Source organism: Mus musculus, chromosome Y, assembly GCF_000001635.26.
Source record: "Mus musculus strain C57BL/6J chromosome Y, GRCm38.p6 C57BL/6J".
NCBI lineage: Eukaryota > Metazoa > Chordata > Mammalia > Rodentia > Muridae > Mus > Mus musculus.
The window spans coordinates 75,701,526-75,773,614 of NC_000087.7; the positions used below are offsets into that span (position 1 = coordinate 75,701,526).

At 37.5% G+C, this 72,089-nt stretch overlaps 1 protein-coding gene across 1 annotated transcript; it reads left to right on the forward strand.

Annotated features, from left to right (window-relative positions):
- Positions 1–15,220: 15,220 nt before the first annotated feature.
- Gm20850 (predicted gene, 20850) lies at positions 15,221–39,827 on the forward strand. Its single transcript, XM_030251612.1, has 9 exons — positions 15,221–15,338; positions 20,681–20,747; positions 21,403–21,437; positions 28,445–28,511; positions 29,093–29,127; positions 36,316–36,433; positions 37,201–37,300; positions 39,340–39,438; positions 39,798–39,827. The coding sequence occupies exons 1-9, from the start codon at positions 15,221–15,223 to the stop codon at positions 39,825–39,827; spliced, it is 669 nt and encodes a 222-aa protein (XP_030107472.1).
- Positions 39,828–72,089: the final 32,262 nt, after the last annotated feature.

Sequence of the window (72,089 nt, forward strand, 5' to 3'; positions counted from 1 at the left end):
TTAATGAAAGACAATATGTCCTATGCAGAAATCCAAAATGACAACATGAAACTGCTCACATACTATCTCCTAAGCTCAAATGTGTAAGGCTTGGACATGCATGACTTCCATCTGTGCCTGCAGGCCACTGAAATCCGCATCAACTATGTGGATATCTACCCTGACTTCCTGGCACAGATGCTCCCCAAAATGAAGTGGGCAGTGATTATGCAGGGAGCAGTCACCTCAATCTTGGCTGAGGTACTTAAAGATCCAACTGAAAGCTATTAACAGGACGACACGTTTTTTAGGAAGATGTACCCACATGTGGCTTGAGATTGATGTATTGGATGGTACCCTGCAGTTCTCAGAATCTGGACATCTTTTCCCTATAAGCTGCAGGATCCCCAATATGGTGTTGAATGATAAGGATACAGAGATATAAACTTGTTAGCCACCACACTGTGAGGTGGGAGAGGGTGCACAGGTGAAGGAACACCCTCATTGAAGCAGGGGGACAGGGGATGTGATAGGGGGTTTCTGGAGGAGTGGGAAACTGGGAAAGAATACAACATTTGAAATGTAAGTTAAAATATATGTAATTTAAAAAAAAAAGACCAACCAAATAATGCAAAGTGAGGGGCCCATCGCTGCCACCGAATATGTAGCAAATGATGGCCTAGTTGGACACAGTGAGAGGAGGGGATCCTGGTCCTGAGAGACTCTATACCTCAGTGTAAGGGAATGGCATGACAGGGAAGCAGGAGTGCTTAGGTTGGTCAGTAGGGGGAGGAGGGACATGTTATTGGGTTTTTAGAGGGGAAAACTTGAAATGGGATAACATTTAAAATGTAAATATAGAAAATATCTAATAAAATAAAATAATAAAATAAAAAACCTTGGGAACAATAAGTTAATAGCAGAATAAAAAAAAATCAAAGAAGCTGGGTGTGGTGTTGCAAGCCTTTATTCCCTGGACTTGGTAGGCAGAGGCAGGCAAATTTATGAGTTCAAGGCCAACCAGGTTTTCAGAATGAGTTCTACAACAGCCAAGCCTACACAGAGAAAACCTGCCTCAAAAAAAAAAATAAGAAAGAAAGAAAGATAGTAAGAAAGAAAGAAAGAAAGAAAGAAAGAAAGAAAGAAAGAAAGAAAGAAAGAAAGAAAGAAAGAAAGAAAGAAAGAAAGAAAGAAAGAGCAAAGCACCAAAGCACTCATGTGCATGCACTGGTTCCAAAGACAGCCCTTTCCAAATGATACAACAGCACATGTTTTCACAAAATGGATTCTGAACATGTCCTCAGATTGGTCCTTTGACTATACTATCTAGGTTATTCCCCTCATGGTCACAAGAAACAAAAGGAAGCAAGATATTAGTCTGAAGCAGATATCAGACTGATGCCAAGACCAGCCTATGACTCCATTATGCTTTCTGTTTTCAAGCATCCAGAGAGTGGTTCTCAACCTTTCTAATGCTACAGTTCCTTCATATATATTCTTCCTCATGCTTGGTGAGCCCTTACATAGAATTATTTTTTTCCTACTTCATAACTGTAATTTCCTACTGTTATAAATCCTAACATAAATACCTGACATAAAGATAGTCCTAGACAACTCCCATGAAAGTGTCACAAGGACTTAGAACTTATAGGTTGCCATTCACAGTGCCAGGAAATACTAGTAAGACTAGCCAGCTCCTTGATTTTTACACTTTCTGCCTTCCAGAACTGTACTAGGATAGATGTGATGTATTTTAGTTGTCTAATCATGTGATCATCTGGACTTGTCTAAGACTATCTTTATGTCAGGTATGTATGTTAGGATTTATAACAGTAGGAAATTATAGTTATGAGGTAGGAAAAAATAATTTAATGTAGGGGTTCACCAAGCATAAGGAAGAATATATATGAAGGAACTTGGAAACACACATACCCAAGTGGATGATGGAGTCTATTTTTCCTGTCCTGGAATCTTAGCAGGGATGAGTCAGCTCTAATGAAATAGATGAGAAAGGTTACTGGATGAATTCCTACTCAAAGTCATTGGAGACAACAGCAAATCTGTTTTGTCCGAATGGAGAATGGATGAGGATTTGTGCTCCATTAAAAAGGTCAATAAATTGACTAATTTGATTCCTGCCTGTATATTTGTGTGTGCTTTGTACTTTTTTCTGCTTTGTGTTGTGCTCTGTGTTCTTGATTATTACCTCTAGGGTCCTTACCATACTTGCAAAATGAAACATTTCTCAGTTGGAAAAGCTCTCATTTTTTTTCCTCTGTATACAATATGATTCTTTAAAAAATAAGTTTTTGATTCCTTTGTACTAATAGTAAGATCAAAATTTCTGGGAAGACACTTTTCATTGAAAATACAGTTTTTCATTCAATAGATTCAGATTACTGTCCCCCCAAATCCTTCTACAACCTCTCCACTTCTCGACCCACCCAAATTCACACTTTTTCTTTCTCCTTTTATTAAAATACAAACAGGCATCTAAATAATAATGATACTATTAATGATACTAATGACAATAATAATGAAGATTAAGATACAAAATAAACAAATGAACCAGAACAGAACAAAGCAAACATAATGAAAAAGAGGCAAAGAAAAAGCACAAGAAATATACATGTAGACACAGAGACATATATGTTCACAAACACTCAGAAATCCCATAAAAACAAAAAAACTGCAAACCATAATATATAAACAAAGGACCCTTAAGGTATTCTTTAAAGAACCCTGCCAATACCTTATTATATAAAGGACCTCCAAGATTATTATCCAGTTTGATTTTCATTTGCCAGGCAATGCTGAACTAGAGACTTAGATTTAAGCATGGTTTGCATACCCAGTGATACCCTAGTGGAAATTTGAATGTTTTCCTTTCCAAGCTACAAACTAGAAATAACTTCTGAGATAAAGATAGTGGCATGCACGCCCTTCCCTCTCATTGCTTGGGCTCTTTCTTTCTCAGACCTTGCAGGCGCTGTGCATACAGATACTGCTACAGACACTTTTAGTTCAATGCAACTGATATTAGAAGGCCTTGGGTGAGAGTTTTAACCACTTCGACCTATGGGAGTGATAGAATGATAAATATTATCAATGGCTCATTTAAACTTTGGTTGCTTCATTTTCTATACTCATGCTGGTTTGCAGCATGACCACCTTCATAGTCTCTGTGGGTTTTGACATGATGAATGAACAGGCAATCTTCAGAGGATGTAAAGAATTAAAGCTCAAGGAATGTATGAGGTGGCCCACTAGCCACTCAAGTAAGGTTACTAGCCACTCAAGACCGCGTACCTGAACTTCATCTCTGAAATAATATACATGGTAGAAGAAGAGGATTGTCTCTTCCACACTGTCCTGCAATCTCTACACATGTGCAGTGGTTTGTGCACAGTTACACACATATGTACTTAATCAAACACATGTACCCATAATGTAAGTACATTAAAATGTATAAAATCATATAAAAACAAGCAGACCTCCTACTGGAAGTTTCAGAGAGACTACATTTATAGGATTTGGAGCTTGTTTGTTTCCTACAAACCTCCCATGCAGAAGGGAGGTTTTACATCTACTTTCGCACGACTAAGACTTCGCTTGAAGCACTTGCCTGGGATTCCTGTAGATTTGGTTTTTCTCACCACATATGAAGAAATCTCTGTGTATTCTGAGTGCCCTAGATGCTGCTGAACTGAAAAATGCACATGCAACACAGACTTCCCACAATTGCTGAAGGCAGGCCCTCCTTTCTTTCTTTTACTGTAGAAGTAACTTTTCCATTTTTTAAACAACAGACAGTAGTAGTTTCCTTCCTAACACAAATGTCTCGGTTTAGTTAAATAGATTTATTAGCTTCAAATCAGGCAATACCATGCAAGTTCATTTTCAGAAGGGTTAAGTGGAATTGAATTTGTGTTGTGTATTACTAACTGAGAGGCCAATTTATAACCACAGAGCACTTTGAGTTGAGTGAAAATAATATTTTTACAATTATAAAATGCATAAAATTCTGTACCAAATTTTTATCAAACTTGCTTTATATGTAAGATAAACCAAAAATTAACAGACAACTACCAAACAGTTAAAGCATACAACATGGCAATAAATTAAACGAAAATGCTTATTTAGAAGTGGGAGAAGATAAGCTTTTATGGAATCTGTTTAATTGTATAAGAAAGAGAAACATCACTTTTCTTCACATGCTCAGAATATAAGAGGGGGAAAAGATCCATGTGATAATCCAGTTCTATGTACACAAAATTAAGCAAGATCCTCATAATTAATGTGTGAGTACACAATGCCTGACTCAAATTCTATCATAGACACTCAAGTCCTGTCACTGAAGGCTCATCAGTCTCACTGTATCATTGATTATTATCATTATCATTATTATTATTATTATTATTATTATTATTATTATTAATTGCTGTTGTTTTTCTTTTTGTTATAATTACATAATTTAAATTTAAAATTTATTCAATTTCAGTAAATGATATTCAAGAAATGTTTAAAACTTTTAATATTGACCAGGGGCAAATGACTCTGCACTAAAAAACTAGATCTCATTCCCCATATTATTATCTGTTAACAGTGTGCACAAGAAGACCTGAGACCTAACAAAGTTGTCCTTTAGTTCCTCATTTTGCTCACATCAGCATCTGTAAACCATTGCCAAGTTCAGAGGCTAAGAATCTGCATAGTATCTTTCACAGACCAAGTCCTCATCGATGACAGAAACTGTGGCTATGTACTGTGTTTATACTTTATTCCTCATGATGAAGGAACAGCTGAAAGCAAGAAACTGATGCTCTAAAGGGCTTACCAAGAAACTTCCCTGGACAATATTGGTATGAATTAATACAATTTGACTAAAAGAGCACTTTGTCCACCAGGCTTGGAAGATGTAGAAAATGTAAAAATATTAAAGAGAAAAATGTAAAGCTGTACTTGTAATATAGTTAACAAAACACCCATGGAAGGAGTTACAGAGACAAAATTTGGAGCTGTGACGAAAAGATGGAGCATCTAGTGATTGCCATATCCAGGGATACATCCCATAATTAGCTTCCAAACGCTGACACCATTGCATACACTAGCAAGATTTTGCTGAAAGGATCCAGATATAGCTGTCTCTTGTGAGACTATGCCGAGGCCTAGCAAACACAGAAGTGGATGCTCACAGTTACCTATTGGAATGGGTCAAACGGCCCCCAATGCAGGAGCTAGAGAAAGTACCCAAGGGGCTAAAGGGAACTGCAACCCTATAGGTGGAACAACAATATGAACTAATCAGTACCCCAGAGCTCTTGTCTCTAGCTGCATATGTATCAAAAGATGGCCTAGTGAGCCATCACAGGAAAGAGAGGCCCTTTGGACTTGCAAACTTTATATGCTCCAGTACAGGGGGACGCCAGGGCCAAAAAGGGGGAGTGGGTGGGTAGGGGAGTGGGGGGATGGTATGGGCAACTTTTGGGATAGCATTGGAAATGTAAACGAGGAAAATACCTAATTAATAAAAAGAGAAATAAAAAAGACTTTATGGTTAATGAGAGTAAATTTTTGTTAAGATTTGTTCACATAGCCTGTCTTCCACTTAGCTCTATTTCCATAGCCAATGGAATGAAATTCTGCCAGGCCTTGTCTATCATCAATATGAGTGGATGTGCAACTACAATAGCCAAAACTAGAAGTTATCATGGAAGATCTCTTTTCTGAAGAAAAATTGAGGAAGAGTGGATTGGGGTAGCAGGAGTGGAGGAGAAGTCAGGGAGCAGAGAAGAGAAGGAATACTAGTTTTGGGATGTTGATTGATTAACTAATTTAAAAAGTCAGCTCCAGGACAGATTATTTTCTGGTGTTAGAGAAAACTCATCTCAACAATTATTATTAAGGAGAATTTTATTATCTGAGATCCTACAGTGAATTCGTATTGGTGTTTGTGTCTGTGTCTGTGTGTCTTGGTGTGTGAACTTACTATGTTGCTTAAAGTAGCTAGCAAAATATAATTTGTCTTTCATGAACTCACAAGCCAGGATTCACTTCTCTGACTACACGGCCATCTTAAGAAGTATCCTCCTGACCAAGCAGTTGTTATTTCAACATAAACCTGGGATTCAATCTACCCTGCTTCTAATTGGGACCAAATGTATAAGCCACATGTGTTTCTCTGCCAGACTACTAGTGGATGAGACCCTCGAGTATCAGATGCATACCATGTTGGAAAGGGTACAGAAGCTCCCATGCACTGACCTTATCAATAAATTAATGCTCAAACTTTTCTATAGAGAAAACTGCTATACTCATTTAAAATTAAGAAATCACAAATTGTACATCCCTTTAGGCACAGGAGTGGTATGTAATCATTTAAAAATTCCAGTGTGTGTAATAAAAGCCAAAATAATCAAAGTCACTTTACTGCTCTCTTTTACTTCCACAGAGATGGATATCTAGTATGGACAGTGAGATCTGTAAGTGGACTTCAAATGCTTACAACTTTCTTAGGTTTGTGCTGGCTTTCAGGTCTTCTTGTGTTCCCCAAGCTTCCTTGAAAATAGACAATGTCAAGGGAGAAACTGAGGTGACAACTACCATGCTTACACTGAAGGAAGACACAGTCTTATCATCTTGTTCATAAATTTACCTGAATCTTTGTTTTGGTATTCTATGACGGTCAACATTATAGCCACTGAAACTATGCCATGAATATTAATTCTTTCTGACTTCAAGGGCCATAATAGCATTTTACATCTCTTCTGAGAAAAGTGAAGAATTAAATCATAGTCCATGGTACCTGAAACCAGAGGATAGTGTCTAAGAAAACATTGCTATGGACACAGATGTCTAACAAAAACATAGGTATGGATACAAATGTCAAACAAATACTCATTTCTTTTATTACTAATACAAAAAAAATGTGTGGATAACACAGATAATGAATGACAGTGGGAAACAACGTAGAATTCTATTGTATCATTTTTTATGATATGAAACATAACTCTCCCAAATTTTCTAGATTTTAAACCTTCTTTACATTCTGTCCCTGCAATATGCTAATTTTCCTTAGCTTGGCCATTCTGTCTGAGTTTTCTGACTAAGTACATTCTGGTGTCTGAGAAGCCTTGATCATCTGTTAAACATTTTCTCACACAGGTTACATGTATAGGGATGGTCAGCAATGTGGGTCAGCTGGTGCTTAATGAGGTGACATTTTTGAAGGAATGGTCTCCCACATTCAATACAGTTAAACAGGATTCTCTCCTGTATAAAATCATTCATGTTCAACTAAATTTGTATTATGATTAAAGGTTTTCTGGCAACAGGAACACAGATGTAGTTTTATTTCTTAGTGAGTCAGATAATGTATTTTAAAATCTGAACGGTGTTTTTCTGTGTGTGAGGGTGCATGTGAGTGTGTGTGTGTGTGTGTGATATGTATTCAGAATCCAAAGAGACCAGAAGACTTAGAGACACAAGTAGGTTTTTATTCTTGTTTTTTTTTTTTGTTCTTTTGTTTTGTTTTGTTTTGTTTTGTTTTGTTTTCTAGACAAAGTTTGTTTGTTTACCCCTGGCTTTCCAAAAACTCACTCTGTAGACCAAGGTGGCCTCAAACTCAGAAATTCGCCTGCCTATGCCCCCACCCCCCAAATGCTGGGATTGAAGACCTGTTCCCACACTGCCTGACATTAGACAGTTTTTTTGTTAAACTATATTTGGTGCTATAAACAGAACGGGAAGTTTAACATGTACTCTTTAAGAATTGAGCCATCTCTTTCTTCACAATGCAAAGAATAACAAGAATGAATAAAATAGAAAAATATTGTATAATAGATATGAGGGCTTATCTATAATTGTTTAAGAGTTAAATAATAACAACAAAAAGTCAATCAGCTCAGTCTGGACATATGTATACAAATTGCCAAGTAACTTTTAACAAAACACACAAGCAATTCAATGAAGGAAGGCTGTAAATGTCAATAAATGATGGGGAGCAAATTGGACAATGTGATGAGTGTTCTTGGGTTTGAACTTTACTGCATCAAAAATTAACTAAAATCCAAATGACTGGGCAAGACATTAATGGATTTTTTTCTTAGTAATTTGAGATGGCAAGATCCATTTTGAATCTGAATCTTTCAAGTGGGAAAAGTCACTTTAAACCTGGCACACACTTATATAAATGTTCTGCAACCTATATGAAAGACATGGAAGAAGAAAGTTTGTTTTCTTTGCCTGTTTGCCCTCATTGGGAAGCCCATTTCTTCACTGTCAATACAGGCCATTTTCAGTATTCCATAATACACTGGAGACTACCTGAGACAATCCACCTCATTGACTGAATAACTATGAGGTTCTTAGAATATCAGTTGGTAGACAGCTATTGTTGGATCACACCCTGTAATTCACTTTAAAGTATATTTAAACTACATTTACAGTATATTATATAACAAAATATTATAAATGATAAAATATATTACATATAAAATAAATTATATATAATATATACACCATAGTTTTATAAAATTATGCATATATATAATTTGTGCTGTATGTTTTGTTTCACCCGAGAGCAGTGACACATAATAGGTAAAAGAGTCAGCCTCACACTCAATCTCAACTTCATACTGTATGTAAAATAATTCACAAGGGCAGGTAAGAACAAAAAAAAATTAGGAAAATTGGAGTATATGTATGATTAAGAGAGTTAAGAGTGCTAGATTTCATGGAAGAAATATTCATTCTAAGAGAAATAATTGATCCTCACTAAAATTAAGAACTTTCACGCTGAGCTGGATGGTGGTGGTGTGTGTTTTAAACCCAGAACTTGGGACACAATGGCAGGTGAGTTTGTGGTAAACCTGCTGTACAGATTGATCTTGAGGACAGCCAGGGTTATGCAGAGAAATTGTATGTTAAAAAAACAAAGAAAACAAACAACCCCAAAACAAAAAATAACATAGAAAATATTTTATTTTTCTGTAGCAGTTCCTGATTCAACAGTGAAGAAGCAATCTAAATCAATTATAATCCAAAAGGCAATATCTCCCAGAGTATATTTTTCACTGTTACAGTCCAGGTTACACAATGTATACACAAAGGAAAGGAGTTATAGTTAACCAGTTAAACTAGTCAGGTGGTTAGCTTGTAGATGGCCAGCATTACAACACTGTAGAGTGTCTTCTTCCATGGGTTAGCATAGCCCATTCTACCTCAGATAAATAAATTTGTATATCGTCAAATATTAACATTCCTGAAGAAGAGAAAGGACTTGAATTTAATACTGAGTCAGAAGCAGTTGTTGTACCTGTCTGTGAATCATGGCAGGCTGCATACTGAGGAAATTATCAGTAACGAATTTAGGTGGAGAAACTGGGATAACCAGAGGTAGGCAAGTGGACCAGATAATTGGTTGTAAAATATCCAGTTTCCACTCTGATCCTGACAAGTCTAGTCGCCTGGAGATCAGTAAGGTTGAATGTACCACAGAACACTAGTGGTCTTAGCAGCAGGAAAAATCTAAAATGAGACTGCCTGAATTCAAAAGGGAAATGTTAAAATAAAATAAAACAATAACAAAAAGCAATCTGACTTTCTCCAGCCCCTCTATGGTCCAGTAGCCTCCATGGCTTTTTAACACCAACAAACCACTAGTAAACACTACTGTTGGGCAGATTTGTGTGTTGCTATAAAGCTGCCTTGATCATTTGCTTTCTTGGGTGTTATCCTTCATGAAGTTATTTCTCTCTTTTCCTTCTCTGTAAAATATATAAGACTAAACTTAAAAGCATTTTCTGAAGTGATACATGAGTCCCACCCTCTCTATATAAGATCTATTTACCATGAGTCAGCCAAAATAAACTCTGCCTGACATTCTTAGGTTGGATTCTGAAAGAGGTGGTTTCTGTTGTCACTGGGGTGTCACTTATTTCCCCATTCACTAGCAGCACCTAGAACATGGCACTAGGGTACAAAGGCCAGTGGAAGTCCTCCTCTCTCAACTCATGGATGTATTTTCATAAAAAAGATATTAATCCCAGCATCTATTCCACCTCTAGAGAACATGAATGCCAGCCTAGGCTCCTATACCTAACAAAACTCTCAATCACCATAGACGGAGAAAACAATATATAAAATGACAAAGCCAATTTTACACATAATCTTTCCTTAAATCCAGCCCTACAAAGAATAATAGGTGGAATACAACAACACAAGGAGTGAAACTACACCATAGAAGAAACAAGAAAGTAATCTTACAACAAATCCACAAAAACATGCTTCCACCTCTAAGAATAAAACTAATAGAAAGTAACAATCACTTTACCTTAATATCTATTAATATGAAAATTAATATTACCATCATAACCTAATTGAATGAAATTCAAAAATATGAGGAATTAGAAATTGTCCGTTTTTCATTATGTTGTTCCTATTTTGGTAAATAGGATTAATAAGTCCAATATTGTATAATCCATATAGTCTTTCTTCTTGTTTATACATAACACTGTATTGCTGTGTGCCACATAATGGTCTTGAAAACATGGTTCCCCTATCTCAGCCTCTGTATTAGTAGGATTGTTTATTTGATATTTTTACACTATACTATGGTTTTCAGAACAGCTTAAATTTTTCAAAACTCTTTATAAACCAAAATAAATGTAGACAATTAATTTGGGAGGTGGCTTATAAGAGAACAGCAAAGAGTGAGACTAAAGGCTTTGCTTGATATTTATTATTATTGTATAAATTCTGAAAAGGACTTTATAAGTTACTATTATTCTAAGGTGAATGCTTTTGAAAAAACATCACATCCAATAAAACTGAATTCTATCATCAACTAACTTCTGTGACACTCTCCAAGCAGAAAAATTCTTCATTGAAACAGTTGATCAATGACTTCATGGATAGACCATCTTAATAAACACCCATTCCATAAGTGAATGTACCCTGTTACATGTGGCTTGAGAATGACAACAATCACTCAAATCAAATAGCTTTGAACATAGCAGGAAATTAGTATCCAAAAATCATGCCTACAGTTCATTCCTTGCCACAGCAGATATATCAACTCTACCCTTAGTACTGTGGAGGTAAAATACTTTGGTGATGTGAGGGACATTCAAGTACAGCCTTATTACAATGAAATCCAGTGTCCATAAATTGTTCTTCTTTTTTTCTTTTCTTTTTTTTTTTGTATCACAGTAAGCCAAGATTTTTTTTTAATTTTACAATTATTATATACTTTCTTCGTTTACATTCCAAAAGTCCCCTCCCGCCTCCCCCCTTACCTCTCCTTGATCCCCAACATACCTACTCCCACCTACATTCCCTAGCAGTACCCTGAGCTGAGGCATATAACCTTCACAAAACCATAGGCCTCTCTCCCCACAGATGGCCTACCAGGCCATCTCCTGCTACACATTCAACTAGAGACATGAGCTCTGGAGGTACTGGTTAGTTAATATTGTTGTTCTTATTTAGGGTTTCAAACCATCTCAGTTCCTTGGGTACTTTCTCTAGCTCCTCCATTGGGAGTCCTGTGTTCCATCCAATAGATGATTGTGAGCATCCACTTCTGTATTTGCCAGTCACTGGACTATCCTCACACAAGACAACTTCAGGGTCCTGTTAGCATAATCTGTAAGTCAAGAATTTTAAGATCTCCTAAAAACACAACAAACAAACAAACAAACAAACAACAAACAAACCAAAAGACTATTTATGTTCACCAAAAAAACTAATAGTGATATATTATTTTAATATATCATACAGTTAATATATTTGCAGTTATTTAAAATTTATGAGAAAAAAGAATTTTCAGTATTGCTGCAGACAAATATATAAATTGATTGTTGTTTCTATCAAACAACATTTTTAATATTCATTTTTATTGTTACAATATTTTATAAATTTTAAGGAACATGATAAAAAATGGAAGGTTGATAGGTTTTGAGTGGGCATCAGCTGGAGGAGTTGGGGTACAAAATAAAAAGAAGAATGTGATGTAAGTCTGTTTACTCAAAATATGTTTTTAGATGTTAACAAATTCAGATAAATTGAAATTATGTATATTTTCTTATCATAATGCAATAAAAATTAAATCAAAATATATTTCTAGAACTGGTGGGATTGCTCAGCAGTTATGAGAACCGGCTATTATTTTACAGTTCCTGAGTTCAATTCCCAGCAACAACATGGTGGCTTACTACCATATATAAAGTGATCTGATGACCCCTTCTTTCATGAAGGTGAACCCATAAAAAGAGGACTCATACATTTTAAAAATGATAGACTTAAACACATTAAAATGTTTCTATTATTATTATTATTATTATTATTATTATTATTATTATTATTATTATTATTATTATTATTATTAAAGTGTCTAACTACTTCCTTTCATTTCTTTCCACCAAACCAGCCTTGGAAATCTAATGCACAAGTAGGAAAACACTGCAAGTTAATGGGCGGAATGCTCTTGGGTACATGAAATACACACTAGACTAGTTGAAAAAATGGAAAAACTAGCTGTTAAGGGCAACTTTTGGTTAGGCAGTGGTGGTTCATGCCTTCAATCACAGCACTTGGGAGGCAGAGGACAAGGATTTTTGAGTTCAAAATCAGCCTGGTGTAAGTTCCAGGACAGACAGTGATACACTGAAAAACCCTGTCTTGAAATTTAATAATAATAATAATAATAATAATAATAATAATAATAATAATAATAATAATAATAATAATAATAATAATAAAAGCACCTATTCTATGCAGAGGAACAGGCACAAAGCACCCACATTGTGGCTCATAACATATGCACAATCACAGTTTCAGAGAAACAGTGCTCTCTTGCAGCGTCTGTAGGCAACAGAGGCATAAGTGAGAGAGAGGGGCTGCTCAGCCTAGCACATAATTGAGAGAGGGGACCTGGGCAGCCCAGCATATAAGTCAGAGAGAGGCCCTGCCCAGCCTAGCACATAAGTGAAAAAGAGGGCCTGCAAGGACTAACATCTAAGTGAGAGGGAGGTCCTGGGTAGCCTAGCACATAAGAGAGAGAAGGGCCCTGGGCAGTCTAGCACATAAGAGAGAGAGAGGACATGTGAAGCCTAGCACCTAAGAGAGAGAGAGAGAGAGAGAGAGAGAGAGAGAGAGAGAGAGAGAGAGAGAGAGAGAGAGAGAGAGAGAGGACCTGCCCAGCCTAACTCCTAAGTGAGAGAGTGGGCCTGAGTGGCCAAGCACATAAGTGAGAGAGAGAGGGCCTGCACTGCCTAGCACACTCTTCTATCAAGCTGAGGACTAGGAAAGTAGAGAAAGGAGAGTACCAGGGGTTGTAGGAAATCTGCATGTTCCCTTCTGAACTCTTAGGGCAGCATAGACTCTTCTGGTGTGCGTGTGTACATGCAGAAGTCCACATTATTAAATGTTTATGCACATAAATAAATAAAAAACCAAAAATGCTTACAAGAGCCTCTACAGCTGAAATTAAGTAGAGCCATTTGCTGTATTTCATATGTTACATATTTGTTCTGGATTTTCAAGTTTGTAAGCACTTGTCAACCAACAAACTGGAAATCATTTGTCTTAAAGCCAGTAGATTACTCCCACCTTCTAAAATCTCCCTTCAAAGTACTTGGTATTCCGTGAACGCATGCGCAGGGTGTATTCAGCCAATCAGCACAGTCCTTTGGTGAGACCTATTTGCTCCAGCTGGCATCACAAAGGATCCTCTGAGGCTTCTGTCTGGGTGTGGCCCCTGACAACGGTTTTTTTTTTTTTTTTTTTTTTTTTTTTTTGCCATTGAGGAGCTAAGCACAGAAGGGTGCGGTTTGGAAGGTGTTCTCCTCTTAGATGAGCTGTAAGTGATAGTCTGCCCTGATCAGGGTTGTTGGACAGTTAATCGAGGTGTGACAGGGTGGGGAATCTCAGGCCCAGGAGGCCACTATGTGAGGAAAAGCCTCCTGATCGCCATTTTCTGTGGAATCTGAGGGTGAATGGAAGGTGGAGGACCATATTCATGGAAGAGGATCAAACAGGTCAGGGCCATAGAGAATTGGGAACCCTTGGAAGAGAAAAGCTTGGGGCCTGGGGATAGGATCAGAGAACCAGCTGCAGGACTGTGGGTCAGGGAACAGGGATCCATTGGTGAGATGCCTTGGCGATTGTCCTGTGTGATATTCAGGATCCCTTAGAAACACACTGAGGATTCCTCCCTCCTCATTGTCTTCTCTATGGTGTGTTCCTTTGGTATAGACTGTATGAACATTGCAGACAGTAGAATGGCATAGGAAGATGAATGAAAAGAAGAAGAGGAGATAATTGTAAGAGATTCATAAGTCATTGGGGATGGATTCTGACCACAGATCTTTCTGTCTCAGTCTCCCATGTATTGGGATTAAAGACTTGCACCACCAAGTTCAGCTTTTTCTCTCAGTTTAGTTTCTGTAGGATGGGATCTATCTTTGTAGTTTCAGCTGGCCCGGCTTGGCCTGGCCTTGAACTTACAATCTTCAGATGTTTGAAATCCTCGGCTTCCCCAAATCCCTAATTTCTCCAATATAAGGTCTTTCTGTGTGGGTGGTGGTGGTAGTTCATGTTTTTTTGTAGACTTAGTGGTGGATCTTTTTGATATGAATATACAGTTACCATGTTCTTTATCTTTCTGGATAGAACTGTGAGTTTACGTTAGACTGAGATAAACTGGTAAACAGAATTGCTGATGTTTTGTTTAAAAATATTCTGTGGGAGATAGGACCAAAATTCAGATACCTCAAAGGTTAAAGGATGTTGCTCATCGTTTTTTGGGAGGAGGGGAGGACTCATATGTTGAAGGTTGGCCAGTTTTTGTCTCTTTTTAAACTGAGAAATGGCAGACTAATAATTTAGGTTCTAAAGGAGGTTTTTAAAGAAGTGAGTTAAAGAAGTTTTTAAAACAAGTTGTGAGGGAGAGGGACATGATAAATGGGATACACGGAGGAAATGGTACGGGTAAGTGTATATATATATGCATCACCATATTGAATATGTACACAGAACTCTCTGATAAAGGCAATTGATTAAAAATATACATGTTAAGTAAAAAAAGAAATGATCTTTCATTGAGCTAAAATAATTATTTGATTTTTTGTTATTTTTAATTATTTAAATGATAATTTTTAATCAGGTAACTAAGTTCTTTTTTTTTCCTTTTTATTTTTATTGTTTTTTTTTTTTAAACTAAGAAGACTACTGAGTTCTTATGAGAAGAATGGCTCTTAAGAAATTGAAGGTGATACCAAAGGAAGGTTACTTATTACTTTTGGACTTTGATGATGAGGACGATGACATAAAAGTTTCAGAGGAGGCTCTTTCGGAAGGTATCGCATTTCCAGTATTAATTGTGTCCTGCAGTTCATTAGACTTTACCTAGTCACCTGAAATGGAAGAAGTCTTTGTTAAGAGTTTACATATACTTCATTTCTAATTTTACCTATATCTCTCTATTCCTATATACAAGGTTTTGCAGCACATAAACCTACTCTTGGAACTATATCAGCATATGTTGAGAGAGAAGAACTTTCTTGATTTCACCTCAAGAAAAGACATGAACATTGTTCGTATAATATGTTTGCCAAACATGAATTTATTTCATAAAACTTGCAAATAAATTATTTCCTTTCTTTTTCTATTATAACTTTTCCTTATTTACATTTCAAATATTATCCCCGTTTCTAGTTTCCACTCCAAAAAATCTCCTGTCCTCTCCCCTCTCCCCCATCTCCCCAACACATCATCTACCAATTCCTAACCCAGGTATTCCCCCATACTGGGGCATAGGATCTTTACAGGAACAAGTGTCTCTCCTCCCATTGATGCCTGACTAGTCCATCCTCTGCTACATAAGAAGCTGGAATCATATATCCCATTATTTGTTTTCATTGATTGGTGGTTTAATCCCATGGAATTGTGGGGTACTTGTTAGTTCATGTTGTTTTTTCTTCTAGGGGCCTGCAAACTCCTTAAGCTCCTTAGGTATTTTCTCCAGCTCCATAATTGGGGACCCTGTGCTAAGTCCAAAGGATGTCTGTGAACATCCACTTTTTTATTTGTCAGGCATTAGCAGATCCTCTCAGGAGACAACTATATCATTCTCCTGCACCCAATCCCTTGTTGGCATCTTCAGTAGATTTGGTGGTTGTATATGGGATGGATCCCCAAGTGAGGCAGTCTCTGTATTCTTTTATTCTCAGCTCCAATCTTTGTCTCTGTAACTCCCTCCATGATTATTTGGTTCCCCATTCTAAGAAGGAACGGCATATCCACACTTTGGTCTTCCTTCTTCAGTTTCATGGGTTTTGCACATTTTACCTTGGTTATTCTGAGCTTCAGGGATAATATCCACTCATCAATGTGTGAATATCATGTGTGTTTTTTGTGATTGGGTTAACTCTCTTAGGAAGATATCATCCAGATCCATCCATTTGTATAAAAATTTCATGAATTCATTGTTTTTAATAGCTGTGTAGTAATTCATTAAGTAAATGTGCCATATTTTCTATATACATTCCTCTAAAGAGAGTCATCTGGGTTCATTTCAGCTTCTTGTTATTATACAAAAGGCTGCTATGGACAAAGTGAAGCATGTTTCCTTATTACAAGTTTGAACTTCTGGGTATAACCTTATCAGTTTTATGAGGTCCCATTTGTCCATTTTTAATCTTATAGCACAAGACATTGGTAGTATTTTTTTTTCAAGAATATCCCCCCTTTGCCCATGTATTCCAGGCTATTCCCCACTTTCTCCTCTATAAGTTTCAGTGTCTCTGGTTTTATGTGCAGTCCCTTGATCGACTTAGACTTGAGCATTGCACAGGGGATGAGAATAAATCAATTTACATTCTCCTACATGCTAACTGCCAATTGAACTAACACCATTTGTTGAAAATGTTGTCTCCTTTCCACTAGATGGTTTTAGCTCCTTTGTCAAAGATCAAGTGACTAAAGGTTTATTTCTCTGACTTCAGTTCTATTTCATTTATCTACCTGTCTACCACTATACCTGTACCATGTAGTGTTTATCACAATTGCTTTGTAGTGCACTTTGAGGTCAGGCATGGTGATTCCACAAGAGGTTCTTTTATTGTTGGGAATAGTTTTTCCTATACCAGGTTTTTGTTTTTTGTTGTTGATGTTGTTGTTGGTTTTTTGTTGTTGTTGTTGTTGTTGTTGCTTGTTTGTTTTTTTCAAATTCCAGGAGAATTTGTAAATTGCCCTTTCTAACTCAGTAAAGAATTGAGTTGGAATTTTGATGGGGATTATATTGAATCTATAAACTACTTTTGGCAGAACAGCCATTTTTACTATATTAATCCTTCCAATCCATGAGCATGGGAGTTCTTTCCATGTTCTGAGATCTTGTTTCATTTCTTTCTTCAGAGACATGAAGTTTTTATCATATATATCTTTCACTTTCTAAGTTAGAGTCACACCAAGCTATTTTATATTATTTGTGAGTATTGTGAAGGGTGAGTTTTCCCAAATTTCTTTCTCATCCTCTTTTTCCTTTGAGTAGAGAAAGGCCACTGATATGTTTGAGTTAATTTTATATTCACCTACTGCACTGAAGTCATATATATGGTTACGATTTCTCTGGTGCATTTTTGGGTCACTGATACATGCTATCATATATTCTGGAAATAGTGATATTTTGACTTCTTCCTTTCCAATTTGTATTCATTTGTTTTCCTTTTGTTGTCTAATTGCTCTGGTTAGGACTTCAACTACTATATTCAATAGGTATGAAGAAAGTGGGCAGCCTTGTCTAGTCCCTGATTTTAATGAGATTGTTTCATTTAGTTTAATGTTTCCTACTCGGTTGCTGTCTATTGTATTTTTTTTTTTATGTTTAGATATGGGCCTTGAATTCCTGACCTTTCCTGGACTTTTATTATGAATGGGTGTTGTGTTTTGTCAAATGCTTTCTCAGCATCTAATGAGGTGATCATGTTGTTTTCGTCTTTGAGTTTGTTTCTATAGTGGATTAAGTTGACAAATTTCCATATATTAAACCATCCCTGCATTACAGGGATGAAGTCTACTTGACCATGATGGATGATCGTTTTGATGTATTCTTTTATTTGGTTTGCAGTGATTTTATTGAGTATTTTTGCTTCGAAATTCATAAGGGAAAATGGTCTGAAGTTTCCTTTCTTCATTGGGTTTTTGTATGGTTTGAATATAATTGTAATCTGGCTTCATAGAACAAATTCAATAGTGTTCCTTCTCTTTTGATTTTGCATATTAGTTTGAAGAGTTTTGGTATTAGGTCTCCATGTGTAAGACCCCGAAGATGGACCTCCTCTCAAGTCCAGTAAAGTCCCGGGATGAGCTGGCCAGCACCCCAATGACTTGAGAGAAATCGACACCTGATGCAAACTGCAAGAGGTTTTATTATCAGCTAGCTAAGGACAAACTCCTTCCACTGTGCAGGGCAGGGGCGTATGACTCTGAGATGTGACAGAAGAAGGTTTTTATTAGCTAGCTGAGGAATTGGGATGAGTTGGGAGGAGAGTTTGGAGGAGTTGGGAAGAGATGGGAGGAGTGTTCTTCTCTGCCCAGATGTCCTTGTCAAAACTCCAATTTTGAATCTCTAGCTGTAAGGCTCAGAAACCAAAAGGATTTTTGGTGGCTGTAGAGAACATAGAGTCTCTTTCTGGCTGTATTTTTATAAATCAGGGAAAACAATCTTGGAGAATGTCCAGGTGCTTTACCTTCCAGGGAGAAACGCTCTAAGTTGTGGTCTCACATTTCCCACTCCTTCTAGTACATAGTTCTGATCTTATAAGTTAGAAAATTAAACCTCTGGCCAAGCTGACAAACAAAGCCAACATGAGGTCACAGCTTTAGGATATGTAAGATTGAGAACCTCAGAAGCCCATTGAATGAGACAAAAGAGCCTCTTGCAATTGGGAGGAGGGAGGGAGGGAGGTTCCTGTGCAGTGCCCACTGTGTGTGAGCAGTGCCAGGCCAGTGGGCCATGGCAGGCTGGATGCCAGAACTGGGCACATGCTGGAGGTGTGGCAGCAGGGCTTGTGAGAATCATCAGGGAAAGTCCTTTTGATCTGAGTTCAAGTTTGCCAGAATGGTGGCACCAGACCAGGACAGGTAATCCTGTTTGAAATTTATGTGGCACCAAGATGGTTTCTGGTTCGTATGTTTTTTGTTTTTTTTGTTTTTGTTTAAGTTTTTTATTGTGTTTCAACATTTCCAAGGCATGTTTTCTGACCAGTTGTAGGTCCTTCAAGTGAGCTATTGGGAGTTCTGAAAAAGAAACATGAGGGTCAAACATTCCACCTGCTTCTGTTAAAGGGGGGGGGGGGCAGTTGAGGAGTTCGAATGGTGTAAGTTTAAATTTCCCTGTGGTGTTCCATACTCAGAACAAGGTGAAGGGAAAAAGAGCTGCATAATCTTTTCTGCAGGTCTCTAAAACCAATTTAGTCAAGGTTTCTTTTAATGCTCTATTCATGTGTGTTTTTGAGCTTTACTAAAGTTTCTTTTATGAGTGTGGATGACATTGCATTTGGCGTATAAATGTTCAGAATTGGGAATTCATTTTGGCAAATTTTAACATTGATGAATATGAAGTGTCCCTCCTCTTTTTTTTTTTTTTTTGATAACTTTGGGTTGAAAGTCGAATTTATTTGATATTAGAATGGCTACTCCAACTTGTTTCTTTGTAACATTTCCTTGGATAATTGTTTTCCAGCCTTTTACTCTAAGGTAATATCTGTATTTGTCCCTGAGATTTGTTTCTAGTATGCTTGGTCTTGCTTACACATCCTGTCTGTTATTCTATGTCTTTTTATTGGTGAATTGTGTCCGCTGATATTATGAGATATTAAGGAAAAGTAGTTGTTGCTTCCTGTTATTTTTGTTGTTAGAGTTGGAATGTGATTCATGTAGCTTTCTTCTTTTAGGTTTGCTTCAAGATCAATTTCTTGGTTTTTCTAGAGTGTAATTTCCCTCCTTATATTGGAGTTTTCCCATTATTACCCACTTGATGGGCTGGATTTGTTCGAGCATATTGTGTAGATATCGTTTTTTTTTTCACAGAATACCTTGTTTTCTCAATCTATTGTAAAATTTTTTGATGCGTCTAGTAGCCTTGTCTGGCATTTCTTTTCCCTTAGGGTCTGTATGACATCTGACCTGGATATTATGGCTTTCATAATCTCTGGGGATAAGTTAGGTATAGTTTTGATAGGATTTCCTTTATAAGTCACTTGACCATTTTCCCTTAGTGCTTTTAATATTCTTCTTTTTCTTTTCTTTTTTTTTTTTATTATGCATTTGGAGTTTTGATTTCTATATGATGGAAGAAATTTCTCTTGTGGTCCAAACTATTTGGAGTTTTGTAGGCTACTTGTATATTCATAGGCAACTCTTTCTTTAGGTTAGGGAAGTTTTCTTCTATAATTTTGTTGAATATATTCACTGTCCCTAAATTTGAAAAACTTACTTGTCATTGATACCTATTATCCTTAAGTTTTGTCATCTCCTTGTGTCCTGGATTTTCTCGGTGTAAATATTTCCTTTCTAAAATCTCTTCCAAAAATTTACATGGAGAGTTTTTCCAGATAAATTCAAATCGATAGTACTTTATTAACTATTACTTATATAGAATCCTTTCAAATGTTTCTGTTTTCTATTGTTAATACAGTAAAGAGCCCAGCATTTGATAAAAATGAGAATATATCGCCTCAAGCAGAAGCAGATGAAGATATGGGGTAACATTTTCAATATTTTTTGCCAGCTCAATAGATTACTTCATAAGTAGTGTTTGTATTACCTTCACTGGAGAAGTAGATTCAGGAAGATAGCAATACAAATCAGACACTGCTATATGTTGAGTTCAAGCCCAGCTTGAGGTCCTTCAGACCTTGTGATTACAAACACATAGCAACTAGTATAATATGACCACCTGCCTGAGATCTTCCAAGATATACACACAAAGAAAAGGAGAAAAATCATGAAAATAAGAGGGGGACCATCTGGCAAGAAGAAGGGTCTCAGCAAGAGTGGGAGAGTAATGAATAAACTACTGTGGGTGTAAATGTATGAATTGGTAAAAGTAAAGGATACAAGATCACTTTGATACTCCACCATGTAATATATACATACATACATACATACATATATATATATATATATATATGTATGTATACATACATACATACATACATATATATATACACATACATATACATATGTATATATATATATGTATATATATATATATGACATTTGTTCTTAACCAAACATTATATATTTATTATAAATAATTAAAAGAAAGTTCTTTTTAAAGTTTTGTGTGGGTAAGAAAAATGCCTACCAGTCCACTATATTTCTTACATTAATTTTTTTATTTTCCTTTCTTCACAGAGATGAAGTAGACAGTATGTTGGATAAATCTGAAGGTATGTGTTTTTGGAGGTATTTGCCTGTTTTTTAAAGAGGTCAGAAGAGGGCATCAGATTTCTAGACTGTATAGCAAAAGGGGATAATTTTGGGTTCACAGTAATTGTAGTTTCCTTTAAAACACATATGAGATAACTTCTCAGCAAACATTCAGAATGCAAGATTAGCTGAAGATGTAGCTCAGTGGTAAATCACCATTTAAAAGTGATGAGTTTCATCTTCAGTGGCAAAAATAAACAAACAAAAACAAACAAAGAAACAAAACAAAACAATAACAATAAAAACCCCAAACAAACCAACAAATGCACCAAATTAACAAAAATCCTACCAAACAAGCAAAACACAGTTATAAGTCTTGCAAATGAAATGTTAGGTTGTCCAGTTTGCCAAATTAACTGCAAATTGTAAAATGAGCAAGAAACCCAGTTTGCTCTTGTAAGGAAACAAGCAAAACCAGCAATAAGCATTTTAGGAGCCTAAACTTAGGCATGATTAGAGAATAAAAAAAAAATATACAGTGGCTACCACAAGAGAACAAACCTCTCAGAGGGGCTAGAGAGATGGCTGTTTTGGTAATGTGCTTTATTTGAAAGTATATAAATTAAGGAGGGGGTCTTAAATCGGCTTTAAAAATGCAGGCTGCAACCCAGTGAAAAGTAGTTGGAGACAGCTTGCTGGCTAGCCAGGCTAGTGGCATTGGTGAGCTGCAGATTCAGAGAGAACCTGTCTCATGTTTTAAATTTGGGCAGTCAGAGGTGGTTCATGCCATAATCCCAGCAGTTGGTAACCAGGGTGAGGTCCAGGACTACAACCCTGCCTTGAAAAAAAAAAAAAAAAAAAAAAAGGAAGTTGGAATGTGATTGAGAATGCAGCAAATGTCTATTTGTCGCCCTCTTATGCATACTTATACTGGAATGTATATGCATCAGTTTTTTACAATACTCTTTATCTGATTTATACAATCCATTAAAATGATGGTTTTTGTCTTTTTGTTTTTTCTCTATGAGCAAATTGTCAATATTAAGAAAGTGTTATAATTTTGTAATCTCCACTGTATAGTACAAATAAACATCTTTCAAGAAAAATGATCAGCACACCTTAAAAGACACAAAGGACAGGGATGGAAAGATGGCTTAGAAATTAAGAGCACTTGTTGTTCTTGGACAGAACCAAGTTTTAGTTCCTAGGACCCACACAATGGCTCAAAACCATTTTTAATTCTATATCCATGGGTTTTGGAATTCTCTTCTAGTTTCTATGTGCACCACACATGCATGTTTATAAACACAAACATGCAAAAACAAATTACTTAAATAAATAAAACAATTGAAAATTACAAACAACAACACCTTCATCTGAAACAAAGTAGGAGAGTCTTGTTTGGGGTCCGTTTTATTTTAGCTTTCAAGTTAGTATTGTAAACTTGGAAAATGGAAAGCCTCTGGGTAGTAGTGGCAGCTAAAATACTACCTCCTTTTTGCTCTTCAATGACAGACGACTGATTGAGCCTTTCTCACCCTTAGTACACATGTGCAAACACTGCCAATCAGCAAGGGCCTTGGCTGAGATTGTTTTCCCGCTATCCAAACCCTGTTACCCAGTATGCTTTGTGGTAGTCATCAAGCCGAGTTCTTGTGGAAGCAAGGTTCTTGAGGAAGCATGGTAGGGAGAAGTCTCAGTAGAGGTAGTCAATTGTCTGTTGAAAGATGATTAATACTGTTTGAGCTGGGGGCCTGTGTGGGGAAGAAGGTGGAGGGGTGGAGGTGTTACTTTAGGAGTAAGGAGAGGAGGTGACCCTCACTGGACTCAGGAAGGTACTGCTTCCAGGCTCACAATCAACTTTTCCCACTTAGTTCTCTGCTGAGAAAAACAGAGAACTTCGCTAAGGGCAGGGGTTTGAACAGAATTATCTTCTAACAGAAAGTAGGAAGGCCAGGGAATTGGAGACCCTGGAAGTCTTCTTGGGGCTTGGGGAGGTGAGGAGTGAGTAAATTGGAAGTCAGTTAGTGGAGCCAACAGACTAAAACCTTCTTTTAGCTGCTGCTGCCTGCCAGGAATTCATTAAAAACGAACTGAAAACCAGTCTTCATTTACCTCTACCTGTTGTTAAAATGGCAGATTCCCAAAATTTCTATGTATAGGCTCCAATTGCCTCAAAATACAGAGGCTCCTCTCAGCCTCAGAAGTGCTGGGACTTCAGACATAATTCAGGCCAGGTTGTTGTTATTTATTTGTTGTTTTGGTTTAGGACAGTAAGCTCTAACTCTATATCTCAGGATTGTCTGAAATCTCACCTGCAGCTTTGACTGGCCTTGAAACTGAAGTCCCCAGCCTTACAAATGTACCTGGGCCTGAGGAAATATGTGTTCTTTATTTTTTATATTTAAATTTTTGTTTGTTTGTTTGTTTGTTTGTTTGTTTTTTATTCCTTTTTTCCTTGTTGAAGATTGAAACCAGAGCTTCTTGCTGTAGCAGTAAAATATTTGTCCAGCCAGAAAAACTTTATATTTTAGATCTGCTTTAGATTTGTATTATGATGAAAAAAATTGAGGAGCTTGGTTATGATAAAAGCAACCATGATTTCATTTGGAGATTGAGATGCAAACACATTTACTCTAATTTATCAAAACCCTAGCAACAATGGGACCAAAATTTAGATCATCCTGTGATTGCATATAAACCCACTTGAAGTCACAGTTAAAGCCATCATATTAGGTGTGTGTGTGTGTGTGTGTGTGTGTTTATTTACATTTCAAATATTAGTCATTTCCTGGTTTCACCCCAGAAATTCCCTTTACCATTCCACCCTCCCTCTGCTTCTATGAGCATGTTTTCCCACCCACCAACACCCATGTCCCTGCTCTGGTATTTGCCTACACTGGGACACCAAACTTCACATGATCAAGGACCTCTCCTCTCACTGATGTTTGACAAGGACATCCTCTGCTATGTATTTAGCTGGAGCCATGGTCCCCCTCTTTGTTTGCTGGCTTCGTCCCTGAGTGCTCTGGGGGGAGGGGGGCGGTCTGCTTGGTTCATATTATTGTTCTTCCTGTAAGATTACAAACCCCTTCAGCTCCTTCAGTCCTTCCTCTAACTCCTCCACTGTGGACCCCATAATCAGTCTGATTGTTGGCTGTGAGCATGAGCCTCTGTTTTTGCCAACCTCTGGCAGAGCCCCTAAGGACACAGCCTTATTAGGCTCCTTTCAGCAATCATTTGTTGGTATCCACAATAGTGACAGGGTCTGGTGTTTATATACGGGATGGATCCACAGGTGGGGCAGATTCTGAATGGTCGTTCCTTCAGTCTCTGCCCTGCACTTTGTCTCCATATTTCCTCCCAGTAGTATTTTGTTCCCCATTCTGAGAAGGACGGAAACATGCACACTTTTTTCTTCCTTCTTAAGGTTTATGTGGTCTGTGAATTACATTTTGGGTATTCTGAACTTTTAGGATAATATCCACTTATCAGTGAGTGCATACCATATTTTTTCCTTTGGGATTGTGTTACCTCATACAGGATGATATACTTTAGACATATCCGTTTTCGTGTGAACTTCCTGAAGTCATTTTTTCTTTATGGTCACTATACATTTTTATCACTATTTCTCTATAATACAGCTTGAGGTCAGGGATGATTCCCCCTGAAGTTCTTTTATTGTTGTGAATAGTTTTACAATATCCTGGATTTTCGTTATTCCAAATGATTTTGCATATTGCTCTTTCTATCTTTATAAAGAATTAAGTTTGAATATGGATGGAGAGGGCATGGAATCAGAGCTTACTTATGGCAAGATAGACATTTTTACTAAATTATTTGGGACACCAATCTATGGCCATGGGAGATCTTTCCATCTTCTGAGAATTTCAATTCTATCTTCAGAGACATGAAGTTCTTGTCCTACAGAACTTTGACTTGCTTTTTTCGTGTCACACCAAGGTATTAAAATATGAGACTATTGTGAAGAGTGTTGCTTCCATAACTTCCTTTTCAGCCTGTTTATCCTTTGAGTAGAGGAAGGCTACTGATCTATTTGAGTTAATTGTATATCCAATCACTTTGCTAAAGTTGTTTCTCAGGCTTAAGGGTTCTTTAGAGGATTTTTTTGGGGTCACTAAATATACTATCTTATTACCTATTAATAGTGATATTTTCATTTGTTCTTTTCCAATTTTTAACTTTTTGACCTCTTTTTGTTGTCTATTTAATCTGGCTAGAACTTCTAGTACTATAGTGAATAGGTAGGGAGAGAGTGGGAAGCCTTGTCATATATTAGTGGGATTGCATCGAGTTTCTCTCCATTTATTTTGATGTTGGATCCTGGTTTGCTACTATGTTTAGTTATGGGCCTTGCTTTCTGAATCTATCCAAGACTTCATCATGAAGGTGTGTTGATTTTTTTTAAATGATTCCTCAGCGTCTAATGAGATAATACTGTGTTTTTTTCCTTGAGATTCTTTACATATTGGATTACATTGATGGATTCCCATATATTGAACCATTCCTGTATCCCTGGGATGAAGCAGCTTGATCATGAAGGATGATCATTTTGATGTGTTCTTGGATTGTGTTTTACAGGATGTTATTGAGTATTTTTGCATCAATATTTATAAGTTAAATTGGTCTGAAGTATCCTGTCTTCATTGGGTTTTTGTATGGTTTGGGTATAAGAGTAAATGTGGCTTCATAGAACAAATTAAGTAGTGTTCATTTTCTTTTGTTTTTGCATAATAGATTGAAGATTGTTGGTATTGGTGTTTCATTGAAAGCCTGATAGAAATCTGTACTAAACCCATCAGATACGGGGCTTTATTTTTTTTTTTTTGAGGGGGGAGCTCTTAATGACTGCTTCTATTTCTTTGGGGATTATGGGAGAGTTTACAGGTTTTATCTCAACCTGATTGAAATTTAGTACCTGACATCTGTCTAGATAATTGTCCAATTCATCCAGATTTTCCACTTTTGCTAAGTTACAGGCTTATATAGTAGGATCTGATGATTTTTTTGGATTTACTAAGTATCTGTTGTTATGTCTCCCTTTTCATTACTGGTTTTGTTAATGTTGATATTTTCCCTGTGCCCTGTAATTAGTCTGGCTTATGTTTTATCTATCTTGTTGACTTTCTCAAAGGTCCAGCTCCTAGTTTGTTTGATTTTATGTTATAGTTCCTTTGTTTCCACTTGTTTGATTTCAGCCCTGAGTGTGATTAGTTCCTGCCTTCAACTCCTCTTGGGTGAATTTCCTTCCTGTTATTCAAGGGGTTTTAGGTGTGCTGTCAACCTACTACTGTATCTTCTCTCCAGTTTCTATTTAGAGGCATTCAGAGCTATGAGATTCCCTTTAACACTGCTTTAGTTGTGTTCCACAACTTTCAGAATGTAGTAACTTCATTTTTTTTAAACTCTAAAAAGTCTTACATTTATTTTTTTTTTTATTTCTTCCCTACCTGATTTATCACTGACTGGATTTTTGTTCACCTTCTACGTGTACATGGGTTTTCAATTATTTATATTATTATTTCAGATCAGCCTTAGTCCTTGGTGATTAGATAGGATGTATGAGATTATTTGGATATTTTTATATCTGTTGAGGCATGTTTTGTGACTGATTATATTGTTAATTTTGGAGAAGGCGTCATGAGGTGCTGAGCAGAATGGACAATTTTTGTTCTAGAATAAAATGTTCTATAGATATCAACTAATGTATTTGTTTCATAACTTCTGTTAGTTTAACTGTGTCTTTTTTAATTTTTCTTTCCAGGATCTTTCCATTGATGAGGAGGGTTGTTGAAGTCTTCTGCTATTATTGTGTGTGGTGCAATGTGCATTTTGAGCTGTACTAAAGTTTCTTATATGAATATGGATGCCATTGCATTTGGACTATAAATGTTTAGAATTGAAAATTCATCTTGGTAAATTTTAACTTTGATGAATATGAAGTGTCACTCCTTGTCTTTTTTGATAACATTGGGTTGAAAGTCAAATTTATTTGATATTAGAATGGCTACTCCAAATTTGTTTCTTTGGAACATTTGCTTAGAAAATTGTTTTCCAGCCTTTTACTGTGAGGAAATGTCTGTCTTTGTCCCTGAGGTTTGTTTCTGGTATGCTGGGTCTTGCTTACACATCCAGTCTGTTTGTCTATTTCTTTCTAATTGGTGAATAGAATATGGTGATATTAAGAGATACTAAGACAAAGTCTTTGTTTCTTCCTGTTATTTTTGTTGGAATTTTGTTCATGTAGCTATCTTCTTTTAGGTTTACTTCAAGATTAATATCTTGCTTTTGCTAGCATGTGATTTCCCTCCTTATATTGGAGTTTTCCCTTTATTATCCCTTGAAGGGTTTGGTTTGTTCAAAGATATTGTGTAAATATTGTTTTTTCACGGAATACCTTGTTTTCTCAATCTATGGTAAAATAGTTTTACTGCATATTATAGCTTTGGCTCTTATTTCTGCTCTCTTAGTGTCTGTATGATATCTACCGTGGATCTTATGGCTTTCATAGTCTCTGGGGAGAAGTTAGGTGTAATTCTGATAGGAATTCCTGTATATGTTACTTGACCATTTTACCTTACTGCTTTTAATATTCTTTCTTTGTTTTGTTCATTTGGTGCTTTGATTAATATATGATGGCAGGGATTTTTGTTTTTGTTGTTGTTTTTCTGGTCCAAACTATTTGGAGTTCTGCATGCTTCTTGTATGTTCATGGACATCTCTTTCATTAGGTTAGGAAAGGTTTCTTTTATAGTTTTGTTGAAGATATTCACTGGCCCTATAATTTGGAAATCTTACTTCTCATCTATACCTGTTATCCTTATGTTTTTTCTTCTCCTTGTGTCCTAGATTTCCTGGATGTACTTAATTTTACTTAATTTTTAAAATCTGTTTCAAAAACTCAAAATGGGCAGTTTTTCCAAAGAAATTCAAATTGATAGTACTTTATTAACTATTACTAATATTGCATACTTTCAAATGTTTACATTTTCTATTGTCAATACAGTAAATAATCCAGCAATTGGTAAAGATGAAAATATATCGCCTCAAGTAAAAGGAGATGAAGACATGGGGTAATATTTTCAATTCTTTTTCTTTTTTTCTCTTTTTTTTTCTTTCTTTTTTTTTTTTTTTTTTGCCAGTTCAATAGAGTACTTCAAAAGTAGTGTTTGTGTTACCTTCACTGGAAAACTAGATTCAGGAAGATCAGCATTTCAATGTCAGATGCTGATATATGTTAAGTTCAAGCCCAGCTTGGGATCCTTTAGACTTTGTGATCACAAACACATAGGAACTCATACAATAGGACCACCTGCATGTGATCTTTGACACACTCAAAGAAAAGGAGAAACATCATAAAAATAAGTAGGGGACTATCTGGGGGAAAAAAGGGTCTTGGCAATTGTGGGAGAGTTATGAATAAACTCCTTGTGGGGTGTAAACGTATGAATTGTTAAAAGTAAATAATCCAAGTTCAAGTTGGTAGTCCACCATATATTTTACATGCATATGACATTTGTTCCAAACCAAACATTATATATTTATTATAAAAAATTAAAGAAGGTTCTGTGTAAAGTTTTGTGTGTGGTAAAAAAAATGGCCTACCAGTCTACTATATTTCTTGCTTTAATTTTTTATTGTTCTGTCTTCACAGACATGAAGTAGGCAGTATGTTGGATAAATCTGGAGGTATGTGTTTTAGAAATATTTCCCTGTTTCTTGAAGAGGCCAAACGAGGGAAACAGATCTCTATAGAACCTATAGCATAGGGGGATAATTGTAGGCTTCACAGAAATTATAGTTTTCTTTAAAAAATACACACAGATAACTTCTCATCCAACATTCAAAACTAAAGATTAACTAAAGATGTAGCTCAGTGGTAAAGCACCATTAAAAGTTATAAATTTCATCTTCAGTGGTGAAAACAAAAACAAAAACAAAAAACCAGCAAAAAAAAAACAAACCCAGCAAATTAAAAAAAAAAAAAAAAAAAAAAAAAGCACCAAAGAAACAAAACACAGCAATAAGACTAGTAAATGAAATGTCAGTTCGTCCAGTGTGCCAAATTAGCTGCAAATTGTAAAGTGAGCAAGAAAACCAATTTGCTGTTGTAAGGAAACAAGCAAAACCACCACTAAGCATTTTAGGAGCCTAAACTTAGGCATGATTAGAGAAATAGAAAAAGAAACCCAACAAACAAAAAACAAACAAACAAAAAATTGCAGTGTCTATAGCAACAGAACAAACCTTGAAGAGTGGCTAGAGAGATGGCTGTTTTAGTAAAATGTTTTTCTTGAAAATAAAAGTGGGGGCCTAGAATCCACTTCTAAAATGCAGGCTGCCAACCAGTGCTGAGTAGGTGGAGACAGCTTGCTGGCTAGCCGAGGTAGTGGCATTGGTTAGGTGCATATTCAGAGAGAACCTATCTCAAGTTTTAAGTTGGGTCAGTCAGTGGTGGCACATGCCTTAATCCCAGACGTTGGGAGGCAGAGGCAGGGAGATTTTTGATTTTGATGCCACCCTGGTATACAGGGTGAGTTCCTGGTTAACCAGAGCTATACAGATAAACCCTGACTTGAAAAAAAAACTGAAAATGAAAAAGAAATTTGGAATATAATTGAGAATAAAACAGATGTCTATATCTGGCCTCCTTATGCACCCATATACTGAAATGTATACACTCCATTTTTATCCTGAAACTATTTATGATTTACACAATCCATTAAAATTATGGTTTTTTTGTTGCTGTTTTGTTTGTTTGTTTGTTTGTTTTTCTGTTTCTGGAAATAGACAACATTAACAAAGTCATTTTTTATACTCTCCATTATATAGTAAAATTAAACATCTATCGTGAGAAATGGTCCAGCACACCTTAAAACACACACAGGATAGGAATGGAAAGATGGCTTAGAAATTAAGAACACCTGTTGCTTTTGTACAGAACCAAGGTTTAGTTCCTAGAACCCACATAATTCTCAAAATCATTTTTAATTCTAGATCCAGGGATTTTGGCATCCTATTCTAGTTTCTAGGGGAACTAGTCATACATGTTATATAAATACAAACATGCAAAAACACTTTAGTTTAAAAAACAAAACAAAAAAAAAAGAAACAAAAAAAACAAAACAAACAAACAAACAAACAAAAAAAACAATTTAGAGTTACACAGAACAGTTCCTTCATCTGAAACAAAGTAGGAGAGTCGTCTTTGGAGTTCATTTTATTTTAACTTTCAAGTTAGTATTGCAAACTTAGAAAATGGAAAGCCTCTGGGTAGTAGTGGAAGTTAAAATACTACCCGCTTTTTGAAGCTTTAATCACAGATGACTGAAAGAGCCTCTCTTACCCTTAGTACTCATGTGCAAACACAGCCAATCAGCAATGGGCTTGGCTGAGATTATTTTCCTGCTGTTCAAACCCTGTTACCCAGTATGGTGGCTACAAAGAGTTCTTGAGGAAGCAAAATTCTTGAGGAATCATGGTAGGATGAAGTCTCAGTGGAGGTAGTCAATTGTCTGTTGGTTAATCCTGGTTCAGCTAGGGGTCTGGGTGGGGATGAAGGTGGAGTTTTGGAGGTGTTTCTTCAGGAGTAATGAGATTAGGTGACCCTCACTGGACTCAGGAAGTTGCTACTTCCAGGTTCACAATCGACCTTTCCCACTTAGGCCTCTGCTGAGAAAAACTGAGAACTTCACTGTAACTGCAAGAGTTTGAACAGACTAGCTCCTAGCAGAAATCAGGAAGGCCAAGGAAATGGAGACCCTGAAAGTATTCTTGGGGACTGGGGATGTGAGGTGTGAGTAAACTGGACTTCACTTAGTGGATGAAACAGACAAAACCCTCTTCTGTGCAACTGCTTCCCACCAGGAATTTATTAAAAAGAAACTGAAGACCAGTCTACATTTTAACGTGTTGTGAAAATGCCACATTGCCGAAATTTCTATATATAGGTTCCAAACTGCCTCAAATACTAGAGGCTTCTCTCAGCCTCAGAAGTGCTGGGAATTCAGACATAATTCAGACCAGGCTGTCTTTATTTATTTGTTGTTTTGGTTTAGGAAAGTAACCTCTAGCTCTATATCTCAGGATTGTCTGAAACCTCAATTGCAGCCTGGACTGGCCTTGTACCTGAAGTCCTCAGCCTCAGAAATGTAATGGGGCCCGAGGAATCATGCCTTCTTTATTTTTTATATCTAAATTTTGGGGGTTTTTATTTTTCATTCCTGAAGATTGAAACCAGAGCTTCTTGCTGTAGCAGTAAAATATTTGTCCAGCCAGGAAGAATTTTATATTTAAGATTTGTCTTAGATTTGTATTGTGATGAAAAAGTTTGAGGAGCTTGGTTGTGATAAGAGCAACTATGATTTTATTTGGAGATTGAGATGCAGACACATTTACTCTAATTTATCAAAAAACTAGCAGGAATGGGAAAAATTTAGATCATCCTGTGATTAGATGTAAACCCACCTGAAGACACAGTTAAAGCCATCTGTGTGTGTGTGTGTGTGTGTGTGTGTGTGTGTGTGTGTGTGTGTGTGTGTGAGTGAGTGTGTGTGTGAGTGTGTGTGTATTTATTTACATTTCAAATATCAGCCATTTCCTGGTTTAATCCCAGGAAATCCCTATTCCATTTGACACTTGCTTTGTTTCTATGAGCCTGTTCCCTCACCCACATACTCCACCTCCCTACCCTGGCATTTGCCTACACTGGGGCATGGAGCTTTCACAGGACCAAGGACCTCTCCTCCCACTGATGTCTGACAATACCATCCTCTGCTCTATATGCCACTAGAGTCATGGGTGCCCCTCTTTGTTTGGTGGCTTAGTCCCTGAGTGCTCTGGTCTGTCTGCTCGGTTCATATTGTTGTTCTTCCTGTAAGGTTGCAAACCCCTTCAGCTCCTTCAGTTCTTCCTCTAACTGCTCCCCTGGGGACCCCATGATCAGTCTGATTGTTGGCTGTGAGCATCAGCCTCTGTTCTTGCCAAGCCCTGGCAGAGCCTCTCAGGAGGCAGTCATATTATGCTCCTATCAGCAAGCACTTGTTGGTATCCACAATAGTGACTGTGTCTGGTTTCTGTATATGGGATGGATCCAAAGGTTGGACAGAATCTGGATGGTCATTCCTTAAGTCTCTGCCCTGATCTCCACATTTCCTATCAGGAATATTATGTTCCCCATTCTAAGAAGGACTGAAACACCTACACTTTTGTCTTCCTTCTTCTTCAGCTTCATGTGGTCTGTGAATTACATTTTGGGTATTCTGAGCTTTTAGGATAATATCCACTTATCAGTGAGTGCATACCATGTTTTTTTTTTCCTTTGAGATCACACAGGATGATATATTTTAGATCTCTCCATTTCATGAAGGCATTGTCTCTGTACCATTACCATACATTTTTTATCACTATTTCTGCATAATACAGCTTAAGGTCAGGGATGATTCCCCCTGAAGTTCTTTTATTGTTGAGAATAGTTTTGGGATATTCTGGAGTTTTGATATTCCGAATGGTTTTGCATATTGCTCTTTCTGTCTCTACGAAGAATTGAGTTTAAATTTTGATGGAGAGTGCATGGAATCTGTAGATTGCTTTTGGGAAGACAGCCATTTTTACTAACTTAATCTATGACCATGGGAGACCTTTCCATCTTCTGAGATTTTTCAGTTTCTTTCTTCAGAGACTTGAAGTTCTTGTCATAGAAATCTTTCACCTGCTTGGTTTGAGTCACATCAAGGAACTATAATTTGTGACTTTTGAAAGGTGTTGTTTCCATAATTGCCTTTCATCCTGTTTATCTTTTGAGTAGAAGAAAGGTACTGTTTTGTTTGAGTTAATTGTATATCTATCCACTTTGCTGAAGTTGTTTTTCAGGTTTATGGGTTCTCTGATGGAATTTTTGTGGTCACTTAAGTATACTATTTTATTATCTGCTAATAGTGATATTTTGATTTATTCCTTTCCAATTTTTATTCCTTTGACCAATTTTTGTTTTCTAGTTGCTCTGTCTAGAACTTGTAGTACTATAGTGAATTGGTAGGGAAAGAGTAAGAAGCCTTGTCTAGTCCTGTCTTGTCTTATTTTAGTGGGATTGCATCAAGTTTCTTTCCATTTAATTTGATGTTGGCTTCTGGTTTGCTTCTATATTTAGGTATGTGCTTAAAATTCTTAATCTATCCAAGACTATTATCATGAAGGTTTGTTGAATTTTTTTCAAATAATTTTTCTTCATCTAGTGAGAACTGTGTGTGAATTTGCTTCAATATATGTGTGCATGTTTGGATGTGTGTGTCTGTGTGTGTGTGACAGATACATATATATGTATCTGATGAATCCAATTGTTTCATAAATTCTCATTAGTTTCACAGTGTCTCTTTTTCATTTCTTTTTTTCCAGGACCTCTGCGTTGCTCAGAGTGGGGTGTTGAAGTTTCTCACTATTATTATATGGGGTACAATATGTACTTTGAGTTCTAGTAAAATTTCTTTATGAATTTGGTTGCCCTTGTATTTGGAGCATAGATATTCAGAATTGTGAGTTCATCTTTGATGAATTATCCTTTGATAAGCATGAAGTAACATTACTTACCTTAAAAAACAAAAAAAAGTACTTTGTGAACCTCCTCTTTTCACAGTAGGCCCTCTTGACTACTGAGGCTTTTTTGTAACAGCTTTGAAGGAATTTTAAAAGGAAAAAAAAATAGATGTAAACAATTTCACAGTTCCATGTACTCATAGCTAAGTGATATGTATACAAAATTCTGTACATGAAACATATTTTCATTGATCCAGCGCTAATTTTATATTAAGTCAGTTTCTTTTCTAGGAGTCTTCTGTGCTTCCTTCTTTATATGGCACAGTGCAAAACTGAATTCTTTAATGTAACCCTTATAACTTATTTTTAAATTTTATGTTATGGTTATTGTTTTTTTTTTCTTTCACGTGTGTATGTGCACAACTAGTGTGTCTTGTACCTGAGGAAGCCAGATGAAGGCCTTGAATCCCCTGAAACTGAAGTTATAGGTAGTGAGCCACCTTGTGGGTTTTGGTACTCCAATCTCAGAAAGCTGGAAGGGAACCAGTGCTCTTAACTGCTGAATCATCTCTCCAATCCCTTCATTGTTTTTTTTTTTCTTTTTATGAAATGAATTATGTAACTGTAAGTGGAAGACAACTTACTAAACAATGAGAGAATGATACTCAGATTCGAAAGTATCTGTTTTAAATTATATGTAACTGAATGCTAAGTGAGCTTTCTCAGAAGACAGTAACTTGTCTTTGAGATATGGTGTCATTATGTAGTTCAGGCTGGCCTGCATTTTCCTATTTAACCTATGCAGTCTTTACACTGGAAATCTCCTGCTTAAGCTTCCAATACTAGGATCATACACACAAAAAAAACATCTTTACATGGCTTACTAAACAATGCTCCTAATACCTATTTTTGGACTTATTTATGTGTATTAGTGTTTTGCTTACAGTTATATATGTGCACCACATGTGCACCTGTTGTTCAGATATCAGTTGATTATTTCAGATACCTGGAACTGGAGTCAGATAGTTGTGAGCCACCATATGAGTGCTAGACACCAAACCTATGTCCTTTGCAAAGAACAGGAAGTACTCTTAACTGCTGAGCCATATCTCTACCCCCATGAAACAATATTATATTTTTAAAAAATAATATTTTGCTTCTTTCAAGTTACCCATTTTACCAAATTATTTTTTTCAACTGAAGGATTTGCTCTATTTAGAGGAGGCAGAATAATCATTTAATAATCTGATTTTGTCTAGTACTATGGATGGTGAGAATATTAAACATGTACACCGAAATATAGCTTCATCCTAGTTACTGAAAGCTAACTGTGCATGCTAGAAAGGTACTAAACATTTTCTGAAGCATTACAATTTTCATGAACTGCAGCAGTTACTGATCAAAAGTTCCTACCATAATTTTCTTCAAGTGTTTTTTTAAAGGATATGTTCTGAAATATAATTACCAATTCACTTTAGAAATAATTTTATTTTGATTAAAAAAAACTTGGAGATCATTGTTTTAAACATAGATTTTAACATTTTTATCTATTTTTATTTATATAGGTATTTTGCCTATAAGTATGTCTGTGAGTCATATACATATGTACCTGGTGCATGCAGAATTTAGAACAGGGCATCACATCCCCTGGAACTGGAGTTGGAGATATTTGTGCACATTATGTAGGTGCTAGGAATCAAACGCAGGTTTGATTCTGACAGGGTCTCATTTGTAGCTCTGTCTGTCCTGGAACTCAGTATGTTGACCAGGTTAACCTGGAACACACAAATATCTCTCTGCCTTTTCCTCCAGAATACTAGGATTAACATGGGAACCAATATGACCGGTTGCCCTCTTATTTTAATTGAATATTTTAAACAATGGGTCTAACAGTTCCACAGTCAAGTTTGTTCTTTCAGTTGCATCATCTTTTTTAGATTTGGAAAAGAATTAGCCTTTATTAAAAGTGTTTCCTTATGAAGAATTAAGTATACTTTTGATCCTTTGTTTTGTGCATTTGTTCTTTTGAAAACTGTTCTTGAAGCTCAAAATTATTTTCCTTACAGAAATTAAAATTCAGATAAGATTAGATATTTCTTATCCAAAATACATGGACTGTTTTTTTCTATGTTGTGGAACATTTCTGTAGACTTTACAGGTTGAACATCCTTCATCTGAACATACCAAACCCTAAGTATTCTAAAGTATGAAGCATGTTTGTGATATCTATCATTTAATTTTAAGTTTCCATAGCATTATTGAATGAAATTTATCTATATCTATTTTTACTTGAATACATGGAATCATCTAATTTTTCTTCAAAATGACTCTTTATTTTTAATATAGATGACATTTATAAGACGCTTCACATAAAGAGAAAATGGATGGAAACTTATGTCAAAGAATCTTTCAAAGGCAGCAACCAGAAATTAGAAAGATTTTGCAAAACGAACGAACGAGAGAGGTAGAGTTGTTATATTTGTAGGGTCAAATGTGTATCATTTTAAAAATTATATGTGGCTGAAGTTTAAAAAAATTATATCATGTCTGATTCTTTAGTAAAAATGTGTGGCTTTGATTTTGTCTAAACAGTTAACCCTATAACATCATGCCTTCAAGCAAACTAAATCTAATTCATAGAAATCTATGAAAATTTTATTTTCTGCTTTAAGTCAATGTTAATGAGATTTAAATTTTAATTTACATTCATTGTGGAAATACAGAAGTCTTGCACATAGTCTTAGGAATGTAATTTATGGATTATTATGTTTAACAATATTCAAAAGGAACAACTACAATTACATATGCAGACAATTTGTATATTTTAGTTGACATGTTTTGCACTGTCTTTACTAAGGCAATGTATGAAAAATAAATTAGAACTTATATTTGGTAGAAAATAATGAAAAAAAAAACCACATTGAAATATAATTAAATTTTGTACATATATATATATATATATATATATGTGTGTGTGTGTGTGTGTGTGTGTGTGTGTGTGTGTTACGTGTGTGTTGTGTGTGTTTATATTTCTTTAATTTTGAAAAGCTAAAACGTAAATGAAAACCTCTCTGATAATATGTTAGCGGAAAAATCTATAATGATTTCCCATTAGATATTTTATACTGCTATTTTTCTTTTTATAGTATGAAATGTTCAATTGAATTTGTTCTGAGTGTTCATTTTCATATTGGTATGAAATGTGCCTGCTTTTGTTACTGTGCTTTACAGGAAGAACATCAACAACAAATTTTGTGAGCAGTATATAACTACATTTCAGAAGTCTGATATGGATGTACAGAAATTCAATGAAGAAAAAGAAAAATCAGTGGTTGGTACCATAAAAAAAACTTAATATTTAACCTAGTATTACTAAGTAGGAATGGAACAACTAGCCTTGAGTTGAGCATATGAAACTAAATTAAGTTCCATTATCTATCTATCCTTGCTTCTGTTCTAGTCTTACTGAGATATAAACTATTGATTGCATACTATATCAATGAAAACGACTAGGCATTTTATGGTATACCAGATCATAAATTTTCAAGAGGCAGACATTTGCAGAAAGATCAAGAGATGATTACCAGTGACTAAAAAAAAAAAAAAAACAAAAAACAAAAAAAAACAAAAAAAAACACAATATATCAGAGTTCAAAGAAGAGAGAAAGCTTATTTATTGGTTTCACCTGGACTCTGTTGTTTATATTAAAAAACCAACTCAATTTGGTAAATCAGTTCTTACAGTCCTAAATTTAGTAAAGATTTAGTAACAACAGAGGATGGAAACAAACAATCTCAACAGCCCTGGAAGAATTTTCCTGTGGAAGAATATCAGCAAACAATTTTAGATCACGTCTCCATTACTCTACCTGTAGAGTCATCACCTGGTTTCCAAGTAAGATCTGAGACAACGATAATCATATTAACCATTTTATTTTATTTACTGGTTAATAGTTTGGAAAGTATTCAATTTGAAAGGAACAGCAAATTCATTCTTGCCTCAGAAGGCATTGAGGAACCTGCCATTATGAGTCAGTTCTGGAAAGAGATAGGAACTAAAGATAAATAATAAATACTCCAATTGAAGACAGTTTTTAAACATTGGACTCTGGATGACATTTCAAGGGAAAGTGATCATCCCTGTAAATAAGGAGTCTAAAGACAGAACAGCAGGGTACTTCAAAATTTGTAATTCTGCATATGGCAGCTGGTGAGAGGGAGCCAGTAAAGGAAGAGAACCACTGGTAGAAAGAAAACTACCATGAGTGAAGGAAAGTTTTAAAGAAGAAAAGATCCCTAAATGTGTCATATGCTGCATGTGGGCCCAATAAGATTGATTTACAGGGCTGGAAGATGGTTTAATTGGTAATCTTTCTCCCGTGTAGGCATGGAGACCCCAGCTTATATTCCCTGCATTGGGATGAATGCCCACACCACCACCACCAACAACAAAATAAACAACAACAAACTAGCAACACTAAAAACAAACCAACACCACAACAACAAAAAAAAGTTGGTGTGGTTGTGAGCATTTTAAAACAACCAATCTCAGATTTAGTTCAGAGAAAAGAAGATCTCCAGATCTTTGTAGCCACCAGGTGTAGCATAAATGATGAGCTCTAGGTTTAGTGAGATTCTGTCTCTGAAACAGTACTGTGAAATCAAAGATGACACCCAATATTAACCCTTTGTCTCCAAATGTATGCAGGTGCACTTTTTTTAAAGATAAGCATTGCAAATTAGAGGTAATTTTACTTAATTATGATGATTTGAGTGCAAATGTGAGGTAAAAAATTGATCACAGTGAATAAAGGGCAAAACAGGATTGTAGTAGCCCAAGGTGAAAAGGTGTAAAGGGCTTGTCTTAATTTTTTTTAAATGCAAATTATCATGGTTGTGCGCAACCCTAAAGAATACAATGAGAACTTTATGTTACTACTTCTATATGTTGCTTGAGATTGGAATCTAGAGAAAACCAATCTAAGCTTCCAAGACTAGGATTTTACCGAGTTCATGTATACATGGTGCATGCCTATAAACATAAGAACTTGGGAGGCTAAGGCCAGTCTGTGCATTATGAAAAACTCTTTCACATTAAAAAAAATTCCTACCCCACAATTGGTAGCATAATGTTATTTCATATTATTGTAAATATATATATATATTTAGTCAAAATAGTTGTTAAAATTTTAAATCAGTTGGAAAACTATTCCTTTTAACTTTCATATAGAATTATTTTTGCTCACATAAATGTTTTAGTATTAGATATACATTTAGTGTTTTATTGTTAGACTACCATGCATGTTGCATGGCAGTAACAACAAAAATAAACAGAATTGTTATACTAATGTTTTCCTTTTACATTTGTAGAATAGTTGTCAAAAAGAACAACAAGCATTGAAACTGTCCAAATGTAGTCAGAACCAGACCCTGGAAGCAGTTAAAGAAATGCATGAGAAGTCCATGGAGGTATGTTGCACATGGTCCATAAAATGACCTTAGGAATCTAAATATGTTTTAATAATCATAAAGTTTTAACTACTTATTATTTTGAATTATTTCTTACTGAAATGACTGCTATTATCCATAAAATCCTAATGGCTTTGTATGAATTATTAAAGATATAAAATGATAAAATGGGAATTTGACCTCAGATGTACCTCATACTTTAATAACACTATAATTATCCTGCTTTATTAAACATAACCCTAACACTAACCCTAATTCTAATCCTGACCTTAACCTTTACCCTATACATCATCTGCACAGAATCTTTCATATTTGTATCCTTGGGAATTTATTTAATAAGAGGTACTTTTCTGTTTTAGGTTTTGATGAACTTGGGGACCAAGAACTAAGATATGCTTTTTGGTGTAGATGGTGAACTGAGAAAAAAAAATGTCTATGTTTGAAAGAGCCATCATGGAGAATAATCTGAAGTACTCTTCTACTTTCCCATCTTCAGAAAAATGAAGCATGAAAAATTTTCACTTGCTGGTATATATATAAAACAAATAAAAAAAATCTCTAACTTTTTTGTTTCCTATGAAACAGAGTTTTAAAGTTTCTTTAATCCTTGTTATTCTGATGATTCTGAGAAGGAAGTTAATCCCAGTGATGTGATTACAAAGTTAACTAGCAGTTATACCTTTAGAGTTAAAATAGAACTTCTTTATTTTTAAATATCTTTAATCATTTTCTTGTTTAAGTGTAAGTGCATCTTTATATTAACTTCCAAAGGAAATCTAAATGAATATGTGAATGGTATATAGTCCCGTGGATTGAAATTCCACACACTAATATAGTTGAATTATTTAAAATTTATTCTTATACTTTTTTTAAAGTCGAGATTTTATTCTTCTCCTAGTTCCCCCTCTTACTGTTCCACACCCCATATCTCCTGCCTATATGCCCCCATGCTCCCAGGGCCCCAAGCCCACAATCCCCATCTCCAAGAGTATGTCCCCACCATCCTGTCCCCTCTCCACCAGACCTCCCTGCTCCCTGGGGCCTGAAGTCCCTTGAGGATTAGATGGACCTCATCTGACTGAGTCCAGACCTGGCAGTCCTTTTCTGTATATGTGTTGGTGGCTTTATATCATCTGGTGTATGAAGCCTGGTTGCTGGCTCAGTGTCTGAGACATCCTGGGAGGTCCAAGTTATTTGAGATTGTTGGTCCTCCTACCGGGTAGACCTCTTCCTCAGCTTCTTCCAGCTTTTCCCCAATTCATCCACAGGGGTTCCCAGCTTCTGTCTATTTGTTGCATATAAATTTGAGCATCTGACTCTTTCACCTGCTGGTTTGGTCTTTCAGAGAGCAGTCATGATAAGCCCATTTTTTGTGAGCACAGAATAGCATCAGTAATAGTGTCAGGCCTTGATGCCTCTCCTTGAGCTTTATCACAATTTGGTCTTGTCACTGGATCTCCTTTTCTTTAGGCTTTTCTCCATGTTTTTTCCTTGCAGTTCTTTCAGACAGGAACAATTCTGAGTTAGAGCTTTTTACTGTGGGATGGTAACTCAATCTTTCCACTTGATGTCCTGTCCCTCCACTGGAGGAGGACTCTACAAGTTCCCTCTCCCCACTGTAGGGCATTTCTTCTAAGGTCCCTCCCTTTGAGTCCTTAGGGTCTCTCACCTCCCAGGTCTCTGATATAACCGAGGGTTTTCTCACCTCCTACCTCAAAAAGTTGCCTGTTTCCATTCTTTTTGCTTTTCCTCAGCACTTCAGTTATGTTCCCCACACACATAATACCTGATCATGTTCACCTTCTTGTCCCATTTCCCACCCAGGCTCTTTCCTCCCCATCACTGTAGTGATTTTTTTAACCTTCTTAACATTTAAAATTGTTTTCATTCATACAGATAATTGAAATTTATTTATTTTTTGATTCATTATCTTATTAGTTTCCAAAGGTAAGAGATACAAATAAAGAAGGTACATTGGGTTGATTTTATTTCACTTCATTTCATTTTTGAAATAGGCACATAGTATGTTGTGTATTGTCCAAGAAGTTCTAGAATGTTTAGGTTCCAGGTGATCTCAGCATTCCATGTAGGTATTATTACAGGTATGTGACAACATACCTGGCTTATATTGTTCTTAAGAAAGTAGTCCCACAAAAATTTCCTATAAACACTTTAAAATTAACATTGCTCTCAGAGATGAAAATATTTCCTGTTAACTTACAAAATTCATAGAAAGTATATTTCTTTCTTGAAAGAAACTAAACTGCTAACTTCAAGGCAGGATAAAAGGACTGATTAGCCCCCTCTCTCTGTTCTAGGCCCAACCTCTCTGTTCCCATTGTTCTTGTTTCTATAGCTCTGTCTCTCTCTTTGTTTTCAGCTAGCCCTCTATCTGTTCTTTGCCCCACATTTTTCTGACCTAATGGTTTTGTTTCTGCCTCTATGCCTCTATACCTCCCCCATTTCCTCACTCCTCTACCCTCTCCCAATCATTCCCTTTATACCAGGTCTTTTCCGTGGTGTAATTTCTGAAGGTCACAACATGCATGGGTCCAGCAAATGTATTCCCTTGCCATGTAATATTTCATAACACTAACACATTAAAAGCAACTGACAAAATCTATAAATATTAGTTTGAGACATGGATTTTTGTATTCCCAAAAAGGAATCAAAACAACATTTCATTTGGCTTGGCCTTCAGATAAATTCAGATAACCTAACCTTACCTAATCACTAAGAATGCTAAATTATGCACTTGTTTTTCTCCTTGCAACAATGTATGTCCATCAGTGCCCTTTGACACAAATAAATCCACAAACTTGCTCCATTGACAAGAGCATTGCTCATTTAATCCTGTGATAACAAAAGCAGGTGCAGCAGGAGCAGCATCTGCCCTAGGTCCTCTCAGGAGCTCTTTCTTTTATTCACTCTCAAGAATCACTAGAATTTCAAACAAAAACTATCTGCAGCTGGGGACAGACATGAGATTAAAACAAAACAAAATAAAAAAAAAAAAAACTACACATATAACATTGCTGGGTTTTTATAGGAAGCAAAATTCTCATACATTTTTTCCTATAAGGAGGATGGAGGATCCTACAACTCAGAAGCAAATAAAACTTCCAAGTTTTAGGAAGCTCAGAAAGGGCTAGGTTTGCTGAGGCCCTCCCAAAGGCAAGAAAAGAGGAACACAATTGCTGGGGTGATGTTTCGCCTACCTCTTCCTGGTAAAGAGAATTCAACACAGTTGAATTCTTTTCAACAGCTTAAGAGCAGGAATGCCTCAATGCTACAGGAACCCCAGGACCCCAGGGAGGACTGCTTAAATACACCCCAGCACTGGGGAGGGCTATGCGTCCTGCTAGGGTTGGTCAGTCTGCAGACATGTTAATTTGCATGCACCCACTCAGGAGGGGTTGGTGCCAGATTTGGTCTAGCACCTGCTCAGTGGTGTTGTTTACTGCGATGGTGTACCGGAGACCAGCACCATCTTTTAGGTGCTGGCTGCCTACAGCATGAACAGATTTTTTTTTTAACTACTTGCTTGGACTGATCTTCCCCTGCTTTGTGGGCCCAGCCTGCTAATTCTGTTATCTACTGTATTTGTCTGACTCATTTGGGATAAGGATTTACTTGGACCCAGCTTCATTTGTCACATCCACTTTTCAAGTATAAAAAAAAAATCACATACTCCATCTACCAACATGGGAGACATTATTTTTTGATATGCAGTTTTCCCCAACAGTGGAATGACAAGACGACCAGAGCCATCCCTTAGGACAGGGACAAATGATCCAAAAGTTACTATTCTCTAACCTAGGACAACCAGTGTCAATAATTTTATATGTCTCTGCAAACCTAGATTATGGCTGATCAACTTCATTGAGTCAGTGGTAGCACTCAGAGTGGGCATACAGGCTAAATGATAACTATATATGTGAACATCCTTCAACTCTGGCCAGATGTACCCCTAAAGCCCATTTTTACATTTCCTACTGGAAGCACATCTTATGAACAACCTGGCACTACAAGTGCAAAAATGGTGCTCCTTCAAAAGGAGCCTTCTGCATCAGACTGTCAACTAGGGACCTGGAAACATTCTAATTTCAATATCACTAACTTAAGAAACCCCTGACAGAATACTGGCTGGCAGATTGGAAAGGGCACGATCACAGGGTCTGTGTTAAATGTCAAGAGAGTTTCTATCATGCATTAAGTGACATCCAGATCTTCCATTCTTTTCATGAGGAAATAAAAATTAGCCCATTTCTCATTGCTCCCATAGCAAGAAATCTGTTTTTGGTCCTGTTGCCACAGACCCTCTGGGTCCCTCTTTCTGCATGGAAAGAGTCACTAGTCCGAGATGGGCAAAGAGTCTGCGAATGACAGAAAGATGAACACGTGAGATTGTGTACTATCTGAATGTCATTTGTCAAATTGAGCATCAAACTTTTTATACACAAGAAAATAGGGAAGTTAGGTGACACATTGGCAAAGTACAAATGAGGTTACTGGGTGCTTAATGGCTCTTACACAAAACAGAGGAATGTAAACACAAAGACAGGCAGGAACTGGTCAATAAAACAACTGAGACAAAGTCAGCCCTATCTAAGGTCACCTAAAGTCTTAGAAGCCAGGTGTGAGGTCTTACACTCCTAGGGCAATGGCTTTCACACCCAAGTCATATTTCTAATTAGGGAGTTTGGCTCTAGCTAACCATCTCATTACCCTAAAACCACAGCCAGATCTACTGCCTAAACCATTGTAAATTCCTGTATGTGGGAGTGATTTGGCTTTTATTCTAAGTGATAGTGTAATACCAAAGGCAATTCTGAATGTCACTGAATAGGCAACATTGAATTCCAAACCCATGGTCAGCTCAAGGACTTTCTAGGACATTGGAACACTGGCAAAGGCTTAGCTATGTCAGAAATCAATCTTAAAAGGCACTTATAATAAGATATTACTAAAAGAGAGCACATGGATCTGTACACCAGACTAACAAGGGGATAGGGTATGAATATGTGGGTTATGAGAATGCCAAAGCTCCAGGAGTTGAGTTCATTTTGAAACTCTTTGACTCATGAGTGCTTCCAGGGCTCTTGGACTGCCAAGCAGACTTCACTACAGTGTGCATGTGCGGCATCCTGGTAGACACTAGAGTCCAGTAGCTAAGGGTGTATTTTGGCCATGCATGTGAAAAAACTAACATGGAAGAACTATGGCCTGGATAGATAAAAAAAAAAAAAAAAAAAGAACTGGATTCCTGTAATCCTTTGTATGAGACAAGGTTCCCCGGTCCTGCTACAAATCTTGACTCACTAAAACTTCAATTATTGGGACTAGGAGTGGTAATAGCACATGTGTTTAAACCTAAGCACTCCAGAGTCAGAATCCTCTGTGATTTTGAGGCTAGCCTGGTTTACACAGTGTGTTCCAGATTACTCTGACCTACATAATGAGATCCTGGACAAAACCAAAACCAAAATTGAACTAATACTTAAGTTGTTGGGGAAAACTGACCTACCTAATGGAAGGGTGATTTAAACTTCAGCTGGAATCCCCACATGCCTGGGCCAAACATTCTTTAATGCAGTCACTTGGGAAATTCAATGGTGTGGATTCCCAAACCACTTTGAACAAAACATCTATTCCTTGTCTAGTTTCTCTAATCTCTGACAGGACCGAAAAAAAATGTCAATGCAGGTATCAGGTACCATGCCCTTTGTGGGCTATACTGGATATGTTGGGTACACAGCCTCGATTATACTTTTTCTCACCTAATCAGGATTGTGTGTTTTGGGGACTAGCTGTACAATTTTCTTCCTGTTCCAACTTACCAGAGGGGACCATTTAGAAATCTAAAGTACTAGCCAGGTGGTGGTGGCACTCGACTTTAATCCCAGCACTTTGGAGGCAGAGGCAGGCAGATTTTTGAGTTCGAGGCCAGGCTGCTGTTCAAAGTGTGTTTCAGGACAGCTGGGGGTATACACAGAAACCCTCTCATGAAAATAAAAAAAAAAAAATCTAAAGTACTGGTAGTCGCAAAGTAAATGGTGTGCCCTTGAAATTGGCAACTAAAAATAAAATGAATGGCAATCTGAGTGTAAAATTCATTAACATGATCCAGCTACCTGGACAGAGTCCTGAGGCTACCAAACTCCCATGTATATGTGAAACCATATTAGCAGTATAAGACACAGTTTAAATAATTATTAGTATAATATTATTTTGTGACATAAAATTATTAACTGTACAATACAATAAACATTGAATTTATTACTACTATAACTCCAAAAGCCCTAAATATACATTTGTATAATAGTATCCTCAGAGGATTGAAACCTTCCACCCTACAGGAAGCTCCTTAAGCAGAGAGATAAACAACTCAAAAGAAATCCAGGAAGCTCTTTAAGCAGGAAGGCAAACACCTTCAAAGAGCTTCAAGGAGTCCCTCAAACTGACAAAAGTCAGTAGGCTTCTCCCTGCCAGAGAAAGGAATAAAAGCTGAGAGTCCCTCTCATATGCAGAAAGATGAGGTACAAAATAGAAATATGAGGCCAAGGCTTAGAGCATTTCTCCCTGGAAGGTAAAACCCTGGACAATCCCCAACCTTGTTTTCCCTAATCTCTAAAATACATTCAGAAAGAAGCTCTTTGTTCTCTATAGCCAGCAAAAAGCCTTTTTGTTTCTGTGCCTTACAGCCAGAGATGTGATAATTGTCGGAAGACCTATAGGAATATGGAGATAGAGAGGATATGCAGACTACTCCCCACCCATAGCCAAGTTTACTCCCAACTCCTCCCAACTCTCCCCATCTCCTCCGAACTCTCCTCCCAACTCCTCCCAATTCTTCATCTAGCTGTTAAAACCCCCTGCTCTTACTGCTCAGGGTCAAACTCCCCTGCCCTGCAAGGCAGAAGGAGTTTGTCCTCAGCTAGATTTAGTAAAAACTCTTGAATTTGGCATCAGGGGGGTTTTCTCTTGAGTCTTTGGGGTGCTGGCCAGCTCATCCTAGGACTTGAGTGGAGGCCCAGCTTTTGGTGGTCTTACATGTGGGTGCTCATTTGCTGAGATTTGTGGCCTACCCCAGTTCTCAGAAATCCCCGCTGAGAGGTAAGATCCTGCCTTTGTCTATGTCTTTGTCTATGTCTTTGTCTGCAGGCTTTTTTTGAATTTTGTATTCTTAGTTTACAGTAGCCTGTGCACATGAGAGCAACAAATTCCCTGTCTGGGATGGAGGGGAGTGTTACTGACAGACGTGTCAGGAGTAACTGCCTGCCAACCTGGGAGACATCCCAGAAGGTCTGAGGGAGCTCCAGGGATGCCTGGGTATTTTCCATCGGGGAGCCAATTGAGACTGTGCTCACTCACCCGTCTGTTTCTGTTACTAGGTGCTAATTGAGTGGTGCTCACTCAACCATCTGTTTCTGTTACTGTGTGCCAATTGAAAGGTGCTCACTCAGCAATCCATTTCTGTTACTGGGTGCCAAGTGAGAGTGTGCTCACTCAGTCATCTGTTTCTGTTACTGGGTGCAAAGTTAAGAGTGTGCTTACTCGGCTGTCTGATTGAGTACTGGTTGCAGTTATCGTAAATTATTGTGTGTATATCTTGTTTGTCTCCCTGAATGTGACTCTGACAATGAGACAGACTCTTAGCACTCCCCTCGTATGAGTCTTGTGATTTGGACTGAAATTAAGACTAGGATTCACAACCCGTCTGTAGATGTCAGAAAGAGATTTTGAAGAACTTTCTGCTCTAGGGAATGGCACGCTTTTGGTGTTGGTTTAACACCAGAGGACACTCTTGATTTGATTGTGATTTCTGCCCTTAAAAATGTTGTTTAGGCAGAGGGGACCAGGGTCTCAACCAAATCAAGTGCCATAGAATCTCATCTAAAAAAATTTAGCCAAGGATCCCCCCCATCCTTGTTGAAACCTTGAGTTCAGTGGAAAAAGCCAGACTCCTGAGACCTAACTCTCTGCCACTCAGAGAAAAAAAAAAACTGAGATAAAAATAGTGGAGTCTGAACTGCAACCCTGGCTCCCACAAAGATATATCCAGAGTTAGAAGAACCTCCACAATGGCATAACACCCTACCACCATATCCCCAACTCGTCCCCTCCCAGACCTCTCAACATGTCTGAGGTGCCGCTGGAGATTTGGGGGTGGGACCAGCAGCTGGAACCTGAGGCTGTTGAGCTCGGAACCTAGAGGAAACAGACTGCACAGTGCTGCCTTTATATACTTACGGCCCTCCTCCATCAGAACCCAGACAACTGCAGTCCCTTTAGTACTGGCCATTTTCCTCTACTGATCCTATAATTTGAAGGCATATCATGCCCCCTTTTCTGGAAATCCCTCTAGCCATACTCATCTAATGTAATCTCTCATGTTCTCTCATCAGCCCACTAGGGATAACTGTCAACAGAATTTGAGCATTCTTTTCACCACAGAGGAGAAAAAAAAGATACTGCTGGAGGCCAGAAAGAACATGCTAGGGGTCAATGAATGGCTGTCACATCTTCTGAATGAAATAGATGCAGGCTTGCCTCTGACAAGTCCTGACTGGGACCCTGAAAGTCCTCACAGTAGGGGGCAGTTGACAGTTTTCCTCTGGGCTCTAATAACAGGGCTGAAAGGAGCTGGCAGGTGCCCCACTAATTTGGCCAAGGTAAGAGGGATCCTACAAGAGGAAAAGTAGCAACCAGCAGTGTTTTTTTTGAGCACCTCTTAGAACCATACAGGCCTTACACTCACTTTGACCCTACATCAGAGGGCCAGCAGGCAGCGATGGCCATGGCTTTCATTGGCCAGTCTGCTTCTGACATTAAAAGGTTACAGTGTCTATAGAGTCTGCAAATATTATCTTTGAAAGATCTGGTTAAGGAGACAGAGAAAGTGTACTATAAGAGAGAGACTGGAGAAGAAAAAAGAGAAAGAGTAAAGAGAGAGTCTGAAAAAAGATAAATTATACGAGATAGAAGGCTGTAAGAAATTTAACTAGGGTTTTAGACATAATTCCAGGTGATAAGGAATATTATAGAAAGGGAGGAGGATGTAGGCAGACAGTGCACCTGGGTAACACAGCACCAAGAAGATGTCAAAACTCCAGAGGACCTTCGCAACCACCTCTAGATAAGGACCAATAAAAAAAAAAAATGGACACTGGGCAAAAGACTGCCCCCCCCCCAAAATAGATATCAGTCCTCCCAAGGTCCTTAACCCAGATGACAATGCCTAGGGCAGATGGGCCTCAGGCCCCCCTCCCCGAGCCTAGGGTAATCCTAACTGTGGAGGCGACCACAACATATTTCCTTGTTGATACCAGAGCAGAATTTTTAGTCCTGAAAGAGCCACTGGGGAAATTGAAGAACAAGAAAACTGTAGTAATAGTGGCTACTTGTCAGAATCCATACTCTTGGACCACTGATAATAAAGTTGATTTAAGAAGAAGCCAAGTAACTCATTACTTTCTCATCATTCCTGAATGCTCCACCCCATTGTTGGGGAGAGACTTACTATCAAAATAAAAGCCCACATAAGTTTCTTTTCAGAAGGAACTTCAGTCTCTTGGATTCCACCATCTCTATAATTTTAGCTTGAAAATCAGAAAACTAATATAGATAAAGTGAGCCTCAAACCTGTTAGAGAAAAGTTCTAGAAGGGAACTGGTTAGAGAGATATCCTCAAGCCTGGCCAGAGACTGCTGGTATAAAAATGACAAAAAGGGTGCCCCCATCGTTGTGATGCTCAAAGCTGGTGCGACTCCTATTGGGGTATGATAATACCCCATGAACAAAGAGGCCTTCAAGGGCATCAGACCTCACCTCAAAAGGCTCTTAGAACTGGGTGTTTTATTCCCTTGTCAGTCTTCCGGGAATACTCTGTTGCTAACAGTTAAAATTCAGGCTTCGCCCCGGGAAAGCAGCTAAGAGGTGACCCGCTAGGGGCATACTGGGCAATAAATTTTACTGACGTTAATCCAGCCAAGTACAGTAATAAATATTTATTAGTTTTTTTAGACACTTTTTCAGGGTGAATGGAAGCCTTCCACACTAAGAAGGAGACCACCAATGTCATGGTAAAGAAGATATTAGAGGAAATTTTCCCAATATTTGACATCCCTAAGGTAATTTCATCAGACAACATCCCCTCCTTCGTTGCTCAGATAAGACAATTGCTTATAGACCCCAGATTTCAGGACAGGTAGAGCAGATAAAGAGAACATTAAAGTAAACCTTAACTAGATTGGCTTTAGAGACCAGCAGAAAAGATTGGACAACACTCCTAACCTTCGCCTTGTTCCCAGGGAAATTTATACTTACACCCTTTGAACTCCTCCATGGGAGACCTAATGAAGCAGGGAGAATGTTTGACCTGGTGTTCCTTTTTCCCAACCCCTGCCAGCTCACTTGAAGGCCCTATAACTGATCAAAAATGATTCCTGGGAATTGCTGAAAAAAAATCAAACAAAGACACACAGACACACAGACACACAGACACACACACAGACACACACACACAAACAAACAAACAAACAATACATAGGTACCAGGAACCACAATGGGACCACATCAATTTCAAATAGAGCATCCTATCCTGGCCTGACACCACCTTTCTAACAACCATAAACCCAGACGAAAAGGACCCTAACTGGTGCTTGTGACAAGCTCTGCTGCTGCTCCTCCAGCCTGTGTCTGGCTCCTCCTATTGGCCCCACCAAGGCCCACTGACCCAGCCCTGCTTGCACTAACTGGCCTTGGCTCAGGAACTGAACCTCCTCCTTCCATCCCACCTCTGGTGAGAAACTCTTTAGTCTCATTAAAGCGCTTCTGGGGCTCTCAATGTAACAAATTCTGAAGATGTGACCTCATGTTGGCTTTATTTGACAGCTGGGCCAGAGGTTTAATTTTCCTAGTTCTAATATTAGAACTATTTACTAGAAGGAGTAGGGTATGTGAGACCCTGTCTTATAGCATTTATCCCTGGAAGGAAGAGCCCCTGGACATTTCCCAACCTTTTTTTTTTCCCTTGATCTCTAAATAAACATCAGAAAGAAGCTCTTTGTATTCTATTGCCAGCAAATGGCTTTTTGTTTCTGTGCCTTACAGCCAGAGATGCGATAATTGTAGGAAGACCTACAAAGATATGGATATAGAGAGGAGGTGCAGACTACTCCCCCACTATACCCCCACCTATAGCCAACTCTCCTTCCAACTTCTTCCAATTCCTCAGCTAGCTGTTAAAGTCCTGTAATGTTACTGCTCAGGGTCAAACTCCCCTGCCCTGCATGGCAGAAGGAGTTCCTCCTCAGCTACCTGATAATAAAACCTCTTGCAGTTTGCATTAGGTGTGGTTTTCTCTTGAGTCTTTGGGGTGCTGGGCAGCTCATCCTGGGACTTGAGTGGAGGCCCAGCTTTGGGGGTCTTACAGAGTCTTGGTGAAGTTGAGACTAGTTGTCTGAAAGAAGCAGAAACAAGAGGGAGCTGGAGCTACCTTGCCTGGAAGAGGTTTAGATCCACTGAGCTACATTGAAAGGATTCTCTCCAACCTGTTGAGCTGTCTGCTCTATTCTCCAGGTTCCCGTTTTTGTGGACCATAGTGGGGTGGGTTTGGTGGTGCAGCTGTCCCTGAGTCATTTCTGCTCCTGTAAGTAACCCCTCACACTTATTCCTGTAAGGAATCCCAGTAAAACTCATTCATCAACCAATTTGGAATTCAGCAACATTTATAGCATAACCAGTTCTAATTCCACCACAGTTAATGCAATAGCCAACATTTGGCCTTAATTATTACAGATTGATTATTTTTGCTTGTTTATTGTGTATAAGAATAACTCAGTGAAATTCTACCTTTCTCCCATATGGATTCAGTCCTTGAAATCCAGATGCCAGGGAGCAAAAAAAGAAATTTGACTTGCTGAGCCTTCTTGCCAGCTCTGATTTTGCCAACTTTAATGCTTATAGCAGAAACATGGCCTAAAGTCAAAATATTTGTATTTATTTATTCAAATTCATTTGTTCATTTAATATATTCGTGTGTGCCTATTCTCATGCCACAGTACACAGGGTTTTTGGGCATTGCGGTTTTTAGTGTCTTTTTTGGGGTTCTATTTTTTTTAAGGTTATTTTAGAGTTTTAGGTTTTTTTTTTCATTAGTTTGTTTTATATTTTGTTTCTTTGTTTCATTTGTTTTTTTAGTAAGACTTCTTGAGTTCTCTTTAGAATTTTAGATTTTTCTTTAGGGTTTGTAAAGTTTTAATTATGTCTTTTAAGATTTTTTTTAAGGTTCTTTCATATAAAAAATAATTTTAGGGTTTCCTCAGTGTTTCAGGCAACTTTTTAAAGACATGTTGTTGTTGTTGTTGTTGTTGTTGTTATTTCTTTTGTTCTTCTGTTTTGTTTTTTGTTTTTTTTTTTGTTTTTTTTTTGCTTTTACAATTTTTAAGGTCTTTTTAGGGTTCTTGAGATTTTGGGGAATTTTAGGGCATTTTTAAAGTGTTTTTAGAATTTTTAATGGTCTTTTTAGAGTTCCTGTTTTTTTGTTTGTTTGTTTGTTTTGTTTTGTTTTGTTTTGTATTTTTGTTTTATTTTTTGTTTTGTTTGTTTGTTTAAGTATTTTCGGGTCTCCTTTCTGTGATGTCCAATGGCTTTAATCCCAGCATATGGCAGGCAGAGGCAGGCAGATTTCTGATTTCAAGGCCAGCCTTGTCTAAAAAGTGATTTCCAGGACAGGCAGAATTACACAGAGAAACACTGTCTTGAAAAACCGTAAAAAGTATATAGATAGATAGATAGATAGGTAGGTAGGTAGATAGGTAGATAGATAGATAGATAGATAGATAGATAGATAGATAGATAGATAGATAGATAGATAGATAGATAGATAGACAGATAGATAGATAGATATAGATAGAAAAGATAAGATACATAGATAAGATAGGTAGGTAGGTAGGTAGTTAGGTAGGTAGGTAGGTAGATGATAGGTAGAAAGGTAGATAGGTAGATAGATAAATATAAAGTATTTTAGGTTATTTTAAAAGCTTTTTAGGTCTCTTTTAGTGTTTGGTTAAAGATTCTAAAGTGTTTTAGGGTTTTCTTTTTTAAGATTTTAGGAGTCTTTTAGGGAGTTTTAAGTATTTTAGAGTTTTTAGGATGGGGGGCTTGAATGACAGGGATTTTATGTAGGGTTTTAGTTTTTTATGATTTAAAAATATTTCTGGATTTTTTGGGATTTTAGGGTTTTCTTGAGGTCTATATTTGGAGAGGGATGGATGTTTCTTGATTTCTTTTGAATTTTAAAGTATTTTAGGGTATTAGGGTCTTTTAGGGCTTTTAAAGGATTTTAGGATTTTTTTTTAATTTCTATTTTTTTAAGGCTTTTGTTTTGTTTGTTTGTTTGTCATTGTTTATTTTATTTTATTTTTTAGAAATTTGGTATATTTTGTTAGGGCTTTAGGGTCATATATATATATACATATACATATACATATACATATACATATACATATACATATACATATACATATACATATACATATACATATACATATACATATACATATACATATACATATACATATACATATACATATACATATACATACATACATACATACATACATACATACATATATATATATATATATATTTTTTTTTTCTTTTTTTGGTTTTCTTGATTTTTTTAAACTTTCAGTGTTTTTTGGGTCTTTTGCAATTTTTATATTTGCCTCTCACCATTTGTTTATCTCAGATTTTTACTGGCCTTATTGTTTCTGACTGGATCCTGTTCCTCCAATGAGCTGATTGTGAACTGGTTGTGGTGGAGCTTCCGGGAATCAAAGTTGTCGATGGTTGTGGGACTGGATCTGGAGCAGTGGCTCTGGCCCAGGCCGAGTTTTCGGCCAGAAGGAAAATGTATCTCTACCAGGGCAAGACAGATATGGTTTGCTTTCACTGGGCCCCTTGAGGTCCCAGGTAGGCACAGTATTGTGGCAAGCGGTATCTCATCTGTGAGCTTGGCTATGACAGACCTCCTAGTAGTCAAGATATCTCTGTATGTGGGAGGAGTTCTGGAGCACCAGCTCTGCTGCAGGGAAGAGTTGTGGCATCATGATAAAGTCTTATCCCTCTGGAATGATAAGACAAAAAAAGCTTTCCTTCTACTAGTTGCCTTGGTAATAGTGGTTGATCACAGCAATAATACAGCAATTGCTAACTCCCCTTTATGTTCATTATGATAAGTAATATATTAGGTTTTCTATCTTTCTGCAAGAGAATACTATCACTCAACCTCACACATGCACGAAATTATATAAAAATGGCCTCAAACCCGTATGAGAGCAAAACTATGTTAATTACCTTATTCCAAATCTGTGTTAACTCACCTAACAAAACACTCTCCTTCCATCCATTTTCCTCCAAATGCCTTGATTTCAGCTACTGCTACAAACACACCAGTAGTGACCCACCTGACAGGCCGAAAAGCCTAGACATGGTCCCGAGGCGAAAACTTCACGGAAACTTAGTCTCCTGTATTCATGGTAACCTGTATAATGAATGTTCCAATGTCCTTGCTTTAGTCGGTAAATGGATCTGTGTGCTTTCCCTTAATATTGCTTTTTTGTAAGTGCCTCTAAGGATTGATTTTGACATATTGCTAAGTTAGATACCTCACCTAGGAATTCCTGTCCTAGGCATTCTTTGAGCAAACTATGGTCTTTGAATTCACCAAGGATGCTGCCTATTCAGTGACATTCAGATTTACCTCTAGTACTGTAAGAGAGATAATGAAAGAAATCAGGCATTACTATCTGTTCCACAGAGTTAGAATTCTCAGGGCAAACTACTACCATATGCAAGAATTTACTATTATCTAGGAATAAGAAAGGTTGTGTTATAAGAAGAAACCAGAATAGATAATTAGAACTATAGATATTTGAGCTTCAAACATACACAGGAATTTGCAATGACCTAGGGGCCCGAGGTATTATATGATAGACTAGAAGAGGAACTATTGCAAGGCCACAAAACCATTGCCTATGACTTCTAAGATTAAGCAAACCTTAGGGAAGGCTACTTTTGATCCCAGTTTTTAACATTGAATTTTATCCCAATTGGTCCCTGCCAGTCCTTTGTAGGCATTCCTCTATTTTGTGTAAAAGTCACTTATAAGACTATTGCTCCCTTTGAGACAAATTACATTCAGATCCACACTCCTTTGTGTCTTGTCTGTTTCTCAGCCTCTCTTCTTGTTAAATCCTTGCCCACCTTTACTCAGAATCCAAGATATGCCCATGGAGCAAGGACCCAAGTGAGGTTTGTCTGTGGCAAGCTACCTTTCAGTTGACTAAAATTATATCATATATATATATATATACACTCCAGCTCTATTCAGGTACCCCAGGAGAAGGCATTAGATCTCATTATGGATGGTTGTGAGCCACCTAGTAGTTACTGGGATTTGAAATCTGGACCTTCAGAAAAGCAGTCAGAGCGCTCAACCACTGAGCCATCTCACCGGCCCTATATACCACATTTCATCTATTAAGTTCATAATGGAAAAGAAACGGTTCCATTTCCTAGCTATTGTGAATATTGCAATAAACATGCATTGAACATATATCAGATGTAGGACGTGGGATCTTTAAGTATTTGTCTTGGTGTGTGACAGCTAGACTATCTCATAAGTCTAGTTTTGAAAACCAGTGTACTAATTTACACAGTGCTGCCCATGTTTACATACCACCATGGATACATATGGGAGAGGAAGTAGTCAATTGATCCCCATTTGTAGAAAATGCAATCCTGTCCTTAATAGTTTCAACAGAAAACTTATATACAAACAGTTTCAGCAAATTGGAGTGATACAAAGTCACATTAAAAAATCAACATATTTATATATGCCATCAATGAACTTGCTGAAAAAGAAATAAAGGAAGTAAAAGCCAATTCCTAATAACATTTTTTTAAAAATAATAGGAGCTGGGAAATAGTTAAGGGGATATTGTGCTTGCCACACAAATGTGAGGAAAAGAGTTCAGATAACCCAGTACCCAGTGGTGAGTGAGTGTGTCTGCTCACCTATACTCTGAGCAGAGGAAGACTGGAAATCCTGGGTCAAGCTGCCTTGCTAGACAACCCAAACCCTGCTCAGTAAACAGAGTGAAAGTCATCAAATTACACAGCTTTAACATGTGGTCTGTACATGCACATGCACACACATGAACATATACACTTACATATATGTACAGCTTCATACATGAAAAAACATTATATATACATGCCATTAAGATCCACCTCCATTCTCCCTCATCCACTCTACACACACACAAACACTCACACACACACACACACACACACACACACAGAGAGAGAGAGAGAGAGAGAAAGAGAGAGAGAGAGAGACAGAGACAGAGACAGAGACAGAGACAGAGAGACAGAGAAAGATAGACAGAGACACAGAAAAACAGAAAGACAGAGACTGAGAGAAAGAGAGAAGGGATGAGGAGGAGTCATAAGAAGATAAATTGTAAGAAAACATTAAGACAGGACAAACAAGAGTGTCTTACTGTTCCCACAAAACTCTGCTAGGAGAAATAGCATAAAAGCACAATGGTGTCATCAATACAGCTCCAGTCATGAAAAAGAAAGTACACCAAGGCCCTATTAAATATCCAAACCAACATTTTGTTTGACTGACTTCCAGTGTCAAGCTTTTAACATGCCAAATGTCAAAAGATATTAATTTAGTTTACAAAAAGACTTGGTCTTATGTCTTTCCTGGTCATTCAGTTGTTTGTTCATGTAAGAGAATAAACTTAAGAAAAGGAATAGATTTTAAAAGCTTTATTAAAGAATATTAATTACTGTGTTAAATGCTACAAACCTATTCAGTTATTTTCATTATTACATTTACAATGAATAAAAGTCATTTTATTTGAACAACATTATAATGCTGTTATTAATAATGATATGTTTAAAAACATATCCAATATTTAGAAAAATTCAGAGAAAACTTTTCAAAACATAAGTCAAGTAATCACCTTCATAGATTTAATTTCAAAGTGAAAAATTGAACTTTCTTTTCAATATCACCATGCTTAAATCAAGCATTTCTCCATTTATAAACCACTACTCATTTTGCCTTTATAGATTATCTGAAAGAAACATAGTAACAGTAACTTAAATCCAGAAAGCTATTTTGTTCTGACATTAAGATTGCACAGCTAATTCTCAAAAGGTGTATATTATCTGAATCGATACATATAATTTCCTACCCATTTTACCATGCAGCAAGTTCTTCATGCCTAGCAGGATTGTTCTGTTACTTAAATTCAATGTTTTCAGAGATAGCAAAAGACCAACTAGAAATTCAGATAAGAATAGTTAATACAGAATTAGCCAGGAATACAGGTTACCCCAGATTGTAGGAGAAGAGTGGATATTCTGACAGCAAATAGCTTTTAAATATAAACTCCTGAGATAAGTTGGAGTTAAAAAAAAAAGAGAGGGGGTGGTAAAGCATTCAAGAATTCCAAGAAGAAAGAACTTATGGCATAGCACTGAGGCAATGGCACAAGGAAATAACTGGTTGATAGAAAGTGTCCCTGAGTTTCTGAATGATGCAAGCCTTTATTGCTGCATAGCCAAAGGGAAACAGAAATCCTTCACAAAAATCAAAGAGAGGAGCCAAATAAACACCTTTCATCCAGCAAGATCAAAAACTGCTCTTAGAAAACTGGCAAAGTGTACAAAACAGGCAAAACAAGTTTCTGTGTCAGTAAAGTAGGATCTTCACTTATAGCCTCAATTTTACACTTTCTCAGTGTACCAATTTCTATAAAACATGACCTTTCAAAGAATCAGCTTGACTAAGTGTTTAATAAACAATCCTGTGCAACTATATTCCAGCAGCATCATTGGACATAAACTGAATTTTCCATGTGTTGCCACTGATGTGAGCCATTATCCTGTTGTGCTTCAGGAGATTTATATGACCTTCAACAAGCAATCCAAATATGAAAATGAATAAGAACCCAACTTGCTAACTGTGACAGACAAAACAATTCTTTAAGGCCACTAGTGCTACATTCAGGAGTCCAACTTTGTCTGTGTTCTGAATCTAGTCAAAAACAGTTAAAATATTGGAAATAAAACTTGCATCTGTACTATAAATAGATTACTGTTTTGCCCTTATTCTCTGAACAATAACATGTTAATTGCACAGTAATATTTCAGTAAGTATTAGTCATTCAGAGATGTCTTTCAGCATCCAATTAGACTCACAGTTGTCACAAATTTATCTAGGAGAGTTCGTTTTTAAAATACAGAATAATATCTGTGATATCAATTCCATGCATTCTTTGCTCTATTCAAATACTATCACCAGTTCTTTCCCTAGCAAGTATGCCAGTGTTTGTCTATCCCCATAGCCTCTGAGGAGGAATTGTATGGATAAAACTTACCCATTCATTTATGAGATGGAAACTGACGTCACTGAAAATCTCACTGACTACCACAGGTTATAGGGATCTATCCTGGTTTAAAATGGACTTGAGATCACAGCCTCCTAAGAACATGTCCATTATTTCATATCATGCTCTGACTTCAACAATTCCTTGTCATGACCCCTTAGAGTGGGCACCAGACCAGGTAGCACTCTGAACCCTGAAGAAGAGAGTCCTCGGGGTCCTTCCTCATTCAGAAACTTTGGACGATTGCCGTGCTACCTGAAGCAGAACTGCAAAGTGAGGCAGCCTAGGATTGGCCAGTGCAAGAACAAGGACAACCAATCTACAGGTTCCAGATTGGCCTGTGCAGGCAAGAGGGTAGCCATTATCTAGGCTCGGGACAGGCCCGAGAAGGCATGAGGACAGCCGTTCTCAAAATTTGCTTGATTCCTGAGGCCACTGTTACTTATATTCTGTGCGATTTGCCTTACGATATGTCCAAAATTTTCAGGAGAGAGCATCACTCTTAAAGGATGCTGCTTCATTGTTTCTTTCTGCAAGTCACCATTGGCAAATCCATTCCTTGCCCCTTTAAGGGTCAGTCGCCCATTTCATGTTTCTTGAACAATTTTCTTAATGATTAAATGGCAAGACATGTGGAGAGATGGCAGCGAGCCTCAGCACAGACTTGACCCTATGACCACAGACCACAGGTTTCCCTGCTTCTAGAGCCTGGTACTGCCTTCAGTGTCGCCCAAAGAAAGGTGATACCCTACCTCAATCGGGGAATAGCCTGGGGCCCACTTCACTGACCCCCAGCTGTATTTAACACCTTAAGCCAACAGGGGAAGCATTTGACCAGCAGAGACCCGAAGGACTTTGTGCCTCCAGGGCTCCTTATACAGAAACGGCACAAGTTCAGGTGCCTAAAGCCCTATGAAGACCACACATTCAAAAAAATCTGATGCTCATGTTGCAGACGAGCTACAGAAACCCAAAGCTCTTATAAAGCGTTTAGCCATTTACACGACCCTGGGCCCTCTGAAGGAGCTAAAAGAGAACAAAAAAAAAATGATCAGTTACACTTTCTCTGATGTTTCCTGAGTTCATGAGTAACCCACTGAGCAGGGTACCAGACAATCTGTTTTACCACCTTCCACCAGAAAATGAGTGGCCTCATCTGCTGTGTCCATGCATAGATAGGTGAAAAGAAGCCAGCCTATGTCCACTGGGTTTGAAGAACCTAGGGATTTTGACCAGTCGGGTGCCAGAGTGCCTGCAGCATCTTCCAAACACAGGGCTGGAGATACCAGTCACAAATTCAAAGAAGATAACACAGTGCCTGGGCCATCGTCTGCTGGACAACATGGACAGGTAATTTCCCCACACATTCAAGGTTCCCTACACCCTTCCCAATTTAACCAAGGAGATCTGGGATCTTCAAATTCTCAGGGCAGGTCCTTATGCACCAAAAAGTTTTGAGAACTAACGCAAAGTTTCCAAGACTCTATGGGACATTGCACATCTGCCCAGGCATCCCATAGACTTCCCACGTGTGCTTAAAAGAAATTCATAAATGCCTCCTCTTCCAGAAGGAGTTCAAAAGTTTGTTCCCTACCCTACATAACTGTATTCTTTCCAATTCTCCTCCAAAGCATTTTGGAGAAGAACTCTCTTGTCAAGCAACAGGCCCCATCAGACAAAGAGGGCTCCAAACCTTCTTCGCCTAACGGTAATGTCAGTGATGTCTTATTAGTCCCTAATGCATCAAGTCCCACCTCCTCTTCCCAGGAGAATTCAACATGTTTGACAGATGCCAAGGCGGGGCAGAGAGCTAAGTCCTCTCAAAATGACAGCCAAAGATGTTCCCTTTCTCCCCCAAAGTGCCATATGCAATCTGCTTTTAGTAAAATGAGTTTGAGAGCGGACCCTGCTGAACAAGGGGGTTTCAAAACTTCCCCATTAAACCAAGAGGGATTTCAAAGTCATTTATCATTATAAAATGGGCTCATGTCATCTCTTACAGTAAAAGGGAATTAAATGCACAACTTCCTAAGTGAGCCTCACACAGCTCATACCTGCCCAAGCAGAGAGAAAAAAATTCCACAAGGAGCTCAAGTACTTTGCCATTCATGGAATTGCACTTGAGTGTTCCACACATACTCAAGATGTGGTAGAATCACTTAAGTCCTCCAAAGGGACTCTACTTTACTTCTGCACAAAGTGAACTAGAACCATAGGCAACTTCCCCAGGGGTTATGATAAATTCTCATTCTGTCAGGGGGCCAAGAAGATTATCCCCCTCTATGGAACAGATTCAAAGACAGTTCTTAAGTTTTCTCTACCACAGAAAGGAAGATTATATCATTCTCCTGCTATGAAATGTGACACAAACATTGTCATTCTAGTAGAAGACTGAAAGATGCTCTGTCCAAACAATGGGTCTTCAGAAAGTCCTGATCTGATCAAGAATTATTCAGATATCTCTTATCAGCCAAAAGAGCCCTCTTGATTTGTCAGCAGGCCCCAAACACCTGAGAGATTATTCCAAAACACTTCCAGTGAGCTAAACAATTTCAATATTTGTCGTAGAATACACAACTAAGAGGATATCACCCTCTCAGCTGCCACTGGGGACACTAGAGGCTGTGAAGAATTCCTCATATATGTCCAAGTTTCTAGGATTTCCAAAACCTGTACAGGAGTCTCTGCATACTACTCTATCACATAAAGGGACTGTAGGACAGGATAAATCTACAGAAGAGAGTTCTAGCCACAGTCCCATCTTTAGAAATGGCTCATGGATATGATACATCTTCAAAAGATGTTCTAGGACAGATTCTATCTGTAAAGAAGGTTCTGGATCCAATCCTATGTGAACATGGTGCTATCGGATGTGATTTGCACGCACAAGAGTCTGTAGCATCCTGTACAGCCCAAAGAAGGGAATTCCATGTATTCTACCTGTGCACAAGAATTCATATGACCTCCCCAAACTTCACAGGAGACTATGAGAACTTCTCTATCTCTCAAGAGGATCAGCCCTCTTCTCCAAATACACATTCTTATCCACCTGCACAAGGGCTGTTGGTCCTTCTCCATGCCTGCATAAGTCTCCATAATATATTCCAAATGCCTGAAAAAGCTCTGGATTTTACTTCATCTTCCAAAGGGCCCTTGGAACCTGTTTGCCCATCAAGTAGTCTATGACACCCTGAAATATCTACACAGAAGTTGTTATCCAATTCTCTAGCTGAAGAAAATTTTCTTGGAACTTCCACTGTTACACAAGGAGGTCTAAAAATTTCACTAAATGCCCATGAGGCTCTTAGACCTTTTACACATGTCCATGAAGCTCTAAGAGAGGCCACATCTACGCAGGTATCTCTAGGGCCTTCTCCTAATTCTGAAGCTATTGTCAAGACTTGTACATATACACAAGGAAATTTAGACCTTCACCATCTGTGCAAAAGGTCATATGTCTATAATATTTGAACAGGGTGCTTTACAATTATTTCCATCTACCCTAGAGTGTTTATTTTCCTTGTCTTGTCTGGTTGAAAGCAGTAGACATTTGCCCTCTACCAAAGTGATCCACAGGCATCCAGTTTCTAGGAATTAAAAAAAAAAACAAAAAACAAAAAAACAAAAACAAAAACAAACAAACAAACAAACAAAAAAACCAGGTTAATTGTTGATCCTTCTGAAATAGGACACTTCAGAAATTCTGTTAAAAGGTAATACTTGCATCATGTCCTGCTGAAAAAAAAACAACAAAAAAAAAACATCAAAAGCTACAACTATTCCTCAGGTGAGTCCCACAACATCTCTATCCAAAATACCTTGAAATGTTCAACAAATGACCAAGGGACTGTGGAAACTTTCTTGTCTACCCAAGAGCATGTTGCCCACTTACATACCTTATAAACAGACTCTGCATTCTTCAATATCTACACTAGGGTATTTCCATTTGCAAAGAAATGTTGAAATGTCATCACTGGCACAAGGAACACTAGAGTCTTTATATCATCCCACAAGGAAAGGTACAAAATACAAATCAGAATAAGACATTCTGTGACAGTCTATATCACCACGGGGGACTGTAGAACCATCACAAAGTAATACAAGGGCTTTAGGATCTACTCAACATGCTCATGGGAAGGCTCAAATATTTCCATCTACTCAAGGAACTGAGAAACATTCTTTGTCTCTTAGAGGGGCTATGGGACTACCCAAATCTGAAACTAGGCCCTAAAAAATTCACCATCTGAACCAGGACCTGAGAAAATTTTCAGTTTTTTTTTTTTTTTTTTTTGGGAAGTCTTCTACACGTTCTCTATTTTTGTAAGATACCCTGTGACATCTACCATTTGATACAGAGGTTCTTACATCTTCTCCATCTAACCAGGGGACTAAGAAAACATTGTTATCTTCCAAAGGGAATGTGAAACCTTCATCAACTGCAACACATGCTCAGAAACCTCCATGCACAATGACGGGAACTTTAACAAATGTCAGATGTAACCAAGGGCCTCTAGAAGATTCTGTTCCTGTCCAGGTGAAGGAGGGATTTTTACTTCTATCTCAGGAATTCTAAGAGCATTCAGCACCTTTCCAAAAGAAGCTATGGTACTTGTCACACATGGTAGAATCTCTAGATACCTTGCCATCTTTCCATGGGACTACAAATCCTCTGCCTTCTACAGAGGTTATGTGACCTCCCAAATCTGAACCTAGGAAGTCAGAAACATCTCCATCTGAAAAAAATTCTTCATCCATCAGGAAAACTAAAAAAAAAAAAAAAAAAAAAAGAAAGAAAGAAAAACAAACAAACAAAAAACAAAAACAAAACAAAACAAACAAACAACAACAAAAAAAAAAACATTGTTATCTTCCCAAGTGACTGTGAAACCTTTGTCTTCTGTACCATGTGCTCAGAAATTTCCACTAATTACATCAGGTACTCCAACAACTGTGAGATGTAAACAAGCAGTTCCAGAATATTCTATACCTGTCCAGGAAACTTTGGATTTTTTGCTGACGATTCCCGGGGTTTCTAGAACATTCAGCATCTTTCCAACAGAAGCGAGGGAACTAGTCAACATGGTAGAATCTCAGGATACCTCACCAATATTCCAAAGTACTACAGTCCCTTTGCCACATCCCTCAAGTCATACAGGATATTCACAACCTGACCAATGATCTCAGGAGAATTCTTTAGAAGTCCCAAGGGATCTAGCACCTTTGAAGTCTACCAAATTTTCATATCTGTTGAGGCATGTCTAGGCCTTTCACTATATGCTCAACAGTCTATCCAGCAGTCATCATCTTCCCAAAAGATTCTGGGAACATCAGAGTGTGCCAAGTGTATTCATTAACATTTTTCTTTCGTCTCAGGTTCTTTGGGAATGTATTCATGTGTCCTATGGATGACAGGAACATTGCTACAAGTCCCAAAGCCTATTGGACATTCCTCACCAATACAAGCATGTCAATCCCCTCCACCATCTATGAAAAGAAACTGTGACAACTTGTATTCACAAGCAACTCTTGTAGCATAAATCTCTCCATTGTTCTCACCATCTACTCAGGTGAATGGACAAGCTTACCTCAATCAAGAATCTACTTTGGGACAGCCCATAGCTGCCCAGGGAGTTCAACAACTTTTGTTGTCCAGCCCAGGTTATAAAGAAAGTGACAAGCAGGAAATAGGAATTTTTCCATCTTACCAAGTACTTCTGGGAATTTCCTTACCTGCAGAGGGAATGGTAGGATCATGACCATCTGTACAAAGGGTTCTGGGAACTTCCCTATCTGTCCAAGAGTCTGTGTTCACACCCAAACAAGAACCTGTAGGTACTCTGCATCTCTAACAAAGTCTTTCAAATATCAATCTACACACTAGAGGGCTCTCAAATTTTTTCCATGTGCTCAACATACAATGTTCATCATGTTCCCCACACTAATGAACCTCTCCTTTCTAGCCAGAAAAATCAGAAGAAATTTTTATATTTGCCAGGTTATCCAGAACACTACCTATCTGCACCAGATGGTCAGGGGCATATAATACCTACTCGAGTAGCTGTAATACTTTTGCTTACTTCTCAAGGGCACAAGAAAAACTTAACAATTGCAATGGAAACTTTGAATTTTCAAAGTTCTTTGTCATCCATTCAAAGGAATCCATTACCTTTGTCAGATTCCATAGGTATATTGGAATTAAGACAATGTAAACACACAGAGACTTTTTTGGACCCTTTGCCTCAAGTGAAGAAGGATGCCAGATCTTCTAAATCTGCTTTCCCTACTGTAGGAAATTAGTCACCATCACCTTGAGAACCTGTGAGACATTCATCTTTTCCTAAAGGAGGTATAGAAATGCTCTCAACTGGTCTAGGGAATCTAGTACCTTTGCAATCAATCCAGGGGCCTTTGACACTTTATATCTCAGCCCAGACAATGACACATAACTCAGGATCTGCCAATGGGGTTGTACTGCATTCAGCTTCTTCCCCAGCAGTTTCAGAAAGAAATGAATATTCTCCATTTACCCAAGGGACTTCAGAAAGTTCCAAAAGATCTGGATTGCATCTGGATCTTACTACATCACTACCGGTAACACAATCATCTTCAAGATTTGAACAAGGAATTGTGGAAACTTGCTTATCTGAACAAGGGACTAAATTTAAAGAAACATCTATAGGGTTGTATGCTTATGCTCAGGATACTATGGGGCATTCTTTATCTGCACAAGCCACAGTATGAAAGTTCATGTCTGCAAAGCAGACTTGGAAACTTTGGCTACCACTACAGGACCTTTGGGGTCTACACAAGTGACTCTTGTAGTCTCAGAGTCATTGTCATCTGATCAGAGGCCTCTGGGAATTTATTTAACTTCAACGGGAACTCTAGGCTCTTCGTCTTCCATAGAGGCTTTTGGAATATCCCTTTCTGAGCAAGGGTCTCTAAAACAGTCCACATCAAAATTAGGGTCTGTAGAAACTGTGACATCTTCTCCAAAGACTGTGCATCATCCAACATATTGCCAGGAAGCTATGAGATTTTCTCCTCTTTCTAACATTTTGGACAAAAATCCCCAGCTTTTTCAAGGTTCATTGGTCTGTTCCTACCTCGCCAGAAATCTCAAAAATCCATTTCATCATTCATCACGAGATGTAACATACTCATCATCTGTACTAGGTACTCAGGATCACCCTCTTTCTAGTCCAGAGTTTCAAGGATATTTTCTGACCTCTCTAAAGTCTAAGGAATGTCCCACAGCTGCAAAGAGAACTTTGACTATGCAAATTTCTTTGTCATCCATCCAAAGGTATGTAGAACCTTTGGCAGAATCCACAAGGATATTGGGAATGGGACAATGTAAAGACACAGAGACTACTGTGGGCCCATTGCCTCAAGTAATGAAGGATATAGAAACTTCTCCATCTGCTTTGCCAATTCTATGAACTTTGCCACCATCACCTCAAGAACCTGGTAGACATTCATCTTTTCCTAAAGGTGGTGCAGAAATATTTCCATCTGGTCCAGAAATTCTAGGACATTTGCAATCAGCCCTGGGGCCTCTGGCACTTTCCATCTCAGCCCAGGCAATGACACATCACTCAAGGCCTACTGACAGGGCTCTACTGCATTCAGCTCCTTGCCCAGCTATATCAGAAACAAATGAATATGCTCCATCTTTCCGAGAGACTTCAGACACTTACAGATGTGCTGGACTGCATCTGAATCTTACTACATAGCTACAGATGACACCATCATCTTTGAGACCTGAGTAAGGAACTGTGGGATTCTTGTCTATCAGAAGAAAGGTGTCTGAAAGTGACTAAATCTAAAGAAAGTACTATAGGGTATTCCACATCTGCTCAGGCCACAGAGGGGCATACTTTATCTGCACAAGCCATAGTAGGGAAGTACATATCTGAACAGTTGCAATTGGAAATTTGCCTGTGCAAAGTTCTTTGTCTGGGCACACTGTGCAGACTGTGAGAACTTTGCCTCCCACTCCAGGACCTTTGGGGTCTACCAAATATACTCAGGTGCTACCAGAATCTGTGTCATCTGATCAGAGGCCTCTGTGAGTTTCTTTAGCTTCACAGGGAACTCTAAGTTCTTCATCTTCCCAAGAGGCCTTTGGACATTTCTGTTCTACCCAAATGTCTCTAAAACTGTCCACATCTAAACAAGGGACTGCACAAAATGTTTTATCTGCTCAAAATAGTTTGAATGCTCCAACTTCTTTGCAAACAGATATGGGATTTTTTCCAACTTACTAACATTTTGCATAAAGATTCCCAGCTTTCCCAAAAAACACTGGAATTTCCCTACCTAGTCAGAAATGTCAAGTATCCATTTGTCCTTCACCATCATATGGAGGACATTTCACACCTCTACTAGGTGTTCAGGAGCATATTGTACCTATGTGGTTTTAGAAGCTTTTCCATCTTTTCAAAAGCCCAAGAAAATTTTCAGGACAGAAGAGGGAACTTTGCACATACAAAGTTATTTTTTCTTCAACCATATAAATCTGGAAAATTCAACAGGTTTCACATGGATATTGACACACACACACACACAAAAAAAAAGACTCACAGAGTAGTTTAGGGCATTTGCCTGGAGTGATAGAGGATATAGAACCTTCTCATTCAACTTCAGTGACTCTATGAACTTTGCCACCATCACCTCCAAAAACTTTTAGACATTCATATTCTACCCAAGGATGTGCAGAGACTTTCCCATTTGGCTAAGGGTATCTAGCACCTCTGAAATTTACCCAGGGGCCTCTGAAACTTTCTATCTCATCATAGGCAGTGATGAATACATACCAATGATATGAATGTTCTTCTAATTCTCTAGGTCTTTCCTCCTCAGAACAAGGGACTCCAGCATCTTCAGATTCTCCTCTTGGAGGTGTGAGTCCCTGCCTCTCTGCACAGGAGACCTTATGTCTCTCCACATGTCCACAAAGGTCTACCCAAGATTCTACATGTTCCAAAGGCTTTTAAATCCTTCTTTACATAAACAAGGTATAGGAACTCAGTCCACATCTACATACTATACAGTAGAAGACTCACCAACTTCCCAGCTGTGTCAGGGATATACTGACCCTGCTCCAAATAAAGCAAGGACTTTTAGATCTATCCAAGGACCTCTGAGTATTTCAGGAATTGCATAAGGCTCTATAGAACCTTTGCCATCTCCCCAGGGGACTCTAGGATATTCATCATTTGCATCAGGTGGACAATCATTTTCAACAGCTACCCCAGGACATGTGATATGCAGTGACTCACCAGTGTAACTTGCAATTTCTGTCCATCTTAGTTCCTCACTTTTTTCCTTAAGCATTTTGAATCCATTCATTTACACATAATCACTCTAAACCTACAGAGGGGTCTTAAACTTCATGCTACAGACCAAATTATTATTTGATTACTCCACAAATGGTCCAACAAACAGATCCATATGCTTCAGATGCTTCAGGATCTACTCATTTTTCCAAAGGAGTCATGGTAATTTCTTTATCTGGACAGGGAACACTATGACCTGTATCATCTGCCCTAGAATCTTTGACAATGCCCTCATCTGCTCAAGTGAATCAGAACCTTCTTTATCTATTCTAGAAGTTGTAGGCCCATGCCTGTCTTCTACAGGAAAATCTGGAAGCTTGTCATGTACAAAAAGCAAGCCAGGAATAGCGAATGTTTCACCAGGAGCTTTGGAAATTTCACTATCTACCATAGTGAGTCTAGGGTTTCCTTTATCTGTCCAATTGGATTTGAGTGATACAACCTGGATTTTTTTCCTCAGAGACTTTCTCTGTATGCCCATGGTATAGTAGGACTATCAACACCTGCACAATGACCTTCAGACACTTCCTTTTTATCACAAGAGACCCAAAAACCCTGTTTGGAAAAAGAGGCTTTAGGTTATTCACCATCTGATCCTAAAGATCTTGGACTTTTTGCCGAGGACAAATTATAAACATGGCCATGTATGCAAAACCATTCAGATATAACACCTGTCACCAAAGAGATCATAGCATCTTTGTCATCCATGCAAGATACTCTCAGATAAATGGGTGGATGGATGGATGGATGGATGGATAGATGGATGGATGGGTGGATGGATGGATGGATGGATGGATGGATAGATGATAGATAGATAGATAGATAGATAGATAGATAGATAGATAGATAGATAGATAGATAGATAGATGGATAGATAGATGAGATAGAAGAGATAGATGAGATAGATAAGATAGGCTGAGAGGTAGAGAGGTAGATAGGTAGATAGATAAAATATACTAAATATAAAGCACTTTAGGTTATTTTAGAAAGCTTTTTAGGGCTTTTTTAGGGTTTGTTTAAAGATGCTAAGGTTTTTGAGGGTTTCCTATTTTTAAGGTTTTAGGTATCTTTATGGTGTTATAAGTATTTTAGAGTTTTTACAATTTTAGGGGGGATTGAATGACTTAGGGACTTTATGTAGGGTTTTAGTTTTTTATGATTTTTAAAATAATTTTAAATTTTGGGGGGTTTTAGGGTTTTTTGGGGTTTATTTTTTGGGGGGTTGGATGTTTCTTGAATTCATATGGATTTTAAGGTATTTTGGGTTATTAGGATTTTTTAGGGCTTTTAAAGAATTTTAGGATTTTTTTTAAACCTTCTATCTGTTTTGTTTTGTTGCTGTTGTTTGTTTCTTTTTGGCTTATGGGTTTGTTAAAGGTTTTAGTTTTTTTTGGGGGGGGCTCTTTTTAGAGTTCTAGAAATGTGTTTGTTTGTCTTTTTTTTTTAATTTTGGGATATTTTGTTAGTGTTTTATGTTCTTAGTTTTAGAATTTAAATGTATATAGTTTTCTTTTTTTAGGGTTTTGTTGATTTTTTAAAGCTTTCAGTGTTTTTTTGGGTCTTTTCCAATTTTTCACTTGCCTCTTGATATCTGTTTATCTCAGATTTTAACTTGGCTTATTGTTTCTGACTGGATCCTGTTCCTTGTATGAGCTTGTGTACTGGTTGGGATTCAGCTACCAGGAATCAGGCTGTCTAGGGTTGTGGGATGGGATCTGGAAAAGTGGCTCTGGCACAGGCCAAGAAGTAGGCCAAAAAGAAGATGTGTCTGTAGCAGGGCAAGACAAATAGGTTTTGCCTGCACAGGGACCCTGGAGGTCCCAGGTAGTCCAGGTATTGCTGCAAGGGGTATCTCATCTGTGAGCTTGGCTATGACAGATCTGGTAGTCAAGGTATCTTTGTATGTGGGAGGAGTTCTGGAGCCCCAGCTCTGCCTCAGGGCTGAGTTGTGGCATCATGACGAAATCTTATCTCTCTGGAATGATAAGACAAAAAAAGCTTTCCTTCTACTAGTTGTCTTGGTAATAATGGTTTATCACGGCAATAATACAGCAATTGCTATACACCATTTTATATTTTTTATGATATGTATTCTACATTGTTTTCTATCTTTCTCCTAGATAATAATATCACTCAACCACACACATGCATGAAAATATATAAAAATGATCTCAAACCCGTATGAGAGCAAACATATGTTAATACCCTCATTCCAAATCTATGTTAACTCACCTAACAAAACACTCTCCTTCCATCCATTTTCCTCCATGCCTTGATTTCAGCAACTGCTACAAACACACGAGTAGTGACCCACCTGACAGGCCAAAAAGCCTAGACATGGTCCTGAGGCGAAAAATTCATGGAAATTTAGTCTCCTGTATTCATGGCAACATGTATAATGAATGCTCCAGTGCCCTTGCTTTAGTCGGTAAATGGATCTGTGTGCTTTCTCTTAATATTGATTTATTGTAAGTGCCTCTAAGGATTGGTTTTGACATATTGCTTAGTTAGATTCCACACATATAAATTCCTCTCCTAGGCAGTCCTTGAGCAAACCATGGTCTTTGAATTCAGTAAGGATGCTGCCTATTTGGGTACATTCAGATTAACCTCTAGTATTGTAAGAGAGACAGTGAAAGAAATCAGGCATTACTAACTGCTACATAGAGTTAGAAATCTCAGGACAAACTACCATATGCAAGAATTTACCATTATCTCGAAATAAGGAATGTTATGTTATAAGGATCAAGCAGAATAGATACTTAGAACTATAGATAGTTGAGTTTCAACCATGCACAGGAATTTACAATGGCCTAGGGTGGAGGGGTACTATATGATAGACTAGAAGAGGAACCATTGTAAGGGCATGAGACTCTTGCCTATTGCTTCTAAGATTAAGCAAACCTTGGAGGGGGGCTGCTTGTAATCACAGTTGTTAACATTGAATTCTATCCCAATTGGTCCCTCCCAGTCCTTGGTAGGCATTCCTCTATTTTGTGTAAAAGTCACTTATAAGACTAGTGCTCGCTTTGAGACAAATTACATTCAGATCAACCCTCTGTTTGGTCGTGTCAGTTTCTCAGCCCCTCTTCTTGGCTAATCCTTGCCTACCGGTACCCAGAACCCAAGTTATGCCAATGGATCGAGGACCTAAGTGAGGTTTGTCTGTGGCAAGCTACTTTTCCTTTTACTACATATATATATACACATATATATATATATGTATATATATATATATATATATGTGTGTGTGTGTGTGTGTGTGTGTGTGTGTGTGTGTTTATGTGTATGTGTATGTGTATGTGTTTGTGTATATGTATATACATACACATATACATCAATACATATACATATATATACATTATACACATATACACACATACATATACACATATATATATGTGTGTGTGTTTGTGGGTGTGTACATATGATATATATGTACAGCTTCATACATGAAAAAACATTATACATACATGCCATTGAGATCCACCCCCATTCTGTCTCAGCCATTCTACACACACACAAACACTCACACACACACATACACACATAGAGGGAGAGAGAGAGAGAGAGAGAGAGAGAGAGAGAGAGAGAGAGAGAGAGAGAGAGAGAGAGGGACATGGAGACTTGGACAGAGATGGAGACAGAGACAGACAGAATAAATTTGGAAATCACCAAGACAACAGTGGATTTTTCTATTACACATTGCAATAAGTTAAACCAATAAAAGCATATTTGTGAAAATGCTCTAAGGAATCTTATTGCTTTGTACTCTGACAAAGAAAATGAACAGAATTTAAAAGCTTTATTAAAGAATATTAATTACTGTGTCAAATGCTACAAACCTACTATTCAGTTATTTTCGTTATTAAATTTACAATGAATAAAAGTCATTTTGTTTGAACAACTTTATACTGCTGATATTAATAATGATATTTTTAAAAATTCACAGAAATCTTTTCCAAACACAAGTTAAGTTATCATCTTCAGAGATTTAATTTCAAAGTGAAAAATTGTAATTTCTTTTCAATATTATCATGCTTAATGCAGACATTTCTTCATTTATAAACCACTACTCATTTTGCCTTTATAGATTATCTGAGTGAAACATAGCAACTGTAACTTAAATTAAGAAAGCTATTTTGTTCGGACATTAGAAATGTGAAGCTAATTCTCAAAAGGTATATATAATCTGAATTGATACTTATAATTTCCTACCCATTTTACCATGCAGCAAGTTCTTCATGCCTAGCAGGATTATTCTGGTACTTAAATTTAATGTTTTCAAAGATGTAAAAAGACCAACTGGAAATTCAGAAAAGCACAGTGAATACAGAATTATCCAGAATACAAGTTACCCCCTATTGTAGGAAATGAGTGGATATTCTGACAGTAAATGGCTTTTAAATATAAACTACTGAGATAAATTAGAGTTAAACAAAGAAAAGGGGTGCTAAAGCATTCAGGAATTCCAAGAAGAAAGAACTTATGGCATAGCATTGAGGCAATGACACAAGGAAATAATTAGATATTAGAAAGTGCCCCTGTGTTTCTGAATGATGCAAGACTTTATTGCTGTGTAGCCAAAGGGAAACCGAAATCCTTCAGAAAAATCAAAGAGAGGAGCCAAATAAACACCTTTCATCCAGCAAGATCAAAAACTGCTCTTAGAAAACTGGCAAGGTATGCAACAGGCAAACAAAGTTTCTGTGTCAGTAAAGAAGGATCTTCACTTATAGCCTCAATTTTACACTTTCTTAGTGTATCAATTTCTATAAAACATGACCTCTCAAAGAATCAGTTTAACTAAGGGTTTAATAAATCATTCTGT

Bases quoted from the DNA above. Each gene is read 5' to 3' on its own strand.
- Gm20850 (XM_030251612.1), top strand. From the start codon at position 15,221: ATGAGAAGAATGGCTCTTAAGAAATTGAAGGTGATACCAAAGGAAGGT. The intron at 20,748-21,402 runs GTAACATTTTCA...CTTTCTTCACAG, and splicing joins GAAGCAGATGAAGATATGGG to AGATGAAGTAGACAGTATGT. The intron at 29,128-36,315 runs GTATGTGTTTTA...TTTTTAATATAG, and splicing joins TATGTTGGATAAATCTGGAG to ATGACATTTATAAGACGCTT.